This window comes from Elaeis guineensis, chromosome 15 (genome assembly GCF_000442705.2).
Source record: "Elaeis guineensis isolate ETL-2024a chromosome 15, EG11, whole genome shotgun sequence".
In the NCBI taxonomy this organism is placed as follows: domain Eukaryota; kingdom Viridiplantae; phylum Streptophyta; class Magnoliopsida; order Arecales; family Arecaceae; genus Elaeis; species Elaeis guineensis.
In genome coordinates, this window is record NC_026007.2 from 31269448 (window position 1) to 31341536 (window position 72089).

Genomic DNA, 72089 nt, shown 5'->3' on the forward strand with positions numbered 1-72089 from the left:
ATTGTCTTAGATTTATTACAATGTGTCAGCCATACTGACTTCTAGGATATACATCTAACAATCTCTTACTTGGACTAAAGCCAATTGACCATAAATCTAAGTTCCATCTTCTCAAGGTGGATTTTCATTTTTGGTTGGCTCAATTGCTTAGTCAGCAGATCTGTCATGTTTTTCATGGAGTCTACTCTTCGTACATCGATATATTTTTTTCAAGGTAATTGCATATGATGTGATACCATCGCTCGATGTGCTTAGATTTTTGATGAGACCTCGACTCCTAAGCAAGTGCTATGGCTTTATTGTCACAGTACAGCGATATGGCATCCGATGTCATAATCCTAAGTTTCACAATGAACTTCTTGAACCAGAAGCCTTTTTTTACAGCATCCGAAGCTGTGACATACTCAGCCTCCATGGTTGAATCCATTATGATGGGTTGCTTGGAACTCTTCCAGCTAACTGCGCCACCATTGCAAATGAATACGTACCCAGACATAGACTTTCTATCATCAGGATCAAACATGAAGTCTGAATCAATATACCTCTCGACTCGTAACTCAGAATCACCTCCAAAGATCAAGAACAAATCTTTAGTCCTTCTTAAGTACTTAAGGATATTCTTCACAGCTATCCAATGCTCCTTGTCTAGATTCGATTGATACCTGCTCGTGACATTCACGGCAAGGACAATATCAGGTTGAGTACATAGCATGGCGTACATGATGCTCCCTATAGCCGAGGCATAAAGAATCTTACTCATATGCTACATTTCTTCAGATGTGGTCGGACACATCGTCTTGGAGAGACTAATACCATACCTAAGAGGTAAGAGACCTCTTTTAGAATTTTCCATACTGAATCTCTTCATCACCTTCTCTATGTATTGCTTTTGTGACATGCCAAGCATCCGTTTAGGTCTATCCCTATAGACCTTTATTCCAAGAATATAGGATGCTTCTCCTAGGTCTTTCATGGATAATTTCTTGGACAACCATCTTTTGACCGTGGTTAGCATGGGAATATCATTTTCAATGAGGAGAATATCATCCATATACAATATGAGGAAGATGATCGCACTCCCATTGACTCTCTTATACACACAAGATTTCTCTTCATTTTTGATGAAATCAAACGATTTGATTGCTTCATCAAAACAATGGTTCCAACTTCGAAAAGTTTGCTTTAATCCATATATGGACCTTTGCAGCTTGCAGACACTGTGATCACCATCACTGGATGTGAAATCCATAAGCTGCTCCATATAGATATCTTTTTCAAGATATCTATTCAGGAAGGTCATTTTCATACCCATCTGTCAGATTTCATAATCATAGTAAGCTACAATAGAAAGCGAAGTGCAGATAGATTTCAGCATGGCTATGGACGAGAAGGTTTCTTAATAGTCAATGCCCTCACATTAACTATAACTTTTAGCCACAAGCCTGATTTTATAGGTTTCTACCTTACCATCGGTACCTATTTTCCTTTTGTAGATCCATTTACACCCAATAGGTACAATACCCTCTGATGGATCCACTAAGGTCAAGACTTGGTTCTAGTACATTGAGTCAATTTTTGACTTCATAGCATCTAATCATTTCTCGAAATCGATATAAATTATTGCCTCGTCAAAGGTATTAGGATCATCAGTATGATCCCTATCTCCCATAAGAAACATTTTCTTTACTTCCTCCGTAAGCATACCCATGTACTTTTCAGGAGGTCGGGAGACCCTGCTATATTTACGAGGTGGTTGAGGAACATCAACTACTGACTCATGACTATGGATTCTTGAGGATCTGTAGCTCTTGGCTCTTCAGAGACTTTCTCTTCAAGCTCCACTAACCTCTCACTGCCGCCATCCTAGATAAACTATTTTTTTAGGAATACGATGTTTCGACTCACAATCACATTGTGTTTTGTGGAAAGTAGAAGTAGTATCCCATGAATTCTTTTGGATACCCTATAAAGCGAGCTATAATAGATCTATTTTCCAACTTATCCGCCATCTGTCTCTTGAGATAGGTTGGATATCTCTAAGTCTTAAGATAACCCAGACTCGACTTCTTACTGAACCATATTTTATACAGTGTGGCAGGAACGAATTTTGATAGAACCCTATTCAACAAGTGAATGGCATTTAACAAGGCATGTCCCCAAAGAAAGAAGGGTAGATCAGTGAAACTCATCATGGACCTGACATATCTAATAGGATCCTGTTTCTTCTTTCGAATATCCCATTGAGCTGCGGTATTCTAGGAGGCATCCATTGAGAGACTATACCGTTGTCCTTAAGATATCCTAAAAATTTTCGACTAAGGTATTCACCTCCTCGAGCAGATCGAAGAACCTTAATAGTTGTGGCTATTTGCTTTTCTACTTTATGTTTGAATTCTTTGAACTCTTCAAAGGCCTCAAACTTGTGTTTCATGAGATACATATATCCTACCTAGATAGATCATCGGTAAAGATAATGAAGTAGATATAACTACCTTAGCCTACACATCAAATGGTCCACACACATCAATGTGCATCAGGACAAGTAACTCAATGGTCCTTCCCCATTTCCTACAAAGAGTAATTTAGCCATTTTTTCTCGAAGGCAAGATTCACAAGCTAGATATGACTTTGGGTTAAGAGAGCCAAAGATCCTATCCTTTTTCAATCTATTTATCTTGTCCTCTCCAATATGGCCTAGTCTATGGTGCTACAAGTACTTCTGATTAATTTTATCTTTAGATCTCTTTTGATTTACGGTACTCACTATTTGCTCATTTAGGTTCATATTCGCATCAACATGCAAGTGATAAAGACTGTCAATTAAAAGATCTTGTGCAATTAATTTATTTCGTAAATAAATGGAACAAAAATTTTTATTGAAACTAATTTCAAAACCTTCCTGTGTTAGCATAGACACAGAAATCAAATTCTAACTAGCTATAGGAACATAATAACAGTCTTTCAAATCTAATCTAATACCAGATGGTAATTGAAGAGGATAAGTACCAACGACCTCTGCAGCAACTTTTACTCCATTATTGATCCGAAGAATCATGTCACCTTCCCTCAACCTCCTGCTTTCTATCAGACATTGCATTGAGGTACATATATAAGTACTCGAGCTAGAGTCTAATACCCAACTAGAAGTAAAAAAAACCATAAGGTTAGATTCAATTACGAGCATACTTTAGAAGGCTTATCACTCTTTTTGATCTTTAAGCTCTTTAGGTATTTTGGATAGTTCCTCCTCTAGTGGTATTCAGCATGACAGTGAAAATACTTTTTCTTTACCTCAGCCACCTTTGGACCATCCTTCTTTGGCTTGCTCTCTTTCTTTGCTTCTTTATGGATTTAACATTCTTCTTTCCAACAGACTTTCTCTTGAAAAAAGAAGTCCACTCCAAAGCGAGAACAGTGCTCCTTGAACTCTTCAAGGTACCCTCCGTAGTGACCAATATATTGACAAATTCGAGAATAGGTAGTCAAGTTTATTCATATAAAAGTTCACAACGAATTAACTATATGAACTAGTAAGGGATTCAAGGACTAGATCAATCTGTAATTCCTTTTGCATGTCTAGCTCGAGCTTCCCAAGCTCCTCAATGTCTTTGATCACTATCATACGGTGCTCATGGACAGATTACCCCTCACTCATGTTCAGATTAAAGAATCTTTTAGATACTTTGAAGCATGCAGTACAGTTCTGCTCACCATACAACTCTTGTAGATGAGTGATCATAACCCAGGCAGTAGGCATATGCTCGTGCTAATTTTACAACTAATTTGACATGGACGCCAGCACATAGCACTTGATCCGATTGTCTTCATCCATCCACTTTCAAAAGCAGCTCTTTGCTCAGCAGTAAAATAGTTTGGTAGCACTACGGGATCCTGATCGAGAACATAGCTTAACTTTTCTGAGGTCAGGACAATTTGAGATTTTTGAGCCAGTCTTTGAAATTATTACCAATCAAATGATTGGTTTCAAAGATGCGAGCTAGAGGGTTTGAGGCTGACATGGTGGTTTAACTACAAGAGCAGAGATTCAAGTTAGACTTCTGTACTTAATGTATATATTTGCTTCTAAAAACTTTAAGATGCAAATAATGACTGTCACTAATTTATCAGATCTCTTCACTTCTCGGAAAGAAAACGAAAATCCTAACATGATAAAGGATTCCTAATGGGTGCTGCGGTCCCACCGATGACATGCACTTCACCTAACAGTTATTGGTAACATGTGCACAGATGCATAGGCAACTCTTTATCCAAATGCTTCTCTAAGCATGTTGTAGCAACTTGGTCTCTAAGTCATGGGGGCTCACCTAACAGTTATTGCCTACACTTCTTAATTAAGCCCGATCCACCGTTCACAAGCAGGTGCAAGGCCATCATTGGATCCCTACCAACAATTATTAGATCCAACCCCATCCTTACTCTGGAGCAACTTTTGCTAATAGAGTGGTTGCGTATTTTCGATGCAACTAAACCACTGTAACCAGTCGAGAACAATCAACGCTGGTAGCACGTCCGCACATCTACAATGGTGGAAGACCTATGGACTTAATATTTGTGGAGAGGTTTAGGTTTAGATCTCATCTAATTAGTCATCATATGATCGATCTAACTGGCATGGGCTAAATCAAACTGCTAAGCAATCTAATTCAAGATCCAATCTTCTAAATTGGTCAGATAAGTGAAGATCGATGGGGTTCCCCCGTTACCTCCTTAGACATCAATAAATTGGCCAGATCAACTAACAGAATAAATTAAATAACCATATCTCATTAACTTGCCTTAAATACCAATAGATTGATTGATCAAAATTGGTCAGCTTAAGCAAATCGGGCTCAAACCAATGAGTCAAATTAGATCCTTAGGTTAATCGATTCTACATATGAGATTCTATTGATTTGATCAACAACAATTGTATGATCATTAACTTAATTGATCTGATATTAATCAATACTTGACTCGATTTGATTAATTACTTAATCGAATTAGATCCATATGACTCAAATCAAAAATCTTAAATGTAATCCTATTATATGACCTAATTAATGATTTTTTCATGACCAAAATCCTCATGCACAAACACAAATTTCAGATTCTAAAATTATATTTTAGATTTAAATTCTTTGTATAAAAATAAATTTTAAAATATAAAAATAATTTTCAAATTTTAATAATAAACATATATCATATATATACATGTAAAATCAGATCTAAATAAAATTTCAGATCTAAGCATAATATCATATATCTCATATACTAATTATGGATCAGATTAAAAATAAATTTATGATATAAATATGCAAATATATAATACATATATGGATCAAAATTCAGATCATATAAAAATTTTAGATTTTATGTATGCATCTATATATTACATGAACATGAACTAGAACTCTTTTTAGATCAAAATTCAGATCTATGCATACAATAACATATCAACTATATATTTTAAAATTAAATCTAAAATCAAATTTTAGATTATAAGATCCATCTATACATCTCATGTATCAAGAAAAAATCTGATTTGAAAATTTTTCAAAAATATGTATATCAAAATTCAGCACATAAAAATCTGTGGCTCTGGTACCACTATTGGAATTGGGGTTTGGTGCATGCATATATGTTTCAAAACTTTATTTTTTAAATATCACAGTAGAGAATAAATTAAAATACTTTTAATTTACATTATGCATGCATGAAAATATAAAATCATATGGATCTATTTCATATGCTGAAATTGACATATACTGAAATTCAGATTGTGATTGAATCACATACCTGTTTTGTAATCTTATTCTTCAAATCTGGATTTAAAAGAGAAGAAGTTCTCTCTTCACTGCACAAGTGTCTGGCCTCTATGAATATCCACTCAGGATCAGCCTAGAACAATCTCTTTAATCTGAATTTTTTTCTCCAAAAATTCAGCTTGCTGAATCTGAACAAAGTCTGGATCGCGATCAACACTTGATCTCTTTTCTTGATCTTCTTCTCCTCTTCTTTTTTAGAGTTTTTCTTTGCTATGTGCTGCTACCAGATGCTAAAAACCAGCAAGAAAGAGGCACCCAATAGCCTTGAGTGTGGAACACCTTGGGATGCGCATCCCAAGAGAAAGAGTGTGTAGAATGCCCAAGAAAGAAGAGAAAAGGGGAGGAAGAGAGGGTAAGCTATGGGCGTGGAGGCTGCTGGTTTGGATGCTCTAGGGATCTTAAGAGAGATCCCTTTAAATAGACATAAAGATTGAATTCTATTCAATTACATAATACAAGTCCTACTTACATTGGATTTTCTATTAACTTAAGTTATCCAATTTACTTTAGGAGACCTTTAGGTGCCAACAAGTGAGGCTCTTGCACCCATAATTAGATACCCTAAAATACACCCAAGAGATGCCCCATACAAGAACTAAAGGCTCTCTAATCAATGGACACACCCAACTTGATCAAATCAAGGTGGCATCCAAGAATAACTATCAAGAAAATTAATTAGGGACTTGCACCCTAAATTTATATGATCCATAACCTTAGATACCCAATAATTGGAGTCTTATGAATCTTATTCATATAAGTTATTAGCAGGTAATTAAGTTAGAATTATCTTATTAAATAAGTAATCTCAATGAAAAGAAGAATTGGATCCAATCATGTGCTACAAGGTTATCATGAACCAATGGGTTTCTCTAAACCCAATTGATATTTCATAAGCTCAATTACTTATTCCAAGCCTATCCCTTTATTGTGTGACCTCATAGATTCAATTTTATCTGGTAGTGAGATATACAATAATTTCTATCAAAGTATCATTGAAACTCTTTTCAATGGATCGAAACAATTTCACTCTAACTCATAAAGATTGTCGATCCAGAACAATCATAATAAGCTCTCACAATCTACTAATGATACCTAGCAGTATGTAGTGGCAACCCAATAGAACTGAAATGAACCTCTAGGTGTAGTTGACGTATGATTCAGTCCTCTATCATGAGTCTCGACTAGATGGCAGGTCATGGATAAATCGTCCAATCTCAACATCAGTCATATGATAGATTCAATTAGCTCAAGTCCAATTGTGATTTCTATAGAAACTCTTTTCTATTAATTATACTGCTGTAGCCACAGACTCTTGGACTTAGCTTCTCAAATTTTGTAAGACTACTCTTCTCTATCAAGATTGATAGATCCTATCTTAATGCGCACTCCACTCCTACAGTGGACCAACTGTCGCCAACATCCACTACAAGGATCATTGAGACCCATGTTTATATATCAGTCAAACTCCAATAGCCTCACTATGAGTAGTAGTACCATCTCAAGTCAAAGGATCAGTCACATAACTATAGCATCGAGACAATCACTGACGATCAAATAGAAATCTAAGTAATCTCTCGTATGGTCCCACTTAGTACTAGTTATTCTCTAACAACTACTCGCACTAGTCATCCTATATCTCTACACAGTAGATCAGAGACTCATCTATCTCGAAAAAAATAATTTATGCATCAGTCTATCCAAATTTATTACCATCCTCATGACGATCCTATAACTCTAATTCTCAACACCTTGAGAATATGTATCGAAACTAATTTCATGGACGATTCAAGGACACATTGCACTTGAATAAAAAAGAACTTATCCTTTTATTGATCATATCAATATATTAAGTACAAAATTATGCTCTAGATTTATTACAATGTGTCAGCTATATTGGCTTCTAGAACATACATCTAAAAGAAGCTTGACTTGCACTCCCACCGAAGAGATGGGGGCTTCATTTATACTCCCACTGAAGAGGTGGGGGCTTGACTTGCACTTTCATCAAAGAGGTGGGAGCTTCATACGCACTTTCATCATCATGGGGGCTTCATATGCACTCTCACCGAATAGGTGGGGGCTTCATATGCACTCTCACCGAGTAGGTGGGGGCTTCATACATGCTCCTACCATCGTGGGGGCTTCAACTACACTCCCACTGAACTTTTGTTAAGTGCTCAAGGATCTGTCAACCTGTAAGAAGAAAATAAAATAATAGAAGGGGCTTAAATGCCTATTAACATAGAAGTTATGAGTTCTGTAGAGAACTTTTGAATCTTGTTTGACTCCTCATTAACTGCTTTGGGTTGCACTTGAGCTTTGCTTCAATTTGGCCTTATTTTTTCTTTACATCGACTTGATCGTAGGCTTTGGATCGTTGAGGATCTAACTTCAGCTTGACCTAGATCTGACTATGGATCAATCTCTTTTTAGACTTCGAATCAACCTCTTTTTGGACTTCGGATCAGCAAGAATCTGACTTCAAATCGACCAAGATTTGACTTCGGATTGGCCTCTTTTTGGACCCTGGATCAGCCTCTTTTTGGACTTTAGATCGGTCAAGATCTGATTTCAAATCGACAGAAAGAATTATGCCCTACAAACCAATCGCATATGAGATATGATGGAATATTTTTCTATATTTTATCTTTCAAACTCATATACTTGACATTGTTAATTAATAAAATATACTTTTTGATTCATTATATACTGCATCTTATTATTGTTTTAAGATTATAATGAACCCGTAGGTCTAGGTAATGGTTTTAGGATCATGATGAGATCACGCCAGTGAGATCTAAATTCTTAATAGTTCTGATCTAAAATATTTTCAGTCACTAGTTCATTGAGTCAGGGATCAATGATACTAATAAAACTGGCACATCCTATATGTGCTCAGTGGTGAGGGTGATTGATCTCACAACCACTTATGTGACGATACTAATACAAAGATGTTGGTGCTCATTAAAGAATGAGTTTACTGAATTGACCTATGAGAGAATATCTAATAGAGTTTTATTTACATGTCAGCTGATTATCTCTAGTGGGAGTTGTGCAAGTGATCTTTTGACTTGAGATCACCATGGTATCTTGTGTACATAAATTTAAGTTTTGGTTTACTTCCTAACTTGATTCTCTGATCCTTGTGTGGAGTGTTCTGGATGCGGTGAAGTATGCATGGAGGTTGTGAATGGTCAATAAGGGATCAGTCACTTCTAATAAGGGGAGCGAACATCCTATATCGTCTCATAGGTTGATGATTCCAGAAGTCTTTGGCCAAAGTAGGATAATAATTAGAAAGGTATTTTTAATATATCATCAACTGAATCATTACTTTCTGATAGAAATATATTTAGATAAGTAAATAGGCTTGATATAGTTCCATGCCCAAAGCTTATCTGAGATGTTGTTTGACTGAAGGATTGAATTGCACGGTAACTTATCACTGAAGGATATTTTGATAATTTTTATCAAATTTTATCTCTTCAGGATAGTCATGACATGTTGCTAGATATCAATTTTGACTTGTGGACTCATAAAAATTAAAAAAATTTAATTCAAAGATTAATTAGGAAGAGTCCTAGTAAATTGGAGCACTTAGACTGACCTAGTCTAATCGGATTAGGGTTTGGTCAAGAGTCTGAGTCCACTGCTGACTAGATTTGGAACTCAATAGTTCACACACTTTAGAATTTGATCTTGATCTAATTTAATTAGGATTTATTATAAATTTTAGGAGTTAATTTGATATGCTAGCATCTTGTATCAACCCAAGTTCTCAATTAGGTTAAGTTCAAAGCGTTTGAGCTAAACCAAATCTGTTGCCTTTAATCTGATTGGATTAGGTCTATTTAATTAGATTCATACCTAACTTAGAAGTATTTCAAGTGTGGAAGGACTCCTCCATGCCACCTAGTGTCCATGCCAAAAATAAATGCTGCCCACTCTTTTGTGCGTTAAGGAAGATGGATAGTCCTTCTCCTTTAAGACTCTTACCTATCTCTTCATTTCCATCGATTTCCTTTATTATCACATGCCAAATAAATATGAGAAATTTATGGGGTGTAGAAGAGAAGGAGTCCTTCTGTGTGAAGGCTCTTCTATGCCACTTAATTCATTAGAGAATTTATTTCTCTACATGAAGAAGTGGAGTGCCAAGAGTTGGTGCCCCTTGGAACTCCTTGCCATCCCTTCTTTCCCTATTTCAATGGGATGCCACCTATGGGATAAGGGTTGAGAAATTTTGAGATTTTGGCATGTGATAAAAGAGGAAAAAGTTAGAAAAAAATTAAGAAAAAAGATAAAATATTGAGAAGAAAAAATAAAAAGAAGAAAAGTGAGAAAAAAGGCAAGTATGGTGTGCTTGTCCTAGGGTTTGATTTTTTCATATGTTGAAGTACAAAATCAAATCCGAGGTTGTAAGATTTCTAGAGAAAATTCTCTTGACATAATCCTAGTAGAAGAATCGATGGCAAAAGTGTGTTGGTGAGATTGTTCTTCGAGAAGGAAGTCTATAGTGTTCTTGTGAAGAAAAGACTGCGGCGATGTACTGGTTGGGAAGGACCTTGATCATCTTCCGTGTGGATCATCATTGGAGGATTTATACTTTAGAATCTTATAGAGATCACCTTCTTACCATATTGCTCATTTTACCAAGTATAAGTTTCTAACTCTATGCATGCTTGATTTTTGTTTGCTCAACATCTATAAGGTGATTCTAGGATTTGAGTTCCGGTTGGATAATTTTAAATGTTAAAGCTTTCAACATGCATATTAAAATTTTTTAAAATCTATATTTCACTGCATGATCGAAACCTAATAGTGGTATTAGAGCCACCTTTGTTAGATTCGATCAAACAAATGCCTAAGTTGTAGTAAAGATTTGATTTGATTCATATTTTGCCAATTTGCTATATCGATTTGAGCATCGATCTTGAAATCAAAAATTATTTTTGATTTTATTTGAATCATGAATATAAATTTTAGTTATTAAATTTAAAATTTGCAATAATATGGAATTTAATGGTTCATGATTGTTTGATGCTTAAATCATTTTAATTAAGGGTGTATTGTATTTACTTGCCTAATTCGATTAGGGTTTTATAAGTTGACTCAACTTGTTATATGTTAAGTCAAAACTATTTGTACACCCTTTGTGATTATAGTAAACATTTTTGGCATGATAATATGAATAATATTATAACTTGAAAAGCATGTTGTATAGCATAAAATGTAATATGTATGTTATATAGTATGTAGAAGTTAGGATGTGCTGAGACCAGTCTATGACCCTCTACAAAAATTAAATTAAATTATAATATCAGGATTCACTTAAAAATTGAATGTCAAATTCATTTGATCAATTGGTGTCTAGGTAAGTGTTATGGGTGATTTTCTAATTAAATCCGTATGCTAGCCTGGTCAACTATGTTGGTGTCTAAGAAAAACTACGGAGAGCCTCCCACCTACTTACCTAGCCAATTTGATCTAATTGAGTTTCGTACTTAGATTGATTAGTGATATAGACACTACAAAGGCATTCCTTCATATTTAGTCAATAGAGTATGTCAAGATCTTAGTAAGCTTGTTGTGCTATCCATAAGACTTACTATAGAAATTGATATGATGTTGACTAAGTGTATACTGATACTTATAGCATATTTGAATAGTATTATTTTATTATGCTATCCATAAGAGCAGCATTATTTGAGTATGATCATATGGAAATGAAGGATTAATTTAACTAGAACACTATAGTTTGTTATGCTATCCACAAGACTATGAGTGTTCTAGAGGCAAAAAAAATATTGAGAATTGTATAAAGTATAAATAGTAAAGAGTTACCTACTCTTGAACTTATGAATGCTTGTTGTTCTATCCACAAGATATTTGTGAGGAATAAGGATCTTAACCCCACTTAGAAATATGATGATATTTCTTATTTTTCATACTTTAGGGCTATAAAATTCATTAAAATAGTGAGAGACATAATTAGACAAAAGTCCTAATCCAGTTGTGCCTGTCATCATGAGTTGTCCACTTACACAGTGTTCTTGTTATTATAGATTAAGTGCTTAATGGCATCCTCACTATCACTTTGTGGCATACTAGATGCAAACAAATTGATCGGATGAAATTATGTGGACTGATTGAGAAATTTAAAAATAGTTCTCACATAGAAAAAAGTCTCCTATATACTGGATACCTTGCACCCAATACGATTGGAGAAGATGCATACGAGGAAAGGCCACATATAAAATATGGAAGGATGACAGTGTGACTATCAAGTGTATCATACTTGTCTCCATGAACATGAGCTTCAAATACAGCATGAAGGCATGGATGTTCTTTTTATACTCCTTAATCTAAATGAGTTATATGGAGAACAAAGCTGAACTGTTAGATATGAGATATCTAAGTAATTATTCCATGACAGAATAAGTGAAGGCACGTCCGTGCAAATTCATATCCTTAAGATGATTGATCTGATCACTCGTCTGGGATAATTGGGTTTCACCATGGATGGTGAGCTTAGTCAGGATTTGATCTTGCAGTCACTCTCTGATTTCTTCTCTCAATTTGTCGTTAACTTCCATATAAGCAAACTAAATATTAGCCTGCCTGAACAGCTGAATATACTTAAAATAGCAGAGAGCCATTTCAAGGATGAAAAAGCTCTAGTTCTTCTTGTAGATAAGATCTCCAAGAAGAAAAATAAGAAGGATTCTAAGAAAAAGATGAACTCTATGCTAGCATCTTGAAGAAGAAGGCAAAGAAAGCCTCCACCAAGGGTACTGGCTATCATTACGACAAGGATAGGCAATGGAAGAGGAATTGTAAGAAATACCTTATAATTTTGAAGCACAAGGAAGCAAATGCTGCTAAAGGTTTATATATGATACAAACAAACTTATCATTAAGTACTTCAACTTCAGATTCTTGGATATTGGATACTGCCTGTAGCTCATACCTTTACAAATCATTGTAGAGTCTGTAGGAAATAAGAGTCTGAATGAAGGTGACTTCGTGTGTTTAGCGCTAATGGAGAATCCATCCAAGTCGAAGCCATAGGAATCAAGATGTTGAAGTTACCTTCGGATAAAATTTTGAAACTGAAGATCTATTATTATATTTCAAAAATTATTAAAAATATTATTTCTGTATCTTTGTTATTAGAACAAAGGTTTGAAATAAAAATTAAGAACAATGGTTGTTCTATTTATCTTTTTAATGAATTTTATGGAAATGCTTATATTAATAATAGTCTTTTATTCTTATCACTTAATGATAATATACTTCATGTTGATAATATGAAGAAAAAGAAGAGAAAAGATGTGAATGTCACATACCTCTAGCACTACCGATCTGATAATATAAATAAGTCAAGAATTAATAAGTTATACAAAGATAAATTCTTTAATCCTTATGATTTTGAATCATATGAAACTTGTGAATCTTATTTAATAAGTGATATATTTTTATATTTATTGTAGATAATTTTGGTAATTTATGGTGCTAACATCTTCTTAAAAATCCTAATTTCATAAATTTATTAAATTTTTATAAAAAATAAGTGATTTTGAAAAAAATATAAAATTAGATATATTTATAAAAAAATAGATGTTAATTTAATTGAGTAATTTAAGTATCAAAATGATGAAAAATTTTTAAAAAATTTAATGCATATTTTTTTCTATTTTTCAGGCAAAAAAATCAGAGCAAAAATAGAGCCAAAATATCCTAAAAACAAAGAAAATAGCTTTGGTGTACGGTGGACCGATCGGTCGGTCCATAGAGCCAGGGTGCAGTCCACAGAAAACTTCACGCAGTCCACAAGCATGGTTCATAGTGAGAGAGGAATTTTTGCATGATCCGATGGCCCAAAAGCGATCCATCAAGTGATTAGACGGTTGAGAACGCTCCTGACTGTGTTAAGGATTTAAATTGCATGATCGACATCCAAAACTTTATCAGAACCCAGATCCAATGGCTGACATTCGATCTGACTTTGATAAGGATTAAAACTATGGATTTTGATCAGATCTGAATGGTCCGAAGCTGATCCGATGGTCAGAAATATTCTTAGGGGGATTAATATGATTTTTAAGGTTTTAGGACTCCTTTCCTACCAAAAAATTATGAAAAATTTATCTATAAATAAGAGATCTGGGAATAAGCTTTGAGATAAGAAAAATTGAGTAGAAAGTATAAAAAAAAATAAAAAAAAATAAAATAGCATTAGGAATCCAAGGAAAAGAAGGAGAGAAGTCGGTTCGCTCTATGAAGTATGACGGAAGATGGAGAGGTCATCAACCATCTTTCCAATGAGGCTTGGCTGATCAACTTTAGATCCTTATTATAGTTTTATTTTTATTTTATTTTATTATTTTTTTAAATTTTTTGTACTTAAATTTTAATTTCAATTAATGCAAAATTTATTTTCCTACACTTTAAATTCCTGTCTTTTATTTTTTGCATATAGATGCTAGGATCTAATTAGTAGATCTTAGTACCAATTTATTTTTATACTTTTTAAATTTTTATTATTTATTTTTATTACAAGTAGATGCTAGGATTTAGTTAGTAGATCTTAGTATCTGATTTATTTTTATATTTTTAATTTTTATTTTTGACTTAAATTACTTTCTCTAAAATTTTATTTTCTTTTTGTAAAATCAAAGATTTCAAATCAAAATCCCACCTTCTCTGTGGATTCGACCCGACTCACTACTTTCTACATATTTTTAATTTTTATTGAAGTCAAAATTTGATTGATAATTACGGTGTCCTAACGATAGCATCGCGATCGTATCAATTTTTGGCACCGTTGTCGGGGAAGACATCAATTTTAATATTTGATTTTTTTAATTTTTTGTGACTATTGCTTACTAACTTTTTTTATCTTTTTGCAAAAAAAATTCAAAAATTTAAAAAAAAGGAAAGTTAGAAAGCTTCCAAGTTGGTGAGATCAATCCTAACCCTACCTTAACTATTTTTTTAGTATTAATTACTATTTTTTAATTAACCTAAAATTTATCTACATAAATCTAATAAAAATTGCATGACAAGAGTAGAAACTTAATTTTTAGGAGCATTCATCATTGTAGATTTATTTTTGGTGATCGCTAGAGACAAGAAGCTTTCAAGTTTTATTAGTTTCATGCATCTAATTTAGTTGCATAGAACCCCTTATTTGAAATTGGTTGTGCATATTCATCTGAAATCAATTTAAGGGCAACACCCATAATAAGATAAGGTGGGGATTGCATCACTTTTTCTTGATCCAAAAACAAGCAACCAGCATCCCACATTAACCCTAGCCTAACTAAAATCAAGTAGACATTGGCCCCTAGTATTAATCGAGTTCAGTTCTAAGTATTGTGGTCAAGTCAAGTGCTAAGTAAGTCCAGACTCACTCCTGAAATTGTGTCTAAGGCAAGAGGTTATAAAGACTCAGCCTAAGTAGATTTATGGTTATTTAATTGGTTCCATTAGCTTACCTGGCCAATTCAATTGGTGTCTAAGGCAAGCAATAGGGGGACCCCCACGATCCCACCTCTTACCTGGCTAGTTGAAGGAAGTGAGAATAAACCCAATTTGTATCTAGACTAAGCCACTCTACATCAAACTATTAGGTCTAAAAAATCCATAGTGTCTAGGTTTAATTGTTTGCTAACTTGATTGTAATTAATACTAAACCACAACTAATTCTTCCCACCTTACGTATCTAGGTCTAGGCTATTTCTTTCTTCTCTCTCCATTTCTCTTAAAAAAAAAAAAAAAATCAAAACAAAACTTGAATCATACATTAGGGTTTGCACTGGTATATGTAAGGTAGAAGATTTCTCTATTCTGAACTAGTTGAACCTAATCCTGAGATTGAATGATTGATTCATATTAAACCTGAAAATCAAATGGCTGGAGATCCTAGAGAACCACCTAGGCAGATGAAAGAATATTTTATTCCTTCCACCTATAACCCCATCAACTTGTATCCACTTACCTGATATTCCTGCAAGCCACTATGAGATCAAGTCGACCACAATCTAGATGCTTCATTTTTCTATGGGAATACTAATGAAGATCTTACAAGCATCTGGATGAGTTCTTAGAAATTTATTCTACAGTGAAAATTTAAAATTTTACTGATGATGCACTTAGATTGACCTTATTCCCTTCTCACTTAAAGACAAAGCCAAGTACTGGCTTGCACAATAGGGAGACCAATCCAAACTTGGGCTGAAATCAGTATTTCTTAATAAATTCTATCCCATAGGTCGAACCAACACCATGAGGCGAGCCATCACTGGATTTGCTCAGCTTTCAGGAGAACAAATTCATGATCATAGGAGATACTTAAGGAACTTCTTAGAAAATGCCCACATCATGGTCTATCTAAGTGGCAAATTGTTCAAACTTTTTATGAGGTTTAGGTGACCAATACAAACAAATGGTAGATGCATCTTATGGGGGTACATTCATGAGTAAAAGTGAGGATGAAGTCTACATTTATTTGAAACTTTGAATGAAAATTCAATCAATCATGCTTCATTATCCTCCTACGAAAGATCAATCTCTCACCAAAAGTGGGTAAGAATTTTTGAGATCAAGCAAACAGACTCTAGTCCTAAGGCCGATCTGAACCTAATAGCCTAAAGATTAGATAAAATCGACTTCTTGCCCAAAATTTGATCAGTTCCTAGCATTAGGTCAACAATCTCCTGCACAATACACACCACCACCTAATTATTAGAAGATTTGTTCTATCTGTGCTAGCTCAGCCCATCATGTGAGCGAATGTCCCACGACTGCATAGTTTTCACCTTTCATTCAAGAACAAGTTCAAGCTATCCAAGGTTACTCCAAATCTGTCAATGATCCATTCTTAACACATATAACCAAGATTGGAGGAACCATTCTAATTTTTCTTGGAGACCCCAAAGACTCAGGCTCAGACCCAAATTTTTTCTGTGTAGAACTTTCAGAATAGGCTCCAATACCAAAATTATACTTATAATAGTGGTCAGCCTACTCAGCCATCCTATTATAATTAGCCGTCATACCACCTCCTCAACAGACCAATCTAACCAATGATAGATTTAGTCAACTTCAACAAATGATTATGATCCAACAGTAATCTCTCGCTAGGTTAGAAGCATAAATAAATCAATTAATTGAATCTATCGTGAGGAGAGAACTAGGTCAATTGTCAAACAAACTAATACCGAATTTTGAAAATGATCCACCCATCCACCAATCACCTGGACCTAGTCATCAATCCAATGTCCCACCTAAGAATCTCCAATTTGAAAGTGACAATGCAATCTCTGAGCTTACAAGAGATAAAATTCTTAAGAACTCATACCAAGACCAGGTGAGTGAGGCTAGTACTGATGCTAGCCGAAATATAAATTTGAAAGAACATGTTAGTACTGAGACTAATCCGATAGAAGAACTTGAGCTCAAAATTGATACTAAGAAGATAGCAGATGAGTTACCTGAGATATATTCACCAAAAGTTTCATTTGCTTCAGCTTTAGAAATCGGTTCTTCTTCTTTAGAATTACCATCCCCTCCAGAATTGAAATTGCCCTTGATCATATCTGAATATACATGTTTAGAATTAAATGGTACCCTTTCAGCACCCATTACTTCAAACTCAACTCCTAACCTAAAAACTCAATTCATGAGCATTTTAGAAGAACAAATAGGAGAAATTCTTGATAAACAAAGGTCTGTGAATGAGTTTATGAATTATCTTACTACAATTAAAAATGAAGATGTAAAATACTTTTTGAAGAATGGTAATAAAATATTAAAATTATCAAAGGCTATCTTCTTGAGATTGGCAATCCAAACCATTGGAATTTGTCAATCCAATATTCGACACGGGATAGGTGAGAGAATCAGCATGATCTGGCTGAAGATGGCAAACTTCGTGCTTCCTGAGAGGTAACTCAGTTTTCAAGTTTTCGATTTTTGCTTTTGTCTTTGCTTTCTTTTGCATTTTGTTTAGGATAATCAAGTCTTACTTTATGTCTTTTGTAGGGATCTGAAAATAATCTTGACTAAGTTGAGAGGAGAATTAGTATTGAAAAGACTTATGGATCAGGTGTTATCTCTCATTTTTTTTCTCTTTACATGCATCGTTCATTTTTCCTATTTCATTGAGGACAATGTTGATTAAGTTGGGGGGGAGAATAAAAAAATCCTCAAGTAAGTTAGCATTTAGTATTTAAGCATCTGATTATACTTAAGAGTCAAGTTAAACCAAGCATTTTTAAAAGAAAATTGATGTACAGATCAGAGAGTTTGTGAGATATTGAGGGATCAAGTATTAAGAAAACTCAATAAAGAGTTAAATTTAGAACTTAAATAGTTTTCTTTGAGCATTTCTAAATCTTTCTACCAGCATCAAAGAAGAGTTTACTTCTTATGGGCTTGTGTAAAGTAACTATACATTTCTTCATATATTAAAAATTTTTTTTTTTCAAGTACTTCATGCTGAGTAACCAGACCTCTTTGCCTGAGCAAGCATTGAGTTTCACATCAAAAGGTATGAAGGACAAAGAAGCTTTATTGTAAAGTTAGTTTTAACTCGTAGCCTGTTTGATTCGAAGAAGTAGGTTCGAGGGGTATTTTATACCTAGTGCCCTCAAGCCATCTGGTTTGGGAGTCATTGACTGAAAACTTACTACATGGGTCAAACAGAAAGCTTAAAGGATTAAAACACTCAATAGCAGTATAATATTTTAAAAAAAAATCAATCAATAAATGAAGGACAAAAGTAACAATATACTTGTCTATGTGAAGGTGAATGATTTGAAGATAAAGGTAGCAAAAATTTGGAAAAATTTAGAAAAAGTTTAGTGTTCTTAGTTTAACTGTCATATTGACTAGTATTAATACCCCAATGATATACCTCATTTACACTCTACTGAACATCAGTGGTCCTTTTGAAAATTGTTTGATGAAATTTGAGATTTTAAGTTAAACAGTATTTGATTCTAAATTCTTTCTTTACTCGAGGACGAGCAAAGTTCAAATTGAGGAGTGTGATAAGTGATATATTTTTACATTTATTATAGGTATTTATGATAATTTATGGTACTAACATCTTCTTAAAAATCCTAATTTCATGAATTTATTAATTTTTTTTAAAAAATAAGTGATTTAAAAAAAAATATGAAATTAGATATATTTATAAAAAATAGATATTAATTTAATTAAGTAATTTAAGTACCAAAATGCTAAAAAAATTTTAAGAAATTTAATGCATATTTTTTCTTATTTTTCAGGCAAAAAAATCAGAGCAAAAATAGAGCAAAATATCTTAAAAAATAAAGAAAATAGCTTTCGATGTACGGTGGACTGGTCGATCAGTCCACAGAGCCAGGGTGTGGTCCACAGGCATGGCTCACCATGAGAGAGGGGTTTTTGCACGATCCGATGGCCCAGAAGTGATCCATCAAGTGATCAGAAGGCTGAGAATGCTTTCGACTGTGTTAATAATTTAAATTGCACGATCCGACAGTCAGAACTTTATCAGAACTCAGATCCAATAGCTGACATTCGATCCAACTTTGATAAGGATTAAAACTATAGATTTTGATCAGATCTGGACAGTCCGAAGCTGATCTGATGGCCAGAAATATTCCTAGGAGGATTAATATGATTTCTAAGGGTTTTAGGACTCTTTTTCCTATCAAAAAATTATGAAAAATTTATCTATAAATAGAGGGTTCAGAAATAAGCTTTAAGAGAAAAAAAATTGAGTAAAAAATATAGAAAAAATATAAAAAAAATAAAATAACTTTAGAGACCCAAGAAAAGAAGGAGAGAAGTCGGTTCGCTCTATGGAGTATGATGGAAGATGGAGAGATAATCAACCATCTTTTCGATGAAGCTTGGCTGATTAACTTTAGATTCTTGTTATAGTTTTATTTTTATTTTATTTTATTATTTTTTTTAAATTTTTTATACTTAAATTTTAATTTCAATTAATACAAAATTTATTTTTCTGTACTTTAAATTCCTGTCTTTTATTTTTTGCACATAGATGCTAGGATCTAATTAGTAGATCTTAGTATCAATTTATTTTTATATTTTCTAAATTTTTATTATTTATTTTTATTGTATGTAGATGCTACGATCTAGTTAGTAGATCTTAGTACCCGATTTATTTTTCGCACTTTTAATTTTAATTTTTTGACTTAAATTACTTTTTTCAAAATTTTATTTTTTTTATAAAATCAAAGATTTCAAATCAAAATCCTACCTTCTCTGTGGATTCGACCCGACTCACTACTTTCTACATATTTTTAATTTTTATTGAAGTCAGAATTTGATTGATAATCATGGTGTCCTAACGACAGCATCGTGATCGTATCGTTATTTCATGAGTAAGATGATCAAGACCCCATTTACTGATATGAAGAAAAGGTGAGTGACATTTTAGACCAGTACATACTTATGTTTGTGGTCCAATGTTGACTTAGATCAGAGGAGGATACTCCTACTTCATCACATTTACTGATTATAAGTCAAGATTTGGATATGTGTATTTAATGAAATACAAGTCCGAAGCCTTTGACAAGTTTAAAGAGTATCAAAGAATGGTTGAGAGACAAACTGGCAAAAGTATTAAAGCTCTTCGATCTGATCAAGAAAGAAAATACTTAACTAGTGAGTTTCTTGATCATTTAAAATAAAATAATATTCTCTCTCAGTGGGCACCTTCTTACACTCCATAATTAAATGGTATTATGAAAAGGAAGAATCACACCTTATTAGATATGATGTGGTCTATGATATGTTTCACAGATCTTTTGATCTCATTTTGGAGATATGCTCTCGAGACCGCGACATATGTTTTGAATAAAGTACTGTCAAAATCTATCTCTAGCACTACATATGAGATATGGAAAGGAAAGAGACCCAGTCTTAAACACCTTCAGATTTGGGGTTACCCTGCTTATGTGAAAAATATTGATGGATATAAGCTTAGTGCTAGAGAAATACAGATTTGTAGGTAATGGCAAGGAGAGTATAGGATACTACTTCCACCATCCTACTCAACAAAAGGTGTTTATTAGTAGGCATACCATTTTTTTGGAGAAAAAGTTCATCAAAGAAGGAGGCAGTGGGAGGATAATTGAACTTGAAGTAGTTCTAGACCTACAATCTATCTAGAATCAGTATGTGGAGAATTCATAAGCCGATACTCAATCAGAATTGCTCATTGTTGAGGCACAGCCACTACATACACTTCCTCTTTGAAGGTCAAATAGAGTGCATAATATACCACTCAAGTATGGATTTGTCATTGAAAATGACAACACGTCCCACATCATTGAGAATAATGATCCACGACCTATTCAGAAACAGTCATAAGTAGTAACTCTGACAAATGGCTTGAAGTCATAAAATTCGGAATGGACTCCATATATACCAACCAAGTTTGGATTTTGGTTGATGCATTTGAGGGTGTGACTCCAAGAGGCTGCAAATGGGTCTTCAAAAAGAAGATTGGAGTAGATGGCCAGGTAAAAACCTATAAAGCCAGGCTGGTGGTAAAAAGTTTCAGACAAAAATAAGATGTTGATTATGAAAAAATCTTTTCATCCGTTACCATGCTCAAGTCTATTTAGATTATACTTGCTATTGCTGTATACCATGACTATGAGATCTGGTAGATGGATATCAAGACTGCCTTTCTCAATAAAAACCTTGAGAAGAAAGTCTATATGACTCAGTCAGAGAGATTTATCTTCAGTGAGAGAGCAAATCAAATATGTAAGCTAAATAAATCTATTTATAGATTAAAGCAAGCATCGAAGAGTTGGAATATCCATTTTGATGAGACAGTCAAATCGTTTAGCTTTATCAAAAATATGGATGAACCTTGTGTGTACATGAAGATTAGAGGGAGTACTATTATCTTCTTAATCTTGTATATAGATGACATACTATTTATTAGGAATGATATCCCTATGTTGCAATCGATCAAGACATCGCTATCACAAAAGTTTTTTATGAAAGATCTAGGTGAAGTGTCCTATATACTTCGTATAAAGATCTATAGGGATAGATCAAAAAAGATGCTTGGCTTGTCCCAGTCAAGGTACATAGATCTTGTGTTGAAGAGGTTCAACATGAAGAAAAGTAAAAGAGGTTACTTGCCCATGAGTCATAGCATACAACTCTTTAAGAAGATGTCTCCTAAGACACCAGAAGAGAGAAATAGAATGAGTTCTATTCCTTATGCCTCGACTGTAGAATCGATAATATATACCATGTTGTATACCAGGTCTGATGTGGCTTATGTCTTGGACATTGTAAGCAGATTTTGGATAGATCCAGAGGAGGATTATTGAAAATCTATGAAAAATATACTCAAGTACGTGAGGACTAGAGATATTTTTCTTATATATGGAGGATCTGATTTGAAATTAAAAAGTTATACTGATTCTAATTTTCAATCTAATCCGGATGATAGCAAATTCATATCTAGATATGTTCATCCTATATGGTGGAGCAGTAAGTTAGAAGAGTTTCAAACAGCAGACTGTTGCTGACTCAGTCACTAAGGTCTATACATTGCTACTAGTGAGGTTGCTAAGGAGGCCGTCTGGATGAAGAAGTTTATCTCAAACTTTGGTGTGGTTCTGAGAATTGAAAAACTAGTACCACTTTATTGTGACAATATTAAGATAGTGGCTCAAGCCAAAGAACCGAGGCCTCATCTTAAATCCAAGAACATCCTAAGGCGATTCTACCTCGTTCAAAAGATAGTCGAAAGATGCGATGTGATCGTAAAGCGAGTTGACATTAAAAACAATATAGTAGATCTGTTCACTAAGACCTTGTCATTACAACAGTTTGACTGCCACCTAGATTGAATGGGCATCAAGTATATGGATGATTGGCTTTAGTGCAAGCGAGAGATTGAAAGAATGAGATCCTACAAGCCAATCACATGTGGGATGCGATGGGATGTTTTTCTATATTTTATCTTTCAAACTCATGTACTTGACATTGTTAATTAATAAAATAGATATTTCGATTCATTATATGCTGCATCTTATTATTGTTTTAAGATTATAATGAATCCCATAGATCTGGGCAATGATTTTAGGACTGTGATGAGATCACTCCAGTGAGACCTAAATCCTTGATAGTCTTGATCTAAAATATTCTCAATCATTGATTCATTAAGTTAGAAATTAATGATATCGATAAGACTGGCACATCCTATGTATGCTCAGTGGTGAGGGTGGTTGATCTCACAACCACTTGTGCGGCGAAACCACTACAAGGATGTGGGTGCTCATTAGAGAATGAATTCACTGAATTAATTTATGAGAGAATATCTGATGGAGTCTTATTTACATGTCAGCTGATTGCTCTCTAGTAGGAGTTGTGCAAGTGATCCTTGGATTTGAGATCACTATAGTACCTTATGTATATGAATCTATATTTTGGTTTACTTCTTAACTTAGTTCTTTGATCCTTGTATGGAGTGCTCTGGATGTGGTAAAGTGTGCATGGAGGTTGTGAGTAGTCAATAAGACATCGGTCACTTCTAATAAGAGGAGCGAACATCCTATGTTATCTTATAGGTTGATAATTTTAAAAGTCTTTGATTAAAGCAGGATGATAATTAGAAAGATATTTCTAATGTATCATCAACTAAATCATCACTTTTTGATCAAGATATATTTAGATAAGCAATTAAGCTTGACATGATTCCATGCCTAAAGCTCATCTGGGGTGTTGTTTGACTAAAGGATTGAATTGCACGATAACTTGCCATTGAAAGATATTTTGATAATTTTTACCAAATTTTATCTCTTTTAGGTAGTCATGACACGTTGCTAGAGATCAATCTTAACTTGTGGACTCATAAAAATTAAAAAACTTTAATTCAAAAATTAATTAGGAAGAGTCTTAGTTAATTGGGGCACTTGGACTAACCTAGTCTAATCGGATTAGAGCTTGGTCAAGAGCCTGAGTTCACTGCTGGCTAGATTTGAAACTCAATGGGTCACACATTTTGAGATTTAATCTTGATCTAATTTAATTAAAATTTATTATAAATTTTAGGGGTTAATTTGATATGCTAGCACATTGTATTAACCCAAGTTTCCTTTTAGGTTAAGTTAAAAGTATTTGAGCTAAACCAAACCTGTTGCCTTTGACATGATTGGATTAGGTCTATTTTAATTGGATTCCTATTTAACTTGAAAGTGTTTCAAGTGTGGAAGGACTCCTCCATGCCACCTGGTGTCCATGCCAAAAATAAATGCCGTCCACTCCTTTTGTGCGTTAAGGAAGATGGAGAGTCCTCCTTTAAGTCTCTTATCTATCTATTCATTTCCATCGATTTTTTATATTATCACACCCTAAAAAATATAAGAAATTTATGGACCTAGAAGATAAGGAGTCCTTCTATGTAAAGGCTCTTCTATGCCACTTAATTCATCGAAGAATTTATTTCTCTGCATGAAGAAGTGGAGCACCAAGAGTTGGCGCCCCTTGGACTTCTTTCCCTATTTAAATGGGATGCCATCTATGGGATGGGGGCTAAGAAATTTTGAGGTTTTGGCATGTGATAAGAGAGGAAAAAGCCAAAAAGAAATTAGAAAGAAAGACAAAAAAATTGAGAAGAAAAAATAGAAAGAAGAGAGGTGAGAAAAAAGGCAAGTGTGGTGTGCTTGTCCTAGGATTTGATTTTTTCATGTGTCAGAGTACAAAATCAAGTTCTAGATTGTGAGATTTATAAAGAAAATTCTCTTGGCATGATCCTAGTAGAGGAATTGAAGATAAAAGTGCATTGGTGTGATCCTTCTTTGAGAAGAAAATCGGTAGTATTCTTATGAAGAAAAGGTTGGGACGGTGCATCGGTTTGGAAGGACCTTAATGATCTTCTGTGTGGATCACCATTGGAGGACTTCTACTTTGGAGTCTTGTGAAGATCACTTTCCTACCATATTACTCATTTTAACAAGTATAAGTTTCTAACTCTATGCATGCTTGGTTTTGGTTTGCTCAACATCTACAAGGTGATTTTAGGATTTGATTTTTAGTTGGATAGTTTTAATTGTTAAAGCTTTCAACATACATGTTAAAATTTTTTAAAATTCATATTTCGTTGTGTGATTAGAACCCAACATCGACCATGATCGAACTTCGGATCGATCTCTTTTTGGACTTCGGATCAGCTAGGATCGAACTTTGGATCGGCCACGTTTTGGACTTCAGATTGGCGAAGATCTAACTTCGAATGGGCCAGGATCTAACTTTGGATCAGCCTCTTTTTGGACATTAGATCAGCCTCTTTTTGGACTTCGGATTGGCCAGGATCTGACTTCGGATTGGCCTCTTTTTGGACTTCGGATCGGCCTCTTTTTGGACTTGGTCAGGATCTAACTTCGGCTTTGGTCTTTATTTTGATTGTGGCCTCAACTTTGATTTTGATGCTCATAGGCTTGTAGTTTTTCAAAAGAAAAAAAAATGAAGTAAAGGGTGAGGGCTTAAGAACCTTTTTCCAAAAAAAATTTATACAAATCTTTTGAAGCTTGCTTTCTCTTTCGGTCTGGATTGCATGCCCCTCATTATTGGACCCAGCCGGGAGTGTAGATTACCCATGGGACTCTCTATAAGAAGTCCCCCCTAATAGATTGGTGAAAGACCTTCATAAGGAGAATGGTTGCTGCGATTGTGGCACAGTGGCCTTCTTTCTTTGGGACTCTTTTCTTTCAAATACTTGGAATCTCAAAATTGACCAACTTTTTGTTTCCCCGGGAGTCGGTAGAGGAGATTTATGAGGCCACCTCCAGTGACTAACATGGAGCATGATTTCTGATCAGAGCTCCTATCGATTAACATATCTTAGCATTAAGATACCTCAAGGATGCTCTCCTTGATGACATTGTAATAGGTTGTGCACTTTTTTCCAAAGACAGGCATGTCCTTCCTCTAGCATCAATCTGTTGCAGATAAAATTTATCTCGAACCGGAGGTGCTGGAGCATGATAAAGCCCGACGAGTTGATGGTGAACTTGTAAGAAAAGCCAATGGTGGCTCCGACGGAAACCCTCCAATGCTCAAGTTAGATTTCTCGCAACTGATGAAAAAGAGTGCGTATTATTGAGAGGGAGAGGAGGCATACCTTTTAGATCCTCATTTTAGCTCTATATAAGGGAAGCTGGAGCCATAGGAGAGTAGAGGTTGTTAGAGATATTTTGTCTACCATTAAATATCCTCGAGAGCCATGCTTGGCAATGTCACCTCATGGCATGTGGAGGTCATCCCTGTTAATGGCATAGGCTAACAAGCGATGGCTAGGGAACGTTGGGAGGGGGGGGGGGCTTCTATACTGATGATTCCTCCCATTTATTAATGGGAGGATGTGACGGTCTATAGAGAGGCCTCACAGGTGTTGCCCAGCTATGCAACCCAAGAGGGGGGGGGGTGAATTGGGTTTTAAAAAATTTAAGCTTAACTAATTACTTATGAAAAGTATTTGTTAAAAGCTTGATGAATGAGGAGAAAGACTTTAGTTCAAGATTAATTACCTAAAGCAAGAATGCAAGGATATAATAAAGAAATAAAGAGAAACAATAAAGCACACCACAAACACAAGGATTTATAGTGGTTCGGTGCCAACCTTGCACCTACATCCACTCCCCAAGCTCCTACTTGGGAATTCCAATCCACTATACTTGTATTCAACCCGAATACAAACGTCGGAACCTCCGACACTAGCTATCCCAAGCTAGTCCACTTGTTTCTCGGGTACAAGCCAACCCAATATACTCCGATTTCAGGTTCGGATCAACCTTCCCTTGTTTTGAAAACTCTCCAAAAACAAGAACAATCACTCACAAAGAGTAAGACAGTTTAGAGCACAAATAAGTACAAGAATAGCTCCTTAAATGAGCGAATATAACATTAAATACACTTTACTCAAATGAAGAATCCCCTTTTGGATTTCCTCAAGGTGGATGAAGAGTTGAATGAACGCTTGAGGAATAGGTGAGCTTTGATTGAAGGCTTCTTGAAGGCTTTGAAAGAGCTCTTGATCAAGGTTGAAAAGTTGGCTTGAAAAACCCTCTCTTTGAATGCTCTTGAATGCCCTTTTGAACGCTCTTGCTTTTCTCTTTCAAAATCTCTTGTATGTCTCGTGTATATTGTAGATCTCTTGTATCTCTCGTGTATATTGTAGATCTCTTGTATCTCTCGTGTATATTGTAGATCTCCTTTTTGTTTTCCACCTTTTAAAACCTTTTATAGCTTTAAGAAACAAAGGAAAACATTTTAGGCAGAAAAAAAGCCGTTAGAGCATTTAACGTGAGCATTAAAGGCAACTAAAACGGGCAAAAAACTAGCCGTTGCGGACAATTCTCGTCGCAGGGGTCGACTCATAAGGGTCGACTCATGCCTGGGGGTCGACCCCATGGGGTCGACTCACAGGGTGTGCCAACAAAAAATCTACGTGCCAATCAGCACATTGTGCCATGAGTTGACTCACGGGTCGACTCATGATTTTCAAACATGCATAACTTTCAAAATACAAGTCCAAAATCAATAAAATTTTTACCATTGGATCATAAATCTTTTGTTCTATCATTTGATACTATCAAATCAGAGTTTTGATAAAATTACAATTTTACCCCTGAAGAGCACAAAGACTTTTTCAAATAAAAAATATTAGTGCTCCTTCAATCTGCTTTGTAATCATCAAAATCAATCTTGGAGCAACAATCTCCCCCTTTTTGATGATGACAAAACACTTGAACAAAAGCATTTATGTGAATCATGAATTTCAAAAGAATGCATTATAGGTGCATATGCTTGAAAAGAGTATGATTCTTTTGGTATGTGATAGAAATGGTCATATGCATAAATAATTTGCCCATTTGCTTAAAGATTTGAAGATATGCTCATTGGATTATGTGATTTTGGTGTTAGAGCAGAAAATTTGTTTTTGTTATCAGAGCAAGCTGTATTTTGAAAATTTGCTCATTCTCATTTGATTTTAGTTTTAGCATCAGAGCAAAAAATAATTATGTGCTTTAATTGCTTTTGATACAAAAAATAATTATGTGTGCCAAAGCATATTTAAGAGTTGATTTGAAAAGTGTATTAGATCATTTTGAGTTTAAGATGTATCAGAGCAAGAGAAAAATAAATTTTGCAATGTATCGGAGCAAGAAAAATAATTTTACAATGTTATCAGAAAAAAAAATTTTACAATGTATCAGAGCAAGTTAAAAATTTTAAGATGTATCAGAGTAAGTTAAATTTCTTAAGATGTATCAAGGCAAGTTGAATTTCTTAAGATGTATCAAGGTAAATAAAATTTCAAAAGATGTATCAGAGCAAGTTGGAATTTTGAAGTATATCAGAGCATATTTAAATTTTTAAAGCAAATCAGAGCATATGTAAAGAAGTAATTTAAAAGTTATTTATTTGCATTGTACTTAGCATTGTACTTTTGATATTGTTCTTTAAATTCTCCAATTCATTCATTAATTTCTCATAATTTGTAGTTTTGCTTTTGATGGGTTGCTTTTTCTTTAATTGCTCATAATTTATGGTTTTGCTTTTGATGGATTTTTTTTTTTGTTTAATTTCTCTTTTTTTTTTGATTAATTTCTCCCCCTTTTTGACATCATCAGACATGGTTAACTCCTCCTTTTTCTGAAACATTCTTTAATTTCTCCCCCTTTAGAGTTTATCACAGATGTTTGCTCCCCCTTAATACAGCAATTATTAACAGCAAACAACAACAAAGAGAAGACAATATTTCAACAAGGAGAATATATATAACCAAAATATGATCGACATCATTACAAAAGGTAGAAATATAAGTAAAAGATGATACCATAAAACCATAATTGTTTCAATACATAGTTCATAATATAAAAGTCAACCAGCTAATTGTCAATACATGGCCCCAAAATACAGATCCTAGAACAAGACACTAACACCTAGGATTTAGTAATGATCATGACAAGTCATGGATCGGAGTCATCAGATATGGGATGAGAAGCTGATGGATCTCGACCAGAAGTGCATCCTCTGCCCTGTCTGCCTCTGGCATGAGCAGGAGAGCGAGATGAACTGGGTGGCTGAGAACGCTGAGAGGCTAAGGACTGAACAGAAAGGGTGAGTCTGATGGAATCAAGTACGTTCAGTGCTCTAGAAACAGACTGAAGTAGAGCAGTGAACTGAGTGGATGCATGCTCACTCGATCCTCGGATCTCTTTCCTCAGTAACTCATATCCACCCTCAAGTGCTCCTCTGAGCCTGCCAGCCTCTGCAGTGAGGTCTGTGACCTCAATAGTGGACTCCTGTGGCTGAGGATGGGCCAAAGCAAGGACTTGCCCCTGCAAGTCAAGAACTCTGCCAGTCAGTCTCCAGACGGTGTCCTCAAGCTGCTGAATCCGGATGGACTGATCTGATATCATCTGAAACACAGTGGATATGTGGGGAGTCATGGTCTGATCAGAAGAAGTGGCTCCTGGTGCAAAAGTAGTACTGCTCCACTAACTAGATAGCAAAGAGGCCACATGCTGTGATATCTGCTCGATCTGATCGTCAGCCAGTCTGAACTCTGATTGAGGTGCTCTGCTCTCTGGCTGATACACTGGTGTGGGCATCCTAGTAAACTCTGAAGGGCCAGCCTCTGTATCAGGAATGAACTGGATATCTGGTGATGCTGCCCTGAAGTCATGAATAGGAGATGATGGACCTTCTTCTTCTACTCTGTCTTCAGCTCTATCTTCAGTTCTCTCCCCAGCTCTCTCCTCAGCTCTCTCCTCAGATCCCTTGATCCAACCACCATCAGTCTTTGTAAATCCCATTCGATGCAGGGTGTGTTGGTTGAAGGTGTCCACATGAGAGAGCTTAGTAGAAGCCTCCCCCTCACAGCTAACTCCAAACCTCCTAAATACTCGAGTAAGGGCCATACCAAAAGGCAAGTGTGCCTTGGATCTGTTCAAAGTCTCTCTCATGGCCTCTATCATAAGTGCAGGGAGGTTCAGGGGGGTCTGAGTGATGACATGGAACATGATACAAACATCTCTGCTGGAAAGTAAATCATGCCTACCACTCCTAGGAAAGAAGAGCTTCGTTACCATCTGATGCAGGATCCTCATCTCAATGGACAAAATCTTTGCTTCTAATTTCTTTAAACTCCCTGAATAAGTTCCCCCTAGTATAACACTGATCCCCTCTTCTTTTACTGGGAGTTCCATATAAGAGTAACCCTCACTAGGCAAATGAAGTATTTCTCCCAATATACTAGAATCCAAGCAAATATCAATACCCTTGACTGTTGAAGTCATTGACCCATTTCCATAATGTAGATTCTGGTAGAATTCTCTAACTAGGTCAACATAGGTGACTTCCTTAAGGGAGCAGTAGAAACCCCATCCTTGGTTTTTAATCTTGGTTGCAAATGTAAAACCCTCTTTTTCAAAGAACCGAAAATCTATATTCTTCCCGGTTTCAACTTTTCTATCAGATAGAGGATTCTTACTGGGGCTTAGGGAGGATTGAGGGGGACCTTGAGCAGATACTAAAGCTGGAGTGGGAGCAGTGGAAGACTGAGCAGCTTGCCTTTTCTTTCGGACATTTTCTTCAAGCTCACGGACTGACTTTCTTCTTTGGGGAAGCTTCATCTTCGGAGCCATATTCACTACAGTAGCAGGCAAGGAGACTTGGAGGAACAAGTGAATGAGTGGAGGAGGGATCACAAGAGAGTGAAGAGGGATTTTGGTGGAGAAAAGAGGTGGATTTGGGAAGAACGGTGGAGTGCTAGGGCATGCTCCAACCGTGTCAAACAATGGGAGAAAGCACAAAAATCCCTTTCCAAGGTGGCGATTTTTGGTGGAGAGGAGGAGGGAGAAGTGCCTCGAGCTAGATCCTTGGATTTGGAGCAAAAGGAAATGGAGAAGTCGGCTTTTGGAAGGAGGAAGATGAAAGGATGGGTCAGCTCACGAACAGGATCCCATATAAAAACAATGAGCCCGTGGGAAGTTTGAGGAAATAACAAGTTTGCCATTGAGTCGACTCATGGGGGTCGACTCATGAAGTTCAGAAATTCAGAAAAAATGTGAATAAATTCCAGAAAAATTTGAAATTTTGGGAGAAGGAGTTTTGCTCAAAGATAAGTTTTTAAAATGATAAACTTGAGCTTTTGGGACCAGGATAGATGTTGGAAATTGAGCTCTAAGAATTTTTGACATCAATTCTTGAAAATTGAGAAAAATTTAGGCATATGGATCTAGAATTCCAAGATTTTTCCTAATTTCACAGAATCTATCCTCACTAAGGGCCTTTGTAAAGATATCAGCTAATTGATTTTTAGTGCAAACATATTCAAGAATTATATTTTTGTTTTGAACATGTTCTCTTATAAAATGATGTCTTATTTCAATATGTTTGGATCTTGAGTGTTGAATTGGATTTTTAGATAGATTTATGGCACTTGTGTTGTCACATCTTATTGGTATTTCATTAAGTTTGATTCCAAAGTCTTCGAGTTGTTGCTTAATCCACAAGATTTGAGCACAACAACTTCCGGCTGCAATGTATTCGGCCTCAGCCGTAGACAGTGCCACCGAATTTTGTTTCTTGCTAAACCATGAGATTAGGTTAACTCCAAGAAATTGGCAAGTTCCACTTGTGCTTTTTCTATCTAATTTACATCCAGCAAAATCAGCATCTGAATATCCTAATAAATCAATTTGTGAGTCCTTAGAGTACCATAACCTTAGAGTTTGAGTACCATTTAAGTATCTAAGGATTCTTTTAACAGCATTCAAATGAGATTCTTTAGGATTGATTGATATCTAGCACATAAACAAACACTAAACATGATATCAGGCCTACTTATAGTTAAATATAATAATGAGCCAATCATACCTCTATAGTATTTTAAGTCTACACATTTACCTTCATCATCCTTGTCAAGCTTACATGAGGGACTCATTGGTGTGCCAATTGGTTTACAGTTCTCCATTCCAAATCTTTTGAGTAGTTCCTTGGTGTACTTGCTTTGGGTGATGTAGATTCCCTCTTTTGATTGTTTGATTTGGAGTCCGAGGAAGAAGGTGAGTTCTCCCATCATGCTCATCTCGAACTCCCCCTGTATAAGCTTAGCAAAGTCTTGACAAAGGGATTCATTAGTAGACCCAAAAATTATGTCATCAACATAAATTTGTATAACTAGCATATCATTTTGATTTCTTTTAATAAAGAGGGTTGTATCTACATTACCTCTTGAAAAACCATTATTTAGTAGAAATTTGCTTAGCCTATCATACCATGCTCTAGGTGCTTGTTTTAATCCATATAAAGCTTTATTTAATCTAAAGACATGATTAGGAAAAGCATGATTTTCAAATCCAGGGGGTTGTTCTACATATACTTCTTCAGCAATATATCTATTTAAAAATACACTTTTAACATCTATTTGAAATAATTTGAATTTCATAAAGCAAGCATATGCAAGTAGAAGTCTAATAGCTTCTAATCTAGCAATAGGTGCAAAGGTTTCATCAAAATCAATTCCTTCTTCTTGATTATATCCCTTAGCAACCAGTCTTGCTTTATTTCTAATTACATTTCCATGCTCATCTAATTTGTTTCTAAAGACCCATTTTGTACCAATTATTGAATAATTTTTAGGTCTTGATACTAAGGTCCAAACATTATTTCTTTCAAATTGATTAAGTTCCTCTTGCATTGCATTAATCCAATTATGATCATTTTCAGCTTCTTCAAAAGTTTTAGGTTCAAGATGAGATACAAAAGCACAATGATTAACTACATCTCTAAGTGAAGAACGGGTTTTTACCCCATGCATAGGATCACCAATAATTAACTCCTTAGGGTGGTTGTCAACATACCTCCATTCCTTGGGTAGGTCATTTGTACCTTGAGGTTGTTCTTGAATTTCTTCACCTCTCTTATCTTGTTTGTCTTCTTGATCCTTGTCTTCTGGAGTTGCTGAATCTTTCAGAGAGATCTCCTTCATACCTTCTATTAGTGGATCTGCATCATCAACACCCTCATTCTTCCTTGAAGGAAGATCGTTAGATTCATCAAAAACAACATGTATGGACTCCTCAACTACTAAAGTTCTTTTGTTGAAAACTCTAAATGCTTTACTAGTGGAGGAGTAACCTAGAAAGATTGCTTCATCTGATTTTGCATCAAATTTACCAAGTCTTTCTTTGCCATTATTTAATACAAAACATCGGCAACCAAAAACATGAAAATATGCAATATTTGGTTTTCTTCCTTTCCAAAGTTCATAGGGGGTTTTCTTTAAAAATTGTCTAATCAAAGCACGATTTAAAATGTAATATGCTGTGTTAATTGCTTCCGCCCAAAAATATCTTGGAAGGTTGCTTTCACAAAGCATGGTACGGGCCATTTCTTCTAAGGTTCTGTTTTTCCTTTCAACTACCTCATTCTGTTGGGGTGTCCTAAGAGCAGAGAAGTTATGGCCAATTCCATTTTCATCACAAAAATTTTCAAAGTCTTGATTTTCAAATTCAGTTCCATGATCACTTCTAATATTTTGAATTGAAAACCCTTTTTTATTAGTGACTTTTCGGTGAAATTTAGTGAAAATATGAAAAGTTTCATCTTTGTGTGCCAAAAAGAAAACCCAAGTAAAACGAGAGTAATCATCTATAATTACAAAATCATATCATTTTCCTCCTAAACTAGTGGTTCTAGTTGGTCAAAATAAGTCCATATGCAAGAGCTCTAAAGGTCTAGAAGTTGAAACAATATTTTTGGATTTAAATGAAACTCTAGTTTGTTTACCTAATTGGCATGCATCACAAATTCTATCCTTTTCAAAATTCAGTTTTGGCAAACCAAGAACTAATTCTTTCTTAATTAATTTTGAAAGAGAATGCATACTAATATGTGCAAGTCTACGATGCCAAAGCCAACTAGTCTCATTAACTTTAGCATTCAAGGATACTAGGCATTGCATGTCTAATTTAGCTAAATCATTCAAATCTACCATATAAACATTGCCATGCCTATGTCCTATAAATTTAATGCCATCGTTAATAGGACTAGTCACAATGCAAACAGATGATTCAAAAATAACTTTATACCCTTTATCACAAAATTGACTAATGCTAAGTAAGTTATGCTTTAAACTTTTAACTAACAAAATATTTTTAATGTATTTGGAGGGAGTGATACCAATGTTACCTATCCCGATGATCTTTCCTTTGCCATTATCTCCAAAGGTGACCATCCCTCCATCCTTAGCATCAAGCGTGATGAATTGTGATTCATCACCAGTCATGTGTCTCGAGCATCCACTGTCAAGATACCATTTCCTGTTTCCTCCTTGGGATGCTAGACACACCTGCAAGCAAAAGTCAAGTTTCTGTCTTAGGTACCCAAGCTTTCTTGGGTCCTTTTAGGTTAGTCAAAATGGTTCCTTTTGGAACCCATATTTTCTTTATAGTTGTGTTTGCAGATTTGTTAATAAGGCATGTGTATGATTTATGTCCTATTCTACCACATTTGAAATAAGTAATATTTGTAGACTTGTTACTTGAATAATTTACATAAATATTCTTGAGAAATTTTTATTTCTTCAAGGGGTTATAGCCAAGTCCAGCCTTATCATATACAGCTTTTTGATTATCAAGAATCATATTTAGTTTGTTTGAACTTAAGGTGAACTTATCTACTATAGGTTTCAGCTTGTTAATTTCATTCTTTAAGCTTTGATTTTCTTGAATCAAGGTGGATTTTTTAATTGAAAGGTTTTCAGCTTGTTTCACTAAGGACTGATTTTCCAATTTCAGTTTTTTGTTTTTCATCCCTAGTTTCTTTAATTCATCAATTAAATCATAGAATGCTTCATGCAATTCTTCAAAAGTAAATTCACTAGGGGATTCAGAAGTTACCTCATTTTCGTGTGCCATAAGGCACAGGTTGGCTTGTTCTGTTGAGGTTTCCTCATCGGAGCTTGAGTCATCACTCGCACTCCAAGTCGCTATCATTGCTTTCTTTTTGAACTTTTTGGGACCTTTCTTCAGTTGTGGACATTCGGATTTGAAATGTCCCAGCTTCTTGCACTCGTAGCATATAAGGGGTTGATCTTTCTCTTTCTCTTTGCTTTGTTCCCCTTTTGTGAATGACTTCTTTCTCATCCCCTGTTTCCTTTTTCTTAGAAACTTCTTAAATCTCCGGGTGATGAGAGCCATCTCTTCATCCTGTTCTTCATCTTCAGTGTCATCCGTTTCATCATCAGGCGAAGCTGTGGATTTGAAGGCAATGGTTCTTTTTTTTTTGACTTCATCCTCTTGATGTTGCTTCATGCTAAGTTCATGAGTCATCAAGGATCCAAGAAGCTCTTCTAGAGATAGAATGTTCAAGTCCTTTGCTTCTTGGATGGCAGTCACCTTGGCTTCCCAAGTTCTTGGCAATGACCTGAGAATCTTCCTTACAAACTCACTATTAGTATAAGATTTGCCAAGACTCTTCAAACCATTAATTATATCAGTAAAACGAGTAAACATAGCAGTTATGGACTCATCATGCTCCATTTTAAACAATTCATATTTATGCACAAGCATGTTTATTTTAGACTCTTTTACTTGATTTGTTCCCTCATGGGTTACTTCTAACCTATCCCATATTTCTTTAGCAGATGCACAAGTAGAAATGTGATTAAATTCATTTGCATCAAGTGCACAATAAAGAACATTCATAGCTTTAGCATTTAATTGTGCCAATTTCTTATCAACCTCATCCCATTCTTTCTCGGGTTTGGTTGACTCCTCACCATCTATAATCTTGGTGGGTGTGTGAGGACCGTTCACTATGATACTCCACATATCATAGTCGAGTGCTTGTATGAATATCTTCATCCGAGCTTTCCAATAGGTGTAATTAGACCCATTGAAAAGTGGAGGTCGGTTGGTAGATTGCCCCTCGGCTAGAGAAGTACCGACATGGGTTGCCATAGATCTTTGGCTCTCTGATTGTTAGATCAAAGAAGGGCTAGAGCACCGGGCTCTGATACCACTTGTTGCCCAGCTATGCAACCCAAGAGGGGGGGGGGTGAATTGGGTTTTAAAAAATTTAAGCTTAACTAATTACTTATGAAAAGTATTTGTTAAAAGTTTGATGAATGAGGAGAAGGACTTTAGTTCAAGATTAATTACCTAAAGCAAGAATGCAAGGATATAATAAAGAAATAAAGAGAAACAATAAAGCACACCACAAACACAAGGATTTATAGTGGTTCGGTGCCAACCTTGCACCTACATCCACTCCCCAAGCTCCTACTTGGGAATTCCAATCCACTATACTTGTATTCAACCCGAATACAAACGTCAGAACCTCCGACACTAGCTATCCCAAGCTAGTCCACTTGTTTCTCGGGTACAAGCCAACCCAATATACTCCGATTTCAGGTTCGGATCAACCTTCCCTTTTTGAAAACCCTCCAAAAACAAGAACAATTACTCACAAAGAGTAAGACAGTTTAGAGCACAAATAAGTACAAGAATAGCTCCTTAAATGAGCGAATATAACATTAAATACACTTTACTCAAATGAAGAATCCCCTTTTGGATTTCCTCAAGGTGGATGAAGAGTTGAATGAACGCTTGAGGAATAGGTGAGCTTTGATTGAAGGCTTCTTGAAGGCTTTGAAAGAGCTCTTGATCAAGGTTGAAAAGTTGGCTTGAAAAACCCTCTATTTGAATGCTCTTGAATGCCCTTTTGAACGCTCTTGCTTTTCTCTTTCAAAATCTCTTGTATGTCTCTTGTGTATATTGTAGATCTCTTGTATCTCTCGTGTATATTGTAGATCTCTTGTATCTCTCGTGTATATTGTAAATCCCCTTTTTGTTTTCTACCTTTTGAAACCTTTTATAGCTTTAAAAAACAAAAGAAAACATTTTAGGCAGAAAAAGAGCCGTTAGAGCATTTAACGTGAGCATTAAAGGCAACTAAAACGGGCAAAAAACTAGCCGTTGCGGACAATTCTCATCGCAGGGATCGACTCATGAGGGTCGACTCATGCCTGGGGGTCGACCCCATGGGGTCGACTCACAGGGTGTGCCAACAAAAAATCTGCGTGCCAAGCAGCTCATTGTGCCATGAGTTGACTCATGGGTCGACTCATGATTTTCAAACATGCATAACTTTCAAAATACAAGTTCAAAATCAATAAAATTTTCACCATTGGATCACAAATCTTTTGTTCTATCATTTGATACTATCAAATCAGAGTTTTGATAAAATTACAATTTTACCCCTGAAGAGCACAAAGACTTTCAAATAAAAAATATTGGTGCCCCTTCAATCTGTTTTGTAATCATCAAAATCAATCTTGGAGCAACAACAGGGCTTATAGCCAAAGCTGATAATGGAGGTCGATGTAGGGATCAATAGCCAAGGATCGATTGGTTGAGAGTGAATCGACAACTGAAGTAGGGATCAAGGCTGCCACAGGGCCCACAAGCCAAAATGGGGATCGAACAAACACAAGGAGCGCGAGTACTCATGGGTAGAAGACAAGCATAGGGGATCAGCCTCTCTTTGCTCTTCTTCTTCCACCACTATCTCTACTCTCCCTATTCTTCCTTTTCTTTGTCGATATGGCTTATGGGGAATTGGGACAAGAGGGGGAGGCATCAATGCCTCTGTCAGGCTCAAGTGACCCAAAACAATCCTTGGAGCACAGGAGGAGGCCGCTTGCATTGATTGTATGAGTTGACTTTTGAGGGGATGGGAGAAGGATATGGTCTCACCTCCCTCTTGATCACGTACAACCTTTAATGGATGGGTGCGACCAGTTGGCAAGAAAACATCCCAAGGCCATCATGACAAGTCGCAACCTTTAATGACCCAATTTGATAGCTGCATAGAAGGCTTGGCTGGTGGCAATCGAACCAAGGGTCAGAAAGAATAGGCCTCGGGGCCTGTTAGAAAGCTTGATGTGAATGCTAAGGTTGGGGCCGACAATCGAAGTCCAAGTGGCCGGTGTGGCCCAGTCCCACACGAGGGATATGGCCCGATGGGATTGGGCAAGGATCAATCTCTCCAGAATGATGGGTTGCAATAGTGAATGGCTCTGAGGCTAATTAGGAGTAAAGTTTGGTCCAGGATCCTTAAAAAAGAAGCTTGGGCTGTGGCATCCCTTAGATCGGTGCCCAAAGTCTGAGAGCCATCTCCAGGCTAAAGACTCACTTGGCTGAGGCATGGATCTACCATCCAAACTGGAGATCAATGGCCAAAGCTGAGAGTGGAGGTTGATGCAAGGATCAGAGGCTGAGGATCGAAGGCCGAGGTGGGGTCGGACGTGCGCAAAGAGCATGAGTATTTGTGGGTCGAAGCATGGCCGTGCAGATGCATCCTCCCCTTTTCTTCCTCTCTTACCACCTTTTTGCTGTCCTCTATTCTTTTTGTCCTGTAGTGATGTGCATGGGAGGATTAGATGAGAGGGAGAGAGGCAATTAGTGCCTCTTTCAGATCTAAATGACCCAGGGGAGTTGCATGGTGGTTAGCATGGTTCAAAAGTCCATCCCCACATCTTCGGCTAGTACCAAAATGCAGCGAGCATGGCCAGAAAGGATGGTACTTCTACTTATTGAGAAAATTTTCATCATGCATCTGCAGTAAGAGGCACCGCCCCACCGCTCCATAGCATCCGAGATGTGGAGCTCCTTTCAAATGTCCTTTCCCTTATTAAGAGAAAAGCCGAATTTAAACATCTCACAACCACTTCTATTAATCGGTGTATTGTGGTGACTGTCGGTTAAAGACGAGCTTCACTTCGGCTAGTGTGCATTTAAATATAGATGTGAGACAGTCGTGTTGTCTTGTCTCACTCATCCCAAATTCTGAAATGACAAACACTTAATTTGAGTATAGAAGCACAGATGTATTAAACCCTTAGTCAAAATGGTGTTCTATACTTCTACATTAACATGTACACAATTGTCCCCTCTCAATCTAGTAGAAGCAGTGAATGTATTGGGTAGGGATATTAAGTCTGACCTAAGACATATCCCCACTGAATGCCCAAGCAAGGTTCACCTTCACCGATTCCTTGAATAAAGCAAACCTTGCCCCCAACCCATGTATGCCTTCAGATCACTACTACTTCCACTGCATGGATATGAGTAATATATGGTGGCGCTCGAACACATATTCAATTCATACATCAAGCCTTCAGTCTGTATTATGAATTAGCCAAATTAAGATAAAATACTTCATTCATACTAGTTATGGAGTTACAATAAAAACAATAAACAGGGCTCGGCTTTGGCCAACAAAAATTACAAAATAGAAATTTTTCCCGATGATCTTCCGAGACCAGAAACAAGTATGATGGCTGAACTCTCTCATTCTTCAGAATCGATCTCCAAAATATCAAGATGGCTAGGGTCTATCTCAGAGAAAAGTTCGAAGATCTGTGCTTTGCATTCTCCAAACCTAGCTCTGAAGGCTTGACGAGATGCACTGGCGACCCGAGCAGCGGCCTCTCTTTGAGCAGCTTTGAGCAAAATTTTGTTTCTAATCCTACCCTCGGTAGCCCTTTTCATAGCTTCACTCTCTCCCAGTCTTATCCGAAGCTCCGCCATCTCTGATCTCTCTTTATCGATCATCTCAAGGAGATTGGCGTTGGCTTATTCGAGTGAAGCAAGATCCTCTTGGAACTTACCCGATAGCCATTGTTCCTTTTCGATTATTTGATTGCGATCAACAATCCTTAGCCGCTTCGAATGAAGTTCCCCCTCAAGTTGTCTTATTCGAGTGGCCGATTTCCATCATGCTTTACTTGTGGCCTTGGCAATTCTATCCCTTTCTTCAACTAACTTGTGCTTCTGCATGATATAATCATGCAAATTTAGCCAAAAACCCTCATGAATGCTGTTCACTTTGATCGAAAGGTCTTCATATTTTTTCATCATAACTAGTTGATCTTATTCGGCCTTGGCCACAATCTTCCTTGCCCTAGGAAATGCTTTTTGTGGTGCCACAATCTGTGGCTGGAGCAGTAATGCCGACATTATGGTTGAGGAATCAATCCATTGCCTATGACGGCTTGATTGAAAGAAGGTATCAAATATCAGGAGAAGTGGCTTGCACAAAAGGAGCGATGCTCGTAACAAAGAAGAAAGAACTTTCTTTTTCATTAATTTGAAAAGATATTTACATTGCTTTCAAGCTAAAGAAATTCAAAGAAGGCCCTAAACTTCCCTAACCTCGATCTGAGCTTCGATAAGAGGTCCTGAAGCTGCTTCAGTCGACTGCATTTTAACTGGAGTTGGGGGTTTGGTGGGCATTGTCACTTCGGGCTCCAGAACCCCTTCAGCCTCGGAGGGAATGGGTACCAAAACCCCTTCGATTACTGCTGCCGCCGCCAGCCCCAGAAACATCAAGTCAAGATCAGGGAAGTGCTTTGCAACCTTCACTCATGATAAGTCATATATTTGTACATTTATTTTAATTATTTTTAGGTAAGTAATGGTGCTAACATCTCCTAAAGATCCTAATTTCATAAATAAATTAGATTTTCTGATAAAAATAAATAATTTTTAAAAAAATAAAATTAGATCATATTTATGAAAAATAGATGTCAAGCTAATTGAGCAATTTAAGCACTAAAATAATTAAAAAATTAATAAAAAATTTAATTTATATTTTTTTATTTTTCAGACACAAAATCCAAGAAAAAATAAGCAAAAATATCCAAAAATTTATTTTAAAAAGCCTTCAATGCATGATGGATCGATCGGCCAGTCCATAGAACCTGGGTCGCGGTCCATAAAAAATTTCACGATCCACAGTCATGGTCTATAAGGGCGGGCTGGCTCTGTGCACTGATCAACAGCTGAGATCACATTGAACATCAAATTGGATGGCCAAAATCACTCCTTCCCATATCCAGCAGTGATGGCCCACATCATTTGTGCGATCGGATGGTTCGAAGCTATCCAGGGGCATGATCCAACAGCTGGCATTCGCTGCAACTGAGAACTAAACTAGAAGAAGATTTTTGCACCATCTAACGGTCCAAAATCAATCTCAAGCACAATCCGACGGTTGCCATTGATCCCAACTTTGAATAGGAGATCAGATGCATGATCCAACAGCCCAAATCAAATCTGACGATCGATCCAACAGCTGATATCCTTTCTGACTGTAATAAGGCTCGATGAAGAGATTTTTGATGAAATCAAGGCAGTTCAAAGCAGATTCGATGGCCAAAAATATTGTACATGGGTTGGGCACATTTTTGAGGGGTTTAGGGCTCTGTTTGCTCCTAGAAAAAGAAAAAAAATACCTATAAATAGGGAGGTCCGACAATAAGAGAAAAAGCAAAAAAAATAGTGGAGAAAATAAAAAATAAAAAAAAATTAGAAGAGGTGTAGGGATCCAAAGAGAAAAAGAAGAGAAGCTAGTTCACTCCATGGAGTACAAAAGAAGAAGAAGAGGTCGTCAACTATCTTTTCGATGAAACAGTATCGATCAACTTCAGATCTTTATTATAGTTTTATTTTATTTTATTTTATTATTATTTTTTAAATTTTTTGTAATTAAACTCACTTTTAATTAATGTAAAATTTATTTTTATGTACTTTTAAATTTATATTCTTTATTTTTCTTACAAGTAGAAGTTAAAGATTTAAATAGTAGATCTTAGTACCAAGTTTATTTTTCTATACTGTTTAATTTCTATCTTCTATTTATAATTTTATTTTCAAAATCTTTTTTTATAAAAATTAAAGTTATCAAATCAAAATACTATCTTCTCTATAGATTCGATTTGACTCACTACTCTCTATATATTTTTAATTTTAAAAAGATCGAAATTAATTTGATAATCACGATGTCCTAACGACAACATCACAAGTTATCGAATTTTGGCATCATTGCCGAGGAAGGCACCAATTTTAACATTTAATTTTTTTGATTTTTTTATGAATATAGCTTACTAATTTTTTTGATTTTTTATCTTTTTTTGTAGAAAAAATAAAAAAAAAAGAGAAAAAAAGAAGGGTGAAACACTTGAAGTTGGTGAGATCAATCCTAACCTTAAACTGCTTTCTTTTTTAGTATTAATTATTATTTTTTTAAATTAATATAAAATTCATCTGCATAAACCTAATAAAAATTACATGATAAGAGTAGAAACTTAATTATTTAGAGCATTCATCATTTAGATTTATTTTATTTATTTTTAGTGATTGCTGGAGACAAAGTAAGCATTGCAAGTCAAGTAGCTTCATGCATCTAAATTAGTTGCATAAAACTTCTTGTTTGAAATTGGTTATGCATATTCATCTCAAATCAATTTAAGGGCAACACCCATAACAAGATAAAGTAGAGATTTTATCACCCTTTTTTAGCTTAAAAACAACCAACCAACATCCCACATAAATCCAAGCCTAATTAAAATTAAGTAGACATTGGCCTCTAAGATCAATTGAGTTTAGTCTGAGTATTGCGGTGAAGTCAAGTGCAAAGTAAGTTTGGACTCATCCCTGAAACTGGTGTCTAAGGCAAAAGGTTACAAAGGCTAAGTCTAAGTGGACTCGTGGTTATTTAATTGGTTCTATTAGCTTATCTGACCAATCTAGTTGGTATCTAAGGCGAGCAATGGGGGGACTTCCATAACCCCACCTCTTATCTGGCTAGTTGAAGGAAGTAAGAACAGACTTAACTTACATCTAGGCCAAGCCACTCTACATCGAATTGTTAGGTCTAAGAAATCCGTAGGTGTCGTAGGTTCATTGCTTGCTAACTTGATTGCAATTAACACCTAACTACAACTAATTCTTTTCATCTATCATCTCTAGGTCTAGGGTTTTCTTAAGGTTCTCTCCTTTAGAACTTCTCTCTTTCTTTCTCTTCTCTTTCCTTTCTCCCTTTTCTTAAAAAAAAAATCTGAACCACACAAATTAGAGTTTGCACTAGTTTATGCATGGTAGGAGATCTCTTTACTCTGATCTTGTTGAACCTAATCCTGAAATTAAATAGCTGATCTACATTAAACCCAAAAATCAAATAGCTGAAAATCCTAGAGAACTACCTAGGTAGATGAAAGAATATTTTATTCCTTCTACCTATAATCCATCGATTTGTATCCACTTACCTGATATTCCTGCAAGTCATTATGAGATAAAATCAACCACAATCCAAATGCTCCCATCTTTCTATAGGAACACCAACGAAGATCCTTACAAGCATCTAGATGAGTTCTTAAAAATTTATTCCATGTTGAAGATTCAAAATTTTACTGATGATGTACTTAGACTGAACCTATTCTCCTTCTCACTTAACGACAAAGCCAAGTACTGGCTTGGCACAATAGGAAGACCGATCTGAACTTGGGCTAAAATGTAGCATGAGTTTCTTAAGAAATTCTATCCCACAAATTGAACCAATACTATGAGACGAGCCATCACTGAATTTGCTCAGCTTCCAGGAGAACAAATTCACGAGTCATCGGAGAGACTTAAGGAACTTTTTAGAAAGTACCCAGACCATGGTCTATCTAAGTGGCAAATTATTCAAGCCTTTTATGAGGATTTTGGTGGCTAGTATAGACAGATGGTTGATGCATTTTGTGGAGGTACATTCATTAGTAAAAGTGAGAATGAAGCCTATGCCTTATTTGAAACCTTGAGTGAAAACTCGATCAATCATGCTTCATTATCTTCTTATGAAAGATCGATCCCTCACCAAAGGCAGGCAGAAAATTTTAAGATCAGACAAACAGACTCTAGTTCTAAGGTTGACTTGAACCTAATAGCTCAAAAATTAGATAAAATCAACTTTCTTGCCCAGAAGTTAGATCTGTTCCTAATCCTAGACAACAATCTCCTGCACAATAGACACCAGCTCCTAATTATTAGGAGATCTGTTCTATTTGTGCTAGCCCAGCCCATTATGTGAGTGAATATCCCACGGCTGCACAGTTTTCACCTTTTATCTAAGAACAAGTTCAAGCTACCCAAGATTACTCCAAGCATGTCAATAACCTATTCTCAAACACATAATCCAAGATAGAGAAACCACCTCAATTTTTCTTGGAAAGCCCAACAGACTCAGGCTCAGACCCAAATTTCTTCTATGTAAAATTTTTAAAATAGGCTCCAATACTAAAATTATGCCTATAATAGAAGTTAGTCTAGTCAGCCTACCCAATCATCATATCACAGTCAGCTATCATACCCACCTCCTCAATAGATTAATCTAGCCGATGATAGGTTCAATCAACTTCAACAACTAATTATGACCCAATAGCACTCTATCACTAAGCTAGAAGCACAAATAGGATAGTTAGCTGAGTCTACTATAAAGAGAGAACCAGGTCAATTGCCAAGCCAACTGATACCGAATCCTAGGAACAACCCACCCACCCACCAACCATCTGGACCTAGTCATCAATCTAGTGTCCCACCTAAGAATCTCAAATTTGAGAATGCCAAAGCAATTTCTGAGCTTAGAAGTGGTAGGATTCTTAAGGATCCATATCAAGATTAGGTGAGAGAGGCTAATACTGATGCTAGTCAAAATAAAAACTTGAAAGAAGAGGTTAGTACTGAGACTAATCCAATAGAAGAACCTGAGCTTGGAACTGGTACTGATGCTGGTTCTAATCTGAGTGAGAAAGATAAAAGAAAGAAAAGAGCGGATGAGTTATCCGAGATATATAAGTCAAGAGTCCCATTCCCTTCAGCCTCATAAGCCGGTTCTTCCCGCAAAAAGCAAGGAGCACGCAATGAGAAACTAATGAAATTGTTTAAGCAAGTTCATATTAGTTTACTCCTCCTCGATGCGATTCAACATGTTTTGGCTTATGCTAAATTTCTTAAGAAATTTTGCACCCAAAAGCGTGAGTCAAGAACCACAAAGAGAATTATGCTGTCTGAGGATGTTAGTGCAGTCCTGTTGAACCCATTACCTCAAAAAATGAAAGATCCTGGTGCTTCTTTGATTTCATGTGTTATAGGAGGCATCACCTTTGAACAAGCCTTGTTAGACTTAGAAGCTAGTATGAACTTACTTCCAACCGTGGTCTATGAATAATTTGGGATAGGAGAACTGAAATCCACATCGATTATTTTGCAACTAGCTGATAGATCCGTAAAAACATCACGTGGCCTGATTGAGGATGTCATAGTAGGAGTAAACAAGTGTTATTTTCCAGTAGACTTTCTCATACATGATATGGAAACATCCCAATAGTTGAATCAAAATCCTATAATTCTAGATCGTCCATTCCTAGCCACTATCAATACCAATATCAATTATAAAATAGGAGCCATGGATATTTTTTTTAGAGATCAAAAGGTGAGAATTAATATTTTTAATGCCTCGAAGTATGCTCAAAAAAAGAAAAGCTGTTCGATAATTGATCTGATAGATGAGATAGTTAAAATCGATTTCTCCTTAGATTTGATGGAAGATGATTTTCTAGATGAGTCCATTGAAGAAATCCAAAATCAGGAGATGAACACCTTGCTTGATTCACCTCACTCATCACTTTCACTACTTTGGTCAATGAGAATTGAGCCCTTACCTAAGCTAGAAACTGAACCACTACATCCTTCAATTTAGGCCACACCATAACTTGAACTGAAATCTTTACCTGATCATTTAAGAATATATTTTTAAGATCTGAGAAAATCCTACCAGTAATCATTGCTTCTAACCTAACCCTTGAGTAGGAAGACCAATTGTTGCATGTGTTGAAAACACATAGAGGCACCATACGTTGGACCATTGCTGATTTAAAAGGTATTAGTCTATCAATATGTATGCAACATATTTGTACATAAGACAATACCAAACCAATCCAAGAGATGCAAAGACAACTCAATCCGAATATGCAGGATGTAGTCAAGAAGGAGGTAATTAAATAGTTAGATGCTGGCATCATTTATCCTATTTCTGATAGCCATTGGGTAAGTCCTACTCAAATTGTTTCAAAGAAATTTGGACTCACAGTTGTCCGCATCGACCATGGGGATCTAGTGCCAACATGACTTTCTACTGGGTGACGTGTCTATATAGATTATAGAAAAATCAATGCAACCAGTCGTAAAGATCATTTCTCCTTACCCTTTGTTGACCAAATTCTAGAAAAACTAGCTGGCCAATAATATTTCTACCTTTTAGATGAATACTCAGAATACAATCAGATAGCAATTTATCTAAGAGATCAAGAAAAGACCACCTTCACATGCCCCTATGGAACCTTTGCTTTTCGAAGAATGCCTTTTGAACTATATAATGCACCCACGACCTTTCAAAGGTGCATAATGTCAATATTTTTGAATATGGTAGGAGATTTCTTAGAGATTTTTATGGATGATTTTTCAGTCTTTGAAGAATCCTTTGAAAGTTGTCTCAACAATTTAAAGAGAATGTTAAAAGCATTGAGGCAAATCTAGTTTTAAGCTGGGAGAAGAGCCATTTCATGATTCAAGAAGAGATCATTTTGGGGCATATTGTGTCAAAGAGAGGGATTGAGGTTGATAGAGCAAAGGTTGAATTAATTTTTAAACTTTCTCTATCTACTTCTGTTAAACAAATCCAATCTTTCCTTGGCCATGTAGGATTCTACCGTCGCTTCATCAAAGACTTTTCCAAAACATCCCATCCTTTGTGTAATCTACTCACTAAGGATGTTTCTTTTAAGTTTGATAAAGAATGTCTTAGGTTTTATGGGTTCCTAAGAAAAGCTGTGACCAAAGCTCCAATCATCCAACCTCTAGACTGGTCACTACCTTTTGAGATCATATGCGATGCTTCAGATTTTGCCATAAGAGCTGTCTTGGATCAAAGGGTAAACAAATGTCCCCTAGTAATTTATTATGCCAGATAAACTCTAAATAAAGCTCAAATAAATTATACTACAATTGAGAAAGAGTTATTAGCTATAGTGTCTGCCCTAAAAAAGTTTCGATCATACCTATTAGGATCAAAAATTATGATTTATTCAGATCATGTAGCTTTGAGATACCTGCTCTCAAAGAAAGATGCTAAACCTCGATTGATTAGATAGATTTTATTGTTATAAGAATTTGATATTGAAATTAGAGATAAAAAGAGATCTAAAAATATTATAGCAGATCATCTATCTAGGATCCTAGTTGAAGATTGTGAACCTACATCAATTAGAGATCTTTTTCAGATGAGAAACTTCTAGTAGTTTCACACACAAAGGCTCCTTGATTTACAGATATTATTAATTACTTAGCAGTTGAATAAATTTTTGATGGTTAGTCTAAAAATAAAAAGGATCAATTCTTTGCTCAAATCAAGTATTATTTTTGAGAAGATCTTGAACTTTTTCGAATTTATGCGGATCAGATCATTCATAGGTGTGTTCATGAATCTGAACAATTGAGTATCTTGCAATTTTGTCATACTCTTGCTTGTGGAGGATATTTTTTTGGACAAAAAACTATGTTCAAAGTATTGTAAAGTGATTTTTACTGGCCCACATTGTTTAAGGATGCTTATATTTTTAGCCAAGAATGTCTTAGGTATCAAGCTTTAAAAAATATTTCAAAGAAAGACATGACGCTTTTGAACCTCATCTTAGTAGTTGAAATTTTTGATGTTTGGAAAATTGATTTCATGAGACCCTTTTCATCCTCCAATGGTTTTGAATATATTTTGGAGGCCGTCGATTATGTTTCTAAATGTATGGAGACAATGGCAACACGAACCAATGATCATAAGATAGTCATAAAATTTGTTCAAAGGAATATCTTTTCTAGGTTCGAATTTTCACATGCTATCATTAGCGACAGAGGTACCCACTTCATAAACTACCAGTTCCAAACACTGCTGTGAAAATATAGGGTCGCACATAAGATAGCTATACCATACCATCTGCAAACAAGTGGCCAAGTAAAAGTATCCAACAGAGAGATCAAGAACATCTTGCTAAAGACTATTAGGCCCGATCGTAGAGATTGATCAGATCGATTAGATGATGTATTATGGGTCTATAAGATAGCTTATAAAAATCCTATTAGAATGTCTCCCTACAGATTGATCTATGGAAAAGCATGTCATCTTCCGATAGAACTGGAACACGAAGCATATTAGGCAATCAAGCAACTGAATTTTGATTTGAAACAAGCTGGTTCCAATTGAATGTTGCAACTGACTGAAGTAGATGAATTAAGACAAGAGGCTTATGAAAATTCATGAATTTATAAAGAGAAAATGAAAGCCTTTCATGACAAATACATTTCAAGAAAAATCTTCGAGCCAAATCAATAAGTCTGGTTATTTAATTTGAGGCTAAAATTATTTTCAAAAAAATTGAGATCTAGATAGGATGGACCTTACATATTGAATCAAGTATTCCCACATGGGGCAATCAAACTTTATGATCCTAAATTTGAAAATTTCTTTAAAGTAAATGGTCAAAGATTGAAAACCATATATTAAAAGGATGTCACTTAATTGAACCATTGATCAAGTAGCATCAACAGACCCACACTGAACTAAGCTATATTATGTCTAACTAAAGAAGGTAAACTTAGTGCTTGTTAGGAGGTAACCCAATATTTATTTTTTTTATTTAAAAAAAATACAGCTTTTATATCAATGATGAGCACCTCTTCTTAGGTTGTTTCTCTCCCTACACCTTTCATTTCATTCTCATGGTTTGAATTTATTTTTTTAATTTGTTTATACCATTAGGGACAATGGCATTTAAGTTAGGGGGCAAAAAAGTCTCTTGAAATTTTTTGAAAAAAAAAAATTGAAAGTATTTTGGAAATTTTTTTGCAAAAATCTTTTTGAATAAACCATGTGTCAAGAAAGAAAATCCTAAGCAAAATAGACTAAGAAAAAAATGATAAAAGTTAAAGAGTATTTGTTAATGATTGTAGTGAGTCAAGGAGTAGACTAGTTAGTCAGACCTTTAGGAGCCTACTTAGATCACCTAAAAGCTATTAGCACTTTCAATTGTACATACACACTAACAAGGCAAAGTAGGTGTTGATTGTAAGGCCAACTGAAGATTCAATTATCATTTAAAATTGGTGATTGATATACACCTCAATTAAAAAAAATTGAATCTGAGGAAAGAACTATCTATCTAAAATAAAAGTGCAAAACACAGAGCATATGTGGATTGCCCTAAGCTTAGTAATCGGATCTCTACACCTAAGTCAAGTGTGGAGGTTCACATTAAATGGTAGAGGAAAGTATTAGATTTTGATAGTACAGTGGAAGGGTTAGGTGTTTAAAATTTTCATTTGAAACACCTGATGCTCCAAAAATCCTAATGCCCAAAAATCCTTGACTATATCAATTAAAGTATAATAAATATAAAATTGGATAAGAAGAATACCTATAGCACTAATCTAATTTTTACAAGGCATCCAAGTGTCTGCCCTCCAATGATGATCCAAATAAAAATTGAACCAAAGACAGTGCTCCTCCACCTTGCTTCAAGAGTTCTAACCCCTAGAACTCGACTAGCCCTGTACCGGTCAGGTTTCTTCAAGAACCTGACTCGACCCTCTCAGAACTTCTTCTGAACTTCTGATTCCCCTTTTTTAGGACCCTCACAATCCTTGTTTGGATCAGATAAGGCTTTGTCTTAAATCCTAAAGCTTTGTCCTAAAACTAAGATAGGTTGTAAGAAAGAAAGGAAAGCTATGAAGAGAAATTGGAAAGTCGAATTCATTAGACACCCAGCACTCAGGCCATTTTATAGCCACCAAATAGATGTTGAAAGGAAGGGACACACCTTATCCAAGAGTCCAATCTAATCTGATTATTAGAGATAAGAGTTTCTTCAAGCAGAAAGACTCTTATCAATGATACGTCGATCTGCACCTTCACCTGCGCGTGCGACCAGAGAAGGGATATTTTTGCATCCCTTGTCAAATAAAAAAAAATATACAAAAATCTATGTAGATAGGGGACTCAATTCTAATCTTAGACTACCTAATAAGGGGAGCAAAACGTCCACAGAGAGATGTGTTCTTACATCCTTTCATGTGAAGGCTGATCACCACGTGTGTGCGCACGTGAAGAGGCTTCTAGCATCCATTTGGCCATCAAATAAGTCTGAAAAAATTTTAAAAAAATTATTAAAAATATTTGATCAAATGTGGAATATTATAAATTTTTTTTTTCTAATTTGAATGCATTTTATTAGGAGAAGAAGTCTCTAAAATTTGAGAAAATGCGATGCTTCAATGCACGTGTGTGAGAGACCTTCACTTTTTCAATTTTTTCTCTACCCCAAAAATTTTAGAAAAAATCCATCTCATGCTTTGAGATGTGCACTAGAGGATGGACGGTGATGTGGGATGCCACATGGATCTTAATCCCATGCCAGAAGGACTCCTCCTTCTGCTCACGCCAACATGCACACGTAAAACCTATTTTGCACCAAGAGTCCTCCACAATTTGGACTCTTCATATATGGCATTAAAATAAGATGTAGTACCTTAATTTGGGCCACTTCCAGATGGCATGACCTGACCCAAATACCTACCAAATTGGGCTAGCTAATTAGCAAGAGATGAGACCAAATTGATCTCCAAAGGAGCTAAGGTTTCCACACGTGCTAGCATGCTCACCAAGAACCCTGATTGAATCCAAAATTCTAATTAACCTTACTAAAAGGATCCTTGGCCAATTTCTATATGTGTGTGACCCATTGGGTTCCACATCTAACTAACAATAGGTTCGGGTGCAAGTTGATCAAATTTGATTAGATTTCAATCTAACCGATTTAGGTCAAATCGAGCTAACCCGAGTTCAATAATTAGAATCCTTTCTAATTGACGATCGAATTAAATTCTTTAATTTGATCGAATCTACAAGTCAAGATAGACATCTAAAAATGTATCATGACTACTCAGAAGATGTAAAATTTGATAGAAATATCAAATATATCCTTCAGTGATAAGTTATTATGCAATTCAATCTTTCGATCATCCCTGTACCCTAAATATGTTCATGAGTATGAAATTATGTCAAACTCAAATACATATTCATATCGATTCTCAATTAACCAATGATAACGCCGATGAAGAAGTATTTAGAAACTCTTTCTAATCTCCATCCTACTTTTGGCTAAAAGATTTTTTTCGAGTCATCTAGGAATGAGAATACACAGGATGCGATCTCCTCTTATCAGGAGTGATCGATTCCATGTTATCCTACTCATAACCTTCATACACACTCCTCCATATTCAAAATACCCTGTACATATGTTAATATCATGCTTAGATATGAACCAAAATATGAGTTCATGTCACAAGATTTCATGGTGATCTCAAGTCTAAAGATCACTTGCACAACTCTCACTTAGATAACCATCTTTGACATGCAAGTAAAGCTTCCATAAGATGTTCTCTTTCATTGAGTCAATTCAGTAGATTCATTTCTAAATGAGCACCCACATCCTTGTATTAGTGTCCCACACAAGTGGCTACTGAGATCTGCCACCCTCTCCATTAAGCATACATAGGATGTGCCAGTCTATCCAGAATATTGATCTCTGACTCAATATTCCTACGATCAAAAATATTTAAGATTAAAATTTTAAAATTTTAGATCTCACTAGAATTATCCATTCATGTCTCCTAAAATCATTGCCCTAGTCTTTGGGATTCATCATTATCTTAGAGATAATAAGATGTAGCTAAAATGATGAATCAATGCCTCATTTTATTATCAAATAATAAATATCATTACATGAGTTGAAAAATTACAAAGAAAAATATCATCACAACATACTTGCAATTGGCTTATAAGGCACTCTTCTTTTAATCCACCACTTGCACTAATGCCAATCATCTTTGTATTTCAATCCCATGCAATCAAGATGGTGATCAAATAGCTGCTGTGCTATAACCTTAGTGAATGGGTCTGCTATATTATTCTTTGTGTCAACTTGTTCAGGATAATATCTTATCCCTCTATAATTTTTCAAACGAGATGAAAGCGTCTGAGGAATACTTGGATTTATGATGAGACCTAAGTTTCTTAGCTTAAATAATGGCCCCAGTGTTATCACAATAGACTGGCACCAGTTCTTCAATCTCAAAAATGACTTCTAATTTTATGATGAATTTTTTCATCCAGACAGCTTTCTTAATGACTTCACTAATAGCGATGTAGTCTGTCTCAGTAGTTGAGTCAGCTACTGTCTGCTGCTTGAAACTCTTCCAACTCACTGCCCCACTATTTAGGATAAACATGCATCCTGATATTGACTTGCTATCATCCGAATTAGATTGAAAACTAGAATTTATATATTCCTTTAGTTTCAACTCTGATCCTCCTCTATATATGAGAAAAATATCTTTAGTCCTTCTTAGGTACTTCATGTGGGGAAATTCAGTGCAGGGGTAAAATAGTAATTTTAAAACTTTTTCAAAATCACGATTTTACAGCGGAAAAATATTAATTAATCTAATTAATTAACATAAATTTATCCTATACTAGGATCTAAATATGATATATAGTATGCATGCATTTAAATTTGAAATTCGAATTTGAACAATAAACACTTTATTGTAATGTGTTCAGAACACAATACCTTTGTACGGGTAGTAGATCGCCGCAATCAGATCACCGTCGGGAGAGTCTGATCATCGCGACGCAGCCACATAGCATATCTGACCTCTGTTGATCGTCCACACGAAGCTCCCAATCTGATCGACTCCTCACGAGTGTTAGCTCGTTGTAGAGTCCTTTTGACGGTCGATGTTGATGGAACTCCTTCGATCGATGTCTGTCGATTCTTCGAATGCTCTAGATTGTCAACAGATGTGCTTGAGAGGATGTTGAATATCTTCTTGAGATTTTGTGAGCTCACGATACTCGTAGCTCACTTTCTCACTTCCTGAACCCCAGGCTAAAACTCTAGAGAACTCATCAGAAACCTTGCACCCACTTTTCTTTCTTTTTCTCTTGGAAGGATATGGACTTTCTTCTCACGCACAAGACTTCTCACGTCCCAGAATTTTTTTTCAAAAATCTTCTTTTTTTCACACCCCACTCTTCTCCTCCTTTTATAACAACCTCAAACGTCTTATCCAAAAGAAAGGATAAAGATGAGAAATTGCATATTTGAATTCAAATCAAATTTTGAATTCAAATAGACACCAACTCATCTCTTATCCACTAAAGGCGTGAGGCGTGGCTTAAATTGTGCACGGAGTGATTTCATGAGAAATCTTTTCTCATGTAATAAATGGGGCATAAAAAAAGAGATAAGGTGCAAATATTGATTGTCCAATCAAATTCAAACTTTATTTTGAATTTGAATGGCCAACCAATCATCCTTATCCATTCATATGGCATATTAAAGTGGGGCATGGAGAGGGCTTGGCGTGAGAAAAAAATTCATGAGAAGTTTCTTCTCATAAATTCAAATGGGTGCAATGGAAGTGAGGTGGCGCATGGAGATAGGGTCAAGGTGGTTTAATTATTTAAACCAACCTAATTGAACCAAATAAGTTATGTCTAATTAGACTAATTTAAATCCAACTAAATTAGGCTTAATTAGGTTCAATAAAATTCTAATCAAATCAGAAATTGATTAAGCCCAACCCCTGATCAAATCAGGGACCAAACCATCTCGACGATTAGGTCAACTCTTAACCTATCGGGTCAAACCCAACTGAATCCAATTCAATTGGACTTGATCCAAAAATAATTACTCAATCAAATTGAGTTAATTAGCGATCAAATCACTAATTAAACCTCTCATAAATATTGAGTCCAAATCCGAAAGGCAATCAGGCATCAGAATTCATCGATATGTAACCCTGATCGAAAAGTCCCAACCAGTGGGACTCTTGACCCCGGTACCCATAATGTGCGGAACTCGTGATCAGAAAATCTTGATTCTCGATCACTGAGTCCCAAACATATAGGATTCTACATCAGCCATCATATCAGATAGGAACCTCTAATGTGTGTGACCCCGCAGGTTTGAACCTAAGCCGATAGCACAGGAACCAATTCCTGTACTAATCGAAGTGACCATCTAGCAATGGTACCCGACGTCTGGATAGATCGAATAGTCACAATCGCAACACTCAGAACCTACATGAATATGGTTACTGTATAATTCATCCTTTTGACCCCTGTATTTAGGATGACTCAGGGTTAAACTGTCAACCTTGATCAGATCATCCGAATCGTGCTCAACTCAAACAGTACTGTGACTCCTCACAAGGACTACCCTGGCCAAGGTTTTGCTAAATTGAAACACGACTGTACATAGCTCCTAAACTGGAGTGGTCAATCCCATCTTGACACACGCACCGACAAGTCAAGTACTTGACTACACCCAGCAGCCTTCCATCACTGAATTAGAAATTCAGGTAGTCCAGTGCCTAAGTGCAGTGAGTTGCTTGCAAGTCACCGTGGTGGTCTCAGGTCGGAGGGACATTTATACCCATATTCCATCGGAGCAAATCTTGACAGCAGAAATAGCTCTGGAGTCGGTCACGTTCAGTACAGATGTACCCTTACATCTCACCTGTATGCCATACCAGTGTCTCCACACTCATTGGTTAAGAGGACAACCAACCTATATGGCACACAACGACCTATGCTTGATAAACATTGTCGTCCTTGGTAACAATGTATTATTTGGTCACGAACAGATTTAAGGACTAAATGACAAATCCTCCTTTGTTGAGTCTAAATAGTCCTAAGGACTTCACCACAACATAGGAGTTCATTAGAAGATGAAACATTTTGTGATGAAAAAAGCCAAAATAATTTTTATTAATTCATAATTCATGTACAAATACAAAAATGAGCACAACCGTCAACAGGCTGACGATTGGCTTTGGGACACTATTCCCAACAATCTCCCACTTGGCCTAAAGCCAATCGGTGCAGTATCTAATACCCATCTTCGACTTGTAGTTGTCGAACTCCTTCACCGCAATGGCTTTAGTGAATGGGTCAGCCAGGTTCTCCTTCCCGTCGATCTTCTGAAGATCGACGTCACCTCGATCCACAATTTTTCGGATGAGATGGTAGCGGCACAGAATATGCTTCATTCACTGGTGTGCCTTTGATTTCTTCACCTGAGCAATGGCTCCAGAGCTATCACAGTAGAGCAGAACTGGACCAACAAGGGAGGGTGCTACTCCGAGCTCGGTGATGAATTTTCTCAGCCACACTGCTTCTTTGGCAGCATCTGATACAACGACATACTCTGCCTCATAAACTGAATCAGCCACTGTGTGCTGCTTGAAACTTTTCCAGCAGATAGCCCCACCATTAAGGGTAAAAATAAATCCCGACATACTTTTGCTGTCATCATGATCAGACTGGAAATTAGAGTCTGTAAACCCTATAAGTCTCAAGTCTGATTTACCATAAACAAGCCACTGGTCCTTAGTATTTCTTAAATACTTCAGGATGGTTTTAACAACCTTCTAGTGATTCTTCCCTGGATCAGATTGGTATCTACTCACTACCCCTAGTGAGTATGCCACATCTGGTCGTGTACATGTCATGGCGTACATGATAGATCCTACTGCCGAAGCATATAGAATCCTACCCATACGCTCTCTCTCTTGAGGTGTTGTCAGACAATCCCTCTTCGAGAGAGAAATTCCATGGCCTATCGGAAGATAGCCTTTCTTGAAATTCTCCATGCTGAACCTCTTCAGCATAATATCAATGTACGTGGACTGAGATAAACCAAGCAACCTTTTAGATCTATCCCTATAGATCCTCATCCCAGGATGTAGGAAGCTTCTCCCAGATCCTTCATGGAGAACTGTGACGATAGCCAAATCTTTATTCTCTGTAATGCAGGGACATCATTCCCGATTAAGAGAATGTCATCCACATACAATACAAGAAATACTACTACTGGACCATTAGCCCACTTATAAATGCATGGCTCTTCTCCGTTCTTAATGAAGCCATACGTCTTGATCGTCTTATCAAAACGTATGTTCCAACTCCGTGATGCCTGCTTAAGTCCATAAATGGACCTCTATAGCCTGCACACCTTAGACTCATCTGTGGATGTGAATCCTTCAGGTTGTATCATATACACCTCTTCATCCAGCTCTCCATTTAGGAAAGCTGTCTTCACATCCATCTGTCAGATTTCATAGTCCAGATGGGCAGCTATTGCAAGCATAATCCGAATAGATTTGAGCATTGCCACAGGAGAAAACGTCTCATCATAGTCTATACCATAACGTTGACGATATCCCTTGGCAACCAGACGGGCTTTATAGGTTTTCACCTTTCCATCTGCGCCTCTCTTCCTTTTGAAGACCCACTTACACCCTATGGGTTTTACTCCTTCGGGTGGGTCAACCAATGTCCACACATCGTTGACCTTCATAGACTCTATTTCGGATTTTATAGCCTCCTGCCATTTCTAAGAGTCGGGTCTCTGCATTGCATCCATGTAGGTGATCGGATCCTCATCGTTTTCATCAAGTTCGATAGGATCGCCATCCCGGACCAAGAAATCATAGTATCTATCCGGTTGACGTGGTACTCTACCAGATTGCCTTATGGGTGCTTGAACAATGGGCTCCAGATTTGATCTAACCAAATCCGGTTCAGGTTCAGCAACTTGTTCCACCTACCGAACTTCGTCAAGTTTGATCTTAGAGGCAACAGTCCCTTCACCAAGAAACTCCTTTTTTTAAAAGATTGCCTTAAGGCTGATAAACATTTTTTGCTCATCAGCTAGGTAGAAGTAATACCCTTTGGTCTCTTTTGGGTACCCTATAAAATTATACTTGTCAGACCTAGGTCCAAGCTTGTTTGTAATTAAATGTTTAACATAAGCCGGACACCCCCAAACCCTAAGGTGCGAGAGTACTGGCTTACGTCCTATCCATATCTCATATGGCGTTTTGGTTACAGACTTACTCGGAACTCTATTTAGAAGGTAACAAGCCAATTCGAGCGTATATCCCCAGAGGGAGATCGACAGACCAGCAAACCCCATCATAGATAGAACCATGTCCAACAAGGTCCGATTCCTCCTTTCAGATACACCATTATGTTGTGGTGTTCAAGGAAGAGTCCACTGAGAGAGAATCCCATTCTCCCCAAGATATGTCAGAAAATCATTGAAAAGGTATTCACCTCCTCGATCAGATTGAAGAGTTTTAATACACTTTCCAGTTTGTTTTTCTACCTCATTTTGGAATAGTTTGAACATTTCAAACGACTCCAATTTATGCTTCATTAAATAGACATACCCATACCTCGATAGGTCGTCTGTGAAGGTTATGAAGTAGAAATATCTACCTCTTGCACTTGAGCTCATGGGTCCACATACATCAGAATGTACCAGAGCCAAGAGTTCACTGGCTCGCTCACCTTTTCCAGTAAAAGGTGATTTGGTCATTTTACCAAGAAGACAAAACTCACAGGTTGGAAGTGATTCACAATCACCTACTTCAAGAATTCCTTTTTAAGCCAATCTGTTTATCTTGCTCTTATTGATATGACCTAGCCTACAGTGCCAAAAGTAGACTTCTGACACATTATCTATTCTAGGACGTTTACCGGAGGTTTGAATCACATTAACAGGTTGTGATAGAAAGTAAATTCTATTATTAAGTTGTCCAACAAACATTGTAACATCATTCAAAATGATATTGCAAATATTTTCTTTTATTAAAAATTGATAACCGTTCATGGCCAAAAGGCCTACAGAAATAATATTTAATAAAAAGCTTGGACAATAGTGACATTCACTCAAAATTATATTTCGAGAATTGATTACAAGGTTCATGATTCCTAATGCTAGAACTGAAACTTTTCTTCCATCTCCAACGTTCAGGAATCTCTCGTCTTCATCAAATCTCCTACTGACCTGTAGACCCTGCATCGAATTGCAAATATGATAAGGGCTTCCGGTATCCAATACCCAGGCAGTAGTATCACAAATGGAAAAGTTGCAAGGTGTTATCATATAAGTACCTTGCTTCTTCTTCGACCTGTTCGGGTCCAGTGAGGCAATGTATAGAGGACAATTCCTCTTTCAATGCCCCTGCTTCTTGCAAAAGAAGCACTCCGCCTGGCTCTGATCGGGCTTGCGCTTCTTGGTCTGACCATGTGCAGACATCTCAGCATGCGGTTGCACCTTCTTATTCTTCTTCTTCCCTTTCTTAAAGGGTCGACGACCAGAAGAAGACCCTCCCACAATATTTACCGACTCCTTATGGAGCTGGTGGTCCTTTTCAAAGTTCTGCAGCAACCCCAACAAGCCGTGGTAGTTCACTGCAGGCTTTGTCATTCGAAAATGAGTAAGGGAAGGTAGGACTTGGGCAGAGAATTAAGAATCGCATCCTTATCGAGCTACTCGTGCAGGGGAAAGCTCAGTTTACTTAGGTGCTCAATCATTTCGATCATGTACGGTACATGATCAGTGACTGAGGCTCCATCCCTCATCCGAGCATTGAAAATGGCACAACTAGTTTTGTGCCTTTCAACATCATCAGGCGTGCCAAAGGAGTCGTTCAACATTTGAAGCATCTCCTGTGGTTGGGCATTCTCGAACCTGCGGCTGAACTCATCATTCATTGTCGCCAGCATAATGCACCGAACGGTGGTGCGGTCGTTGAGCCACTTCTGGTAAGTGTCTTGGATCGTTCCTCGAGCATTCGGGGCTGGCTCCTCAGGTGCAGGATCCGTTACTACATAAAGGATTCGTTCATGCTCAAGGACAATTTTTAATTTTCGATACCAGCTATCGAAATTAGGTCCCATGAGCTTGTCATTATCTAATAATGACCGGAGCGACAGGGTAGTGGCTATAGCTGCATAAAGGAAAACCAGACCTCTATTAGTACATAAATTATAAATACTAAAGACTTGGACTTTGTCTAAAGTTTCTCTCAGTATTTTTACGAACTGATAGCCTCAACCTCCAATTTGAGAAATTACTTTAATTCCTTAGTGCGTAATAGAATCCACACAGACTACACACGAGTCCAACTTTGGTTGGTCAACCCATGTGCATCTATGGGTAGGTTCATAACTAGTTGTTTCTCTAAACAACTTCTAATAATTGATTTTGCCCCAGAATCTAATCAGTAGGCTTTGGCCTCCACTGAAAAGATCTGGTTAGGTCCAACCATTAACATGATTTGATTTAGTGAATCGGACCAATAAATGATCAGGCCTGACTTTGGCCGGCCAACCTGATCACCATCAGAAAGACTCAAACTAAATTATCATATTATGAATGATAATTCCATTAGTCAATAAGCACCAGGCCTTTGGGCCTCCAATGATTATTAAACTAATGGACTCATTATCACTCACTTAATGGGAGACTATGACTTAGTTATCAATATAACTTAATCATTTTAAGGGACCTAATAATTTTTGAAGATTTTATTAAATGATAGATGAGAAGAAAATATCCAGCCAATTTCAATCCTCCCACTGACTTCATCAAGTTAGATTAAAAAGGATTTAATTAAAGTTAGCATTAGGAGTACCTAAATTAGTCAAACTAATTTACCTAATGACAGGGGTGAACCCTAATCACCAAGTGATCTAATCAAAACCTAATTCATCAGGTTGGCTAGGTAAGTGAGATCAGTGGTGGGGATAAGCCATTAACTCGTCAGAGATCGAATCACTGCGAGTAGCTCCCGCTTAAAAATCACTGGTCAAACTGCCAAACTTACCTTAGACACCAACCGGTTCATTAGTTTTAATTTGATCAACTTAGTAAATAGGGTTCCACCGCGTAGCCATGAATTAAGTCCATCTTGGTCTAGTTAAAGACATGGACCCATTCAACTACAACTATTGGAATTGAGTCTAGAATATCCTTGACCTAATCTAATTCAACTTTTGATTATATTTGACCAATTACTCTAATTTAGTCCATTTCTTTAATCTAACCTTAGGTCTAATCCAATTATGGACCTAATCCATCTAACCCATTGACCCATAATTTTATGCAATTTTCTTAAATCTTAATTCACAATTCTAGACCTACTAGACAACACTTAATTCTTTTAATTAAGTATTTGGGCTGATGGGTCAAGGTTTGGTATTTCGAAAATAATTTTTAAATTTGAAAGGTTTTATTTTTTGTTCACCAAATATGTTGACTCATTTCACAAATAGATCAACACATTTCATAAATAGCAATCCTATTGCTAATTACATAACAGAAAATAACTTAATCAAAATAAATCATGAATATTCTTTTAGATCTAATCTAACACATTAATGATAAATTTCACAATTGAACCTTTACATCTTAATTCCTTTCGCTGCTTCATCTGCATGGGATATAATTGCAGCGGCACCCCTACCGCCATAGGAGACCCCATCGAATGGGAGGAGAGGGCCTTTAAACCCTACTTTTCTCCTATGACCGGACGGCCATGGCAACCAACTCAATTCGATTACTTGCTACTTAGATCAAGTATATCTAAATATACCAATTTCAAAATTTAAATTTCAAATTTCAAATTTTAAATTTTGAATTTCAAATTTCAAACAAATTTCAAATTTTAAATTTTTGAATTTCAAATTTTGAATTTTAAATTTTGAATTTTAAATTTGAAATTTCATCCAAATTTCAAATTTTAAATTTCAAAATTTTGAATTTTGAATTTCGAATTACAAATTTCAAAATTCAAATTTTAAAATTTGAATTTCAATTTTTTTTTTGAATTTTGAATTGCGAACAACTTTTAAAATTTAAATTTCAAATTTAAACTTTTAGATTACAACTTAATCTATGCATGCAAATATATATATATCATATCTAAGAACCCGCTCTGATACCATATGTGGGGAAATTCAGTGCAGGGGTAAAATAGTAATTTTAAAATATTTTCAAAATCATGATTTTACAGCAGAAAAATATTAATTAATCTAATTAATTAACATAAATTTACTCTACACTAGGATCTAAATATGATATATAGCATGCATGCATTTAAATTTGAAATTCAAATTTGAACAATAAATACTTTATTGTAATGTGTTCAGAACACAATACCTTTGTACGGGTAGTAGATCACCGCAATCAGATCACCGTCGGAAGAATCTGATCATCGCGACATAGCCACACAGCGTGTCTGACCTCTGCGGATCATCCACACGAAGCTCCCGGTCTAATCGACTCCTCACGAGTGCTAGCTCGTTGTAGAGTCCTTTTGATGGTCGATGCTGATCGAACTCCTTCGATCGATGTCTGTCGATTCTTCGGACGCTTCAGATCATCAACAGACATGCTTGAGAGGATGTTGAAGATCTTCCTGAGATTTGTGGGCTCACGACCCTTGTAGCTCACTTTCTCACTTCCCGAACCCCAGGCTAAAACTCTAGGGAACTCACCGGAAACCTTGCATCCACTTTTCTTTCTTTTCTTTCTTTTTCTCTTGGAAGGATATGGACTTTCTTCTCATGCACAAGACTTCTCACACCCCATAATTTTTCTCCAAAAATCTTCTTTTTTCACGCCCCACTCTTCTCCTCTTTTTATAACAACCTCAAATATCTTATCCAAAAGAAAGGATAAAGATGAGTAATTGCACATTTGAATTCAAATTAAATTTTGAATTCAAATGGACACCAACTCATCCCTTATCCACTAAAGGCGTGAGGCGTGGCTTAAATTGTGCATGGAGTGATTTCATGAGAAATCTTTTCTCATGTAATAAATGGGGTGTAAAAAAAGGGATAAGGTGCAAAGATTGATTGCCCATTCAAATTCAAACTTTATTTTGAATTTGAATGGCCAACCAATCATCCTTATCCATTCATATGGCACATTAAAGTGGGGCATGGAAAGGGCTTGGCGTGAGGAAAAAATTTATGAGAAGTTTCTTCTCATGAATTCAAATGGGTGCAATGGAAGTGAGGTGGCGCATAGAGATTGGGTCAAGGTAGTTTAATTATTTAAACCAACCTAATTGAACCAAATAAGTTAGGTCCAATTAGACTAATTTAAACCTAACTAAATTAGGCTTAATTAGACTCAATAAAATCCTAATCAAATCAGGAATTGATTAAGCCCAACCCCTGATCAAATCAAGGACCAAACCATCTTGACGATTAGGTCAACTCTTATAACCTAATCGGGTCAAACCCAACTGAATCCAATTCAATTGGACTTGATCCAAAAATAATTACTCAATCAAATTGAGTTAATTAGCGATCAAATCACTAATTAAATCTCTCATAAATACTGAGTCCAAATCCGATGGGCAATCAGGCATCAGAATTCATCGATATGTAATCCTGATCGAAAAGTCCCAACCAGTGGGACTCTTGACCCCGGTACCCATAATGTGTGGAACTCGTGATCAGAGAATCCTGATTCTCGATCTCTGAGTCCCAAATATGTAAGATTCTACATCAGCCATCAGATCAGATAGGAACCTCTAATGTGTGTGACCCCGTAGGTTCGAACCTAAGCCGGTAGCACAGGAACCAATTCCTGTACTAATCGAAGTGGCCATCTAGCAATGGTACCCGACGTTCGGATAGGTCGAATAGTCGCAATCGCAACAATCAGAACCTACATGAATATGGTTACTGTATAATTTATCTTTTTGACCCTTGTGTTTAGGATGACTCAGGGTTAAATTGTCAACCCTGATCAGATCATCCAAATCGTGCTCAACTCAAACAGTCCTGTGACTCCTCACAAGGACTACCTTGGCCAAGATTTTGCTAAATTAAAACACGACTATATACAGCTCCTAAACTGGAGTAGTCAATCCCATCTTGACACACGCACCGACAAGTCAAGTACTTGACTACACCCAGCAGCCTTCCGTCACTGAATTAGAAATTCAGGTAGTCCAGTGCCTAAGTGCAGTGAGTTGCTTGCAAGTCACCGTGGTGGTCTCAGGTCGGAGAGACATTTATATCCATATTCCATCAGAGCAAATCATGACATCAGAAATAGCTCCGGAGTCGGTCAAGTTCAGTGCAGATGTACCCTTACATCTCACCTGTATGCCATACCAGTGTCTCCATACTTATTGGTTAAGAGGACAACCAACCTATATGGCACACAACGACCTATGCTTGGTAACAACGTATCATTTGGTCGCGAACAGATTTAAGGACTAAACGACAAATCCTCCTTTTTCGAGTCTAAATAGTCCTAAGGACTTCACCACAACATAGGAGTTCATTAGAAGATGAAACATTTTGTGATGAAAAAAGCTAAAATAATTTTTATTAATTCATAATTCATGTACAAATATAAAAATGAGCACAACCGTCAACAGGCTGACGATTGGCTTTGGGACACTATTCCCAACACTTCAGAATATTTTTCACAGCTTTCCAATCATCCTCCCTTGGATCAACCTAAAATCTGCCAGCTCTGCCTCAAGCATAAGCTATTTCAGGCTTGGTATATAGCATGACATACATAATTGATCCTACAGCCAAAGCATAAGGGATTTCATTCATCCTCTTCCTCTCTTCTGGTGTCTTAGGATATATTTTCTTAGAGAGACATATACCATGACTTGCAGGCAGGTAACCTCTCTTACTTGCCTCCTTATTAGATCTTTTTAATATGAGATCTATGTGTTGGAGCACGATCCTGGCTCCTCCCACGAACCTTGGGTACAGCGGAACCAGCAACGAACAAATCTGGAGACTTCTGGACTCGATTGAAGGCCCTTGACGAAATCAGCCTGGTTGCTGTCTTCTTCATCAGCCTTTCGTTCCAGATGAAGAACGCCTCTAAGATCATCTCTAAAAAATCCAAGATCTGGTACCCAACTAGATCAGGCCTGGATCGAGGTCTTTCAATTCGTAGATCTCGAATCTGGATGTTCTAGATAGAGAAGAAGGTAAATAGAACCAGACCTTATAAATCTGTCCTGCTGCAGCCTTTCCTGTAGATCTGTTGATGGAGATCTCATCCGCACCTCAAACGATCTCAGATCAACTCCAGATCTGAGAGAAATTTGTACCAACCTCGTAGCAAGAGATTTCAAGTCCTGGATCTGATGTTTGGGTGGCTGCAAGAGAGGGAGAGGCAATATGGTTGGCGGCACAAAGGGGGAGGGGCTAGCGCCTCCCCTGCTTTTCCTGCCTTCTATGGACCTGGCGGCAAGAAACCCTAGGGTTTCTTGCTCCTGGGGCATGGAGAATAGCTGGAAAGAGAGGGAGAAGAGAGAGAGAGACTTGAGAGAAAGAGTTTTCGTACTCTTTGGCTTAATCAACCTATAGAGTTCATGTATATATAAACACAGGGTCAAGTGATCCAAACCCAAAACTCCCTTGACCAACTCTATGGGAGATTAGGTTAACCCAAGCCCATGTACACTCATGACTTGATCTAATCTCACCTATCCTAAGCCCAGACCTAGCCCATAAAGAGTTGGTCCCTTGAGGCCTACATAACCTAGACCTCAAGAACTCAAAAGGCCCACAGCCTTTCAACCTAGGGCCCAACTAGCCCTAGAGCCTCCATGAAGCCCTCATGAATGATGGACCTTAGCCTTAGCCTTGGTCCCCTGGGCCTTGGGCACACCACCTGGATCACTACAATCTCCATCTTGGTGTCCCAAGGCCTCAACCAGCTCCACTCTGTCCATCAACCGAATCAGCTCAACACATCTCTGAAAGCTGTCCCATGGAAGTACCTTCGTAAGTGCATCAGCTGGGTTCTCCTTAGTGTGTACCTTTACCAACTCCACCTCGCCATCCTCCACAAGCTCCCTGATCCGATGATACCGAATATCGATGTGCTTTGTCCTTGCATGATAGACTGAGTTCTGTGCTAGTAGAAGTGCACTCTGGTTGTCACAGTGCACTCTAATGGTCTCCTGAGTAAGGCCCATCTCCGTCAACAAACCCTTCAGCCAAATTGCCTCCTTAGCTGCTTCTATCAGCCCGATGTATTCCACCTCTGTAGTGGATAGGGCCGTGATAGGCTGCAGACTCGATCTCCAAGAAATAGGACCTCCATATAGGCTAAAGATGAAGCCTGTCGTAGACCTCCGGGTATCCACATCTCTACCAAAGTCTGCATCTACATAACTGCCAATCAGCCCCTGAGCCTCCCTGGACATGTCAGAGGATCCCATTGCACCTCCTCGCTGTTCGTAGCAGATGCCAACTCCAACTAAACCCACCAGGTATCTGAATATCCACTTCAGAGCTCTCCAGTGCTCCCTGCCAAGCTGCGCCATGAAACCTGCTAACCTGACTCACTGCATGAGCGATGTCTGGCCTACAACAGACCATCGCATACATCAAGCTCCCAACTCCTGAAGCATAAGGAACCGTCTCCATCTCTTGTTTCTCCACCTCAGTCTGTGGTGCCATGATCTTCGAGAGTCTGAAGTGACCGGCAAGTGGCAGCTCCACCGGCTTTGCTCCCTTCATCCCGAACCTCTCTAAGACCTTCTGTATGTAGCCCCCCATGAGATAGATGCAGCACCCTCCGGGCTTGGTCTCTGAAAATCTTCATACCTAGGATCTTCCTTGCAGGGCCCAAATCCTTCATCTCAAACTCCCGAGATAAGGATGCCTTCAGATCCAGCACAACCTTTCTACTCTTGCATGCTATAAGCATATCATCCACATACAAGAGTAGAAACACCCTAGAACCATCCTCAAGAGACTGAACATAAACACAGAGATCAAACTCGCACCTGGAAAGTCCAATGCTGCATACATAGGAGTCGAACCGCTTGTACCATTGCCTCGGCGACTGCTTCAGCCCGTACAGCGACTTCTGCAACAAACAAACCTTTCCCTTTGATCCTGGATCCCTGAAACCGGGTGGCTGCTCCATGTAAATCCTCTCCTCCAAATGCCCATGGAGGAACACCGTCTTGACATCCATCTGCTCCAGCTTTAAATCCTAAGCTGCTACAATGCTCAACAACACTCTGATGGAAGTATGTCTGACGACGGGAGAGAAGACCTCGCTGAAGTCGATGCCTTCCTTCTGGGAGTATCTCTTGGCTACTAACCTCGCCTTGAATCTGATACCTCCCTGCTCTGAAGGCCCTTCCTTGCGACTGTAGACCCATTTGCAGTCAATGGGCCTCTTCCCCTGTGGCAACTGCACCAATTGCCACGTCTGGTTCTGGTGAAGAGACTGCATCTCCTCGGACATCGCCTGGACCCACCTCTCTCTGTCCTGGCTCTCAATAGCCTCCTGATATGTATATGGGTCTCCATTCGCTGTCATCAGGGCATATGACAGCGTCTCTTCGAAGCCATATCGGTCCAATTGCCTAATGGTCCTCTTGGGCTTGTGTAGGGCAACACCGATATCAGTCCTCGGTCCAGCTCGCTCCTGCTGGACCTCTCCGCCTCGATCATCCGTCCGAGTCCTCTCCACCTATGGAGACACCTTAGGTAGGTTCTCCGCCTGAATGTCATGTCCTCCAGTAGTACCTGTAAGAGGCAAAATCAAAGAGGTAAGCTGTCCAGCAGCGCCCTGCTGGACCTCCTTCTGCTCCTGCTGCTCCTCCATGCTTGCTCGCCTCCATAGGACTGACTCCTCATCAAAAGTCATATCCTGACTAATGATGACCTTCTTTTCCAAGGGATCCCACAACCTGTATCCCTTAACTCCTTGCGGATAGCCTAGAAATACCGTCTTGCGTGATCTGGCATCTAACTTGCTCCGCTCACCAGCTCCAATGTACACATAGGCCGTGCACTCAAATACCCGTAGATGGCCCAGCCCAACTGTCCTCCCAGACCACACCTCCTCTGGAAGCCTGCCATCCAACCTGGTGTGAGGTGATCGATTGACCAAGTAACCCACTGCGTCAACTGTGTCAACCCAGAACGCCTTTGGAAGCTCTACCTGCAGCCTTATGCATCATGCCTTTTCTAGGAGTCCGGGCGAAGCTGCTCTGCTGTCGATGGCGGAGCCCGACTCCCGTAGGAGTCCGGGCGAAGCTGCTCTGCTGTCGATGGTGGAGCCCGGCTCCCGTAGGAGTCCGGGCGAAGCTGTTCTGCTGTCGATGGTTGAGCCCGGCTCCCGTAGGAGTCCGGGCGAAGCTGCTCTGCTGTCGATGGTGGAGCCCGACTCCCGTAGGAGTCCGGGCGAAGCTGTTCTGCTGTCGATGGCGGAGCTCGGCTCCCGTAGGAGTCCGGGCGAAGCTGCTCTGCTGTCGATGGTGGAGCCCGGCTCCCATAGGAGTCCGGGCGAAGCTGTTCTGCTATCGATGGCGGAGCCCGGCTCCCATAGGAGTCCGGACGAAGCTGTTCTGCTGTCGATGGCGGAGCCCGGCTCCCGTAGGAGTCCGGGCGAAGCTGTTCTGCTGTCGATGGCGGAGCCCGGCTCCCGTAGGAGTCCGGGCGAAGCTGCTCTGCTGTCGATGGCGGAGCCCAGCTCTCGTAGGAGTCCGGGCGAAGCTGTTCTGCTGTCGATGGCGGAGCCCAGCTCGCGTAGGAGTCCGGGCGAAGCTGTTCTACTGTCGATGGCGGAGCCCGGCTCCAGTAGGAGTTCGGGCGAAGCTGCTCTGCTGTCGATGGCGGAGCCCGGCTCCCGTAGGAGTCCGGGCGAAGCCGTTCTGCTGTCGATGGTGGAGCCCGGCTCCCGTAGGAGTCCGAGCGAAGCTGCTCTGCTGTCGATGGTGGAGCCCGGCTCCCGTAGGAGTCCGGGCGAAGCCGTTCTGCTGTCGATGGCGGAGCCCGGCTCCCGTAGGAGTCCGGGCGAAGCTGTTCTGCTGTCGATGGCCGAGCCCGGCTCCCGTAGGAATCCGAGCGAAGCTGCTCTGCTGTCGATGGCGGAGCCCGGCTCCCGTAGGAGTCCGGGCGAAGCTGTTCTGCTGTCGATGGCGGAGCCCGGCTCCCGTAGGAGTCCGGGCGAAGCTGCTCTGCTGTCGATGGCGGAGCCCGGCTCCCATAGGAGTCCGGGCGAAGCTGTTCTGCTGTCGATGGCGGATCCGGCTCCCGTAGGAGTCCGGGCGAAGCCGTTCTGCTGTCGATGGCGGAGCCTGGCTCCTGTAGGAGTCCGGGCGAAGCTGTTCTGCTGTCGATGGCGGAGCCCGGCTCCCGTAAAAGTCCGGGCGAAGCTGTTCTGCTGTCGATGGCGGAGCCCGGCTCCCGTAGGAGTCCGGGCGAAGCTGCTCTGCTGTCGATGGCGGAGCCCGGCTCCCATAGGAGTCCGGGCGAAGCTGTTCTGCTGTCGATGGCGGATCCGGCTCCCGTAGGAGTCCGGGCGAAGCCGTTCTGCTGTCGATGGCGGAGCCTGGCTCCTGTAGGAGTCCGGGCGAAGCTGTTCTGCTGTCGATGGCGGAGCCCGGCTCCCGTAAAAGTCCGGGCGAAGCTGTTCTGCTGTCGATGGCGGAGCCCGGCTCCCGTAGGAGTCCGGGCGAAGCTGCTCTGCTGTCGATGGCGGAGCCCGGCTCCCGTAGGAGTCCAGGCGAAGCTGTTCTGCTGTCGATGGCGGAGCCCGGCTCCCGTAGGAGTCCGGGCGAAGCTGTTCTGCTGTCGATGGCGGAGCCCGGCTCCCGTAGGAGTCCGGGCGAAGCTGCTCTGCTGTCGATGGCGGAGCCCGGCTCCCATAGGAGTCCGGGTGAAGCTGTTCTGCTGTCGATGGCGGAGCCCGGCTCCCGTAGGAGCCGGGCGAAGCTGCTCTGCTGTCGATGGCGGAGCCCGGCTCCCGTAGGAGTCCGGACGAAGCTGCTCTGCTATCGATGGCGGAGCCCGGCTCCCGTAGGAGTCCGGGCGAAGCTGCTCTGCTGTCGATGGCGGAGCCCGGCTCCCGTAGGAGTCCGGGCGATGCTGTTCTGCTGAGGATTTCGGCTGTGGGTATTTTATACCCAACAATTGATATTTCATAATTTGAATTAGCCAAAAGGCCTACAAAAATAATATTTAAAAGAATACTAGGACAATAATGACACTCATTAAGAATAATATACTGAGACTCGAATACAAGCTTGTTGATTCCCCAGCATATCACTGGCTCATTCATCTTTTTCAGTAAAAAGTGACTGGATCATCTTTTCAAGCAAACAAGACTCACAGGTAGGTAACGATTCATAATCGTATTTATCAAAAATTTCTTCTTGAGCCAACTTATTCATCCTGTTCTTGTTGATATGATCTAGCCTACAATGCCAAAAGTAAGCATCTATGACATCATCTATTCTAAGATGTTTATTTGAAATGTACATTACATTAGGCCTAGATATAATATAGATACATTGTTTAACTATCCACATAAAATTGTAACACCATCCAAAATAATATCATAAAAAATTTTCTTTATTGATCTTTCATAATTTGAATTAGCCAAAAGGCCTACAAAAGTAATATTTAAAAGAATACTAGGACAGTAATGACACTTATTAAGAATAATATACTGAGACTCGAATACAAGCTTGATGATTCCTAAAGCTAGAACTAGAACTGATCTTCCATCTCCAACATTTAGGAATCTCTCGTCTTCTCCAAATCCTCTAGTGACCTGAAGACCTTGCAACGAATTGTAAATATGAATAGGGCTTTCAATATCCAATACCCAGGTCATTGTATCTATAAGAGAGAAGTTACAAGGCGTTATCACATAAGTACCTTATCTAGCAACTGATTGTTTCTTCTTTGGCCTGTTTGGGTCAAGGAAAGTGATATACTAAGGATAATTCCTCTTTCAGTGACCCTGCTTCTTGCAAAAGAAGCACTCTATCTAACTTTGATCAATCTTGAACTTAGATTTCTGAGATTGACTCCCAGCACCAGGCACCTTCTTATTCTTCTTCTTTTTTCTTTTCTTAAAGGAACGATGACTACCCGAGAAAGATCCTCCTACTAGATTCACTGTCTTCTTGTGGAGTTGGTGATTTTCCTCAAAAGTCTGCAGCAACCTCAACAGACCGTGGTAGTTGACTACAAGCTTCATCATTCTAAAATAACTAAGGAACGACAGGTAGGACTTAGGAAGAGAGTTCAGGATCGCATCTTTTTTCAACTATTCATGCAAAAGAAAGCTGAGTTTGCTCAATTTTTCAATCTGCTCAATCATATACAATACATGATCAGTAACATATGCACCCTCCTTTATTCGGATATTGAAAATGGTGCAACTAATCTTGTATTGCTCAACATCGTCAGAAGTACCAAAGGAATCCCTCAATACTTGAAGCATTTTCTCTGACTGAGCTTCTTCAAACTTTTGACTGAACTCATCGTTCATGGTGGCCTGCATGATGTAACGAACCGTGGTGCGGTCGTTGAGCCACTTCAAAAAAGTGTCTCAGACTACTCCTCAGGCATTAAGAGCAGGCTCCTCAGGTGCCAGATCCGTTATCACATAAAAGATCCACTCGTGCTTCAAGATAATCTTTAATTTCTGATATCAATTATCAAAATTCAGTTCGGTAAGCTTCTCACTGTCCAACAGTGATCGGAGCGATAAGTTTGAGGCCATATCTACACATACAAAGGAGCAAAGCTTAATTAGTATATAAATTTATTAATCCTAAAGATTTGGACTTTAGTCTAAAGGTCCTCCCACTATTTTATACGAATTGATACCCTCTACCTCTAATTCGAGGAATTATCCTAATTTCTTAGCAAATACTAGAATCCACACAGACTACATATAGGTCCGAAGATGGCTCGATCAACCCATATGCACCTATGGGTAGGTTCTCAACCAATTATTTCTCCAAATAACTTCTAGTATTTAATTTAGCCCTAGATTTCATTTCAGTAAGCGATGGGCCTCCATTGAATATTTCAATTAGTTCAAACCATTAACATGAACTTGCTCAGTGATTCTATCTAATGAGTGATCAGGCCTGAGGATGGCTTGATCAACTCAACCATCATCAGATAGTTCATCAGAGTCATCATATGATAAATGATAATTCCATCATTCAGAGAGAACATCAGACGGATGGCACTTGTAATGTCAATCAAAAATAATAGACCCATTATCACTCACCTTAATGGAAGGCTATGATCTAGTTATCACCATAACTAGCTTATTTTAAGGACTTAATAATTTAGAAGATTTAATCGATTTAGTGAAGAGAGAAGAGAAGAGAAGAACAATCAGTAAACCATAATCCTCCCACTGACTTCACCAAGTCACTGAATCAGGTTAGATCATGCTGATTGAACTAGCACCTGGATCAGTCACATTGATCATGTTGGGAATAGTGTCCCAAAGCCAATCGTCAGTCTGTTGACGGTTGTGCTCATTTTTGTATATGTACATGAATTATGAATTAATAAAAATTATTTTGGCATTTTTCATCACAAAATGTTGCATCTTCTAATGAACTCCTATGTTGTGGTGAAGTCCTTAGGACTATTTAGACACGACAAAAGAGGATTTGTCGTTTAGTCCTTAAATCTGTTCGCGACCAAATGATACGTTGTTACCAAGGACGACAACATTTATCAAGCATAGGTTGTTGTGTGCCATATAGGTTGGTTGTCCTCTTAACCAATGAGTGTGGAGACACTGGTATGGCATACAGGTGAGATGTAAGGGTATATCTGCACTGAACGTGACTGACTCTGAAGCTATTTCTGTTGTCAAGATTTGCTCCGATGGAATATGGGTATAAATATCTCTCCGACCTGAGACCGCCACGGTGACTTGCAAGCAACTCATTGCACTTAGGCACTAGACTACCTTAATTTCTAATTCAGTGACGGAAGACTGCTGGGTGTAGTCAAGTACTTGACTTGTCGGTGCGTGTATCAAGATGGGATTGACCACTCCATTTTAGGAGCTGTGTACAGTCATGTTTCAATTTAGCAAAACCTTGACCAGGGTAGTCTTTGTGAGGAGTCACAGGACTGTTTGAGTTGAGCACGATTCGGATGATCTAATCAGGGTTGACAGTTTAACCTTGAGTCATCCTAAACACAGAGGTCAAAAGGATGAATTATACAGTAACCATATTCACGTAGGTTCTGAGTGTTGCGATTGCGACCATTCGACCTATCCGATCGTCGGGTACTATTGCTAGATGGTCACTTCGATTAGTATAGGAATTGGTTCCGATGCTACCGGCTTAGGTTCGAACCTGCGGGATCACACACATTAGAGGTTCCTATCTGATCTGATAGCTGGTGAAGAGTCCATCATGTCTGAGATTCTGTAATCAAAAATTAGGATTCTCTGATCATGAATTCCACATATTTTGGATATCGGGGTCAAGAGTCCCACTGGTTTAGGACTCTTCGATCAGGGTTACATATCGATGAATTCTGATGCCCGAT